This window comes from Alligator mississippiensis, chromosome 11, assembly GCF_030867095.1.
Source record: "Alligator mississippiensis isolate rAllMis1 chromosome 11, rAllMis1, whole genome shotgun sequence".
Taxonomy (NCBI): domain Eukaryota; kingdom Metazoa; phylum Chordata; order Crocodylia; family Alligatoridae; genus Alligator; species Alligator mississippiensis.
In genome coordinates this window covers 52,247,929-52,319,790 of record NC_081834.1, presented here as the reverse complement: position 1 = coordinate 52,319,790, position 71,862 = coordinate 52,247,929, and the positions used below count along the sequence as shown (strand labels likewise).

The 71,862-nt window shown below is 44.8% G+C and overlaps 4 protein-coding genes, 1 non-coding gene and 1 pseudogene across 5 annotated transcripts in view; 2 read left to right on the top strand and 4 right to left on the bottom strand.

The window, feature by feature from the left end:
* The first annotated feature begins 22,587 nt into the window (after window positions 1-22,587).
* On the top strand, window positions 22,588-22,661 carry TRNAT-AGU (transfer RNA threonine (anticodon AGU)). The gene has a single exon. It is a non-coding gene; the product is annotated as a tRNA-Thr (tRNA).
* A 463-nt stretch (window positions 22,662-23,124) lies between these two features.
* LOC106739388 (olfactory receptor 10A7-like) lies at window positions 23,125-33,711 on the top strand. The gene is made up of 3 exons (XM_059714275.1): window positions 23,125-23,358; window positions 29,514-29,682; window positions 31,524-33,711. The coding sequence occupies exons 2-3, from the start codon at window positions 29,671-29,673 to the stop codon at window positions 32,505-32,507; spliced, it is 996 nt and encodes a 331-aa protein (XP_059570258.1). The 5' UTR covers window positions 23,125-23,358; window positions 29,514-29,670; the 3' UTR covers window positions 32,508-33,711.
* A 2,903-nt stretch (window positions 33,712-36,614) lies between these two features.
* On the bottom strand, window positions 36,615-37,562 carry LOC132243675 (olfactory receptor 4D9-like). Its single transcript, XM_059714065.1, has one exon. It carries the CDS (start codon window positions 37,560-37,562, stop codon window positions 36,615-36,617), a length of 948 nt encoding a protein of 315 aa, XP_059570048.1.
* A 10,937-nt stretch (window positions 37,563-48,499) lies between these two features.
* Window positions 48,500-49,427, bottom strand: LOC132243674 (olfactory receptor 6Y1-like; annotated as a pseudogene).
* An 8,972-nt stretch (window positions 49,428-58,399) lies between these two features.
* Window positions 58,400-59,377, bottom strand: LOC132243673 (olfactory receptor 6B1-like). Its single transcript, XM_059714064.1, has one exon. It carries the CDS (start codon window positions 59,375-59,377, stop codon window positions 58,400-58,402), a length of 978 nt encoding a protein of 325 aa, XP_059570047.1.
* An 11,767-nt stretch (window positions 59,378-71,144) lies between these two features.
* The window catches only part of LOC132243672 (olfactory receptor 6B1-like), a 972-nt gene continuing 254 nt past the window's right edge, over window positions 71,145-71,862 (bottom strand). The window contains exon 1 of the mRNA XM_059714063.1: window positions 71,145-71,862. This exon is cut by the window's right edge and continues 254 nt beyond it. Within this exon, the coding sequence (XP_059570046.1) occupies window positions 71,145-71,862 (718 nt within the window).

Sequence of the window (71,862 nt, the reverse complement as noted above, 5' to 3'; positions counted from 1 at the left end):
CGCCACCGAGAAGTCCCCAGAGTGGGTGCAGAGACCCCAGATGGGGGCGGTGTTTTAGAAGCCCGAGTACGGGCAACATTACCGGGAAAGCCCCTGGAGGGGGCACTATTGCAAAAGCCCCAGACAAGGGACGACACTACAGAGAAGGCCCCAGAGAGGGGCAACGTCACAGGGAGGCCCTGAGTGGGCTCAGAGAGCCCAAGAGAGGGCAGTACAGCAGGGGAGGCCTCGGAGAGCAGGCAAGAGTACGTAGAGGAGGCCCCAGAGACGGGCAGTATATATATATAGAGAGAGACATACCAGCGTCTATCCCATCAGCAAGGCTTGGGGCATGGTATTAGGGGTTGGTAGGAGCCACGCGTAGCCCATAAGGCTGGGGTGCCCCAAGGCACCCATGGGTGCAGGATAAGACCTGCGAGGGGTCCAGGAGTTTACATGCCCAAGGAGACGCAAGGCAGCCTCCCAACTATAAGTAAACATCAAAGACGTGGCAGGCGAGAATTTGAGGGTGCCCTTGGGCCGACTTGGCACGGGGAGGGGGTTGTAAGGAGATCACGGCCCTCCTATAGGACCCCGCCGTGACAGGCTCCTACCCTGGAGCTGCAGGAACAGTGGTTTAAACTGAGGAAAAGCAACTGGTGAACATGGATAGTGCTGGAGGCCTGGGGTGAGTTGTGGGACTTCGGGCCTCAAGCAGAGTGGAGTATATGCAATATTAATTTCTTAGGTCTAATTAGACAGCAAGAGATGAGAGGAATTGGTTCTTCTTTGTGTCCTGGTGAAAGCAAGGTTTTTCCTGATGGCTGAAATGAGTAGAAGCTATTAGTTTCCTAGGAATAAGGTCAGCAAAAAGCAGCTGCCACAGGGAAGCTCCAAAATTATGCATGTGATTTGATCTGGCCAGGACTTCGTGGTTGCATTTACTCTTCTGTGACCATGGGGTGAAATCAGATGAAGGCATGGTTGTGTTTCCAGAGTGCTGTACTTGTCTGCCCTGGGGTCTGCCAACAGAAAAGAGGGGTGTGCTATTAAAAAGAAGCTGTGAGTGACATAGTCTCACTTTTTTTGGCTAATAGGACTTCATGTCATAGGCTGTGTCCAAGAGAGACTGAGTCTGTAGCCTGATGGTTTGAGCACTCCCATCAGCCTTAATAGAGGATAAAGATTTGATTTGGCAACTTTGGCAGAACCACATCTGGATTAGTAAACAGCTGTAAACACTGTAACTAACACCATATAAGAGAAAAAAAATTGGATGAAGCAGTCAGAGAACGAGATGGTTCTGTCTCCAGTGAGGAAGCTGGCCAGCATCCTGGGCAGGAGGGTGCAGGTGTGTAAGCAGGACAAGTTTCCCAAGAAGAAGTACATGGGGGTGTGCAGATGCTGAACAGCTATAATGAGTACAGTGATGAAGACATTCCCAGCCACGGTTGCAATGTAGAGTAGGAGAAACATCAGGAAGAGAAGTATTTGTTACTCTGGAAGAATTTCAAAGCCCAGGAGGATAAATTCAGTGATGGAAGTTTGATTTCCTACTTCTGCATCTGCCATGGCAGCAGAGAAATTCCATACAGCTCTGCAAAATAATCCAAAGGAAACAAACACCTTTGAATGCTATGGAATCAGTCCATATCCTGACTTTTCAAGAGACTAATCTTGCTCGAACGTGACGGATCCAGGGAGGTGTTCCAAAGCTCCACTCTGGAGGTGAATACTGCTGCATATTCATTTCTACAACACCTTCATGTAAGCCAGTGCCCCACGTGTACCATTATGAGATAAGAAAGGGCAATATTTGGTAGATATGCAAGAACTGTTTTACAAAGATGTCTAATCACTGCACCATGTAGCCTTCACCCTCACGTCCTAACTTCATAGGGCAGAACAAAGATTCTTCTAATCTGAGAAACTTCAGGTTACAAAATCTGCAATGCAAAAAGAAAATGGACAAATATTGCATGTTCTATATTTGGCTGCTTTGTAACATGAATTATGACTTCCATCTTTTAATTAAGACAGCTGACATCATAAATCCTACTCATACTACTCTTCCTTGTGTTTCAAATATACCTGTGCTCCAAAACCTGGTTCTAGGAATAGCAGTCAAAGCTTTATAGGTTTTACAGTTAATATTTCTCAAATTCCAGATAAATATTCTGTTCTGTCCTTACATTATAAAATGGAAGAATAGGTACATTCATGAAGAATAATGAAAATCTATTTTCAGTCAGAAAATCCCCCACTGCCTTTCCATAGGCAGATGGATGGCATGGTTTTCTTCTGTCCTGATTGTTAAGATGCTCTGTTACTGCATTAGAAAATAGTGCCACTTGCAAGTGTTGGGAAGACATTTGCCAGGCTCCAAAAGCATGAGCTTGGTTTGACTGAGAACGTGTTGCATGTGACAAAAGAAATTACTTCTTTTCCTCTCCACAAACACATGATATTAAAAAATGTAAGTGATTGAGATGCCATATATGTACATGTGTGTCACTACTGAAATTCACCCTAGATGCTTAGGACCAATTCTAAGAATGGAGTGTAGAGCACTGATTGCATTGCTTCTTCACACTCGTGTAAACAGCAGAGATGGCAGTGGCTTCCTGAATGGCTGTGACACACGGGGCACTATCAGTGGCTGTTGCTTCAATGGTAAAGTGGATTGAGAATGGGTTTTCAGTTCTGTTTTCAACCCTTATGAGAGAGAAAGTTGCCCAAAAAGAACAAAAACATATGATACACTGATGGCATTCCCCAGTAGGCTGTTACCAAGTGCCAAGCTAAAGTAATGAAAGGTTACTGGGCTACCTTGAAATAACACTGTTTAGTTGAACCAAAATGTTTATAGTAAAACCATGACAGCCCTTTAGCATGCACAGGTAATTAATTATATGGTTGGGGCAATTGCCAGAGTAATGAGAAAATAATTCTTGTCGTGGGTACCCAATCCACAACTGTACAGCACCCAAAGCTGAAGGAAAGGAAGAAGGGATGGTGAATGAGACTTGTAGCCAAAGGGGACAATGGTCTTAAAATTAATTTTGATTCTTTAAATTTGGGATTAAACATAACCCTAAAAATATGAAGCAGAAATGTTCTCTCATGAGACAGAGCCTCTGGGCCCCTGGAAAATTAACTAGTGGGGACTTATCTTTTATCTCAAGAGGCTCTGAACATATCCTCATAGTTGTAGATAGTTTCTCCTCCTGGGTTGAAGCCTTTCCCACAAAATATCTCAGAAAACAACTCAGTAACTAATAAGTGTACTTGGTAGATGGGAATTCTGAAGGTTACAGGCTTGGACAGAGGTGGGCATTTCACTGGAGATGGGGTGAAGGCAGTCTGTAGACTAGGAATTAACTAGCAATTATTGTAACATAAAGACACCTAACCTAGACATATTACCAACAGGAACATAGTTTATCAGAGAAGCACATTACTGGAGTTAATGCACTAGGAACCACCTGGGATGGGAGTGTTCCCTCAGGTTTCTTGTGTGTGTGTGCAAGGGAGAGCCACTTAACCAGTTTGCCCCATATAAGATACTTTGCCTGATTGCACAGCATCCTTTCAGAGTCAAAGTTCAGTCTCTAAAAATCATTTGTGCTATTATTGCCAATCCTGTAAGTCTGACAGACCTACAACTTAGGCAACTGAAGATGTTCTATGGAGATTTAATTCAATATTTGAATCCACATCATGCCCAAAAAGAGATCATTAGAATCATTTCAACATTAATTCAGAATAAAACAAGCTTTCATGATACTTTTTTCTTAGATATGATATTACCATAATGTGTAAAATTTATTCTTTTATTTCTTTAAACACTTAAAATGCTATTACCCTTTGTTTTTCTAATTTCTACCTATTTATATTTTCACTGACATCCTGTCACACTTTTAGCTTCTCTCATTCCTGTTTGCCTGACCTCCAACTCTTTCTTTTATAACAGACAGCCTCTTTTCTACCTTGTTTCTTATCATTTCATGTCTCCCTTTCACCATTTTTCCCACCTGCCTTTCCCTCCTCCTGCTTTACCTTCTGTCTTTCTAATTTCTACCTACTGTATTTACATTCACGCTGACATCTTGCCACACTTTTAGCTTCTCTCTGTCCTTGGAGTCTTAGACCGGCAGAGACTGAAGAAGGGCGACTGCCTGAAACCTTGCCAAGAAGTTTTTTCCAACTACTCAGTTGTTCTAATCAAAGATATCACATCTACTCAAAGAACCTTGCCTGCCATGACATAATTATATTTCTTTTATTGCCTAGAATTACGTATCTATCTTGACATTTTTGTGTACTTAATAAATGTCACACTTTTATAAGCATTATTTAACCTTATATTTCATATTAACCTGGCTAAAATGTTTGCAGCTAAGAAACAGACTTCAGAAAGTAGAAACTGAAGGATGAGTACGTCTATATAGACAGAAAATGTCTGTGTTTTTTGTATGTACAACTCTATATTAATATTGAAATATTCAGGTTATTTCACTTATTCATCTTCTCTGAGTTTTGGAATAAGGGCCAGATTGAAAAAAAATCTTTATCTGTTCAAATAAATAATGTGTATAAACATGTCTGAATACCTATGTTATATTTCAATATTGATTATATTTTGATATATCAAAACATAATACAATGCAGCTCTAGCACAAAGAGCTACTCAGAATGAGGAGGAACAGGTTGATTATAGTATTTCCATTCACAAGTGGACAAATTAGTTATGTTTTTCTATCTTTCCATCTATTTACCTACTTCCTCACCAATCCGACCTTAATCTGTAGCTAGGTTGCACACTAAAACAATAATTTCATGAGTTAATTCTAAAATAAATGTAAGTAAAGCAAAGTCATAAAACAAAGATGTGCATATTGTTTTTGGAGAGGATCAGCCTGTGGAGCAGCTGCTTGAGGGCAGCTTGGATCTCCCTGTTCCTCATGCTGTAGATGACTGGATTAACCAACGGAGGCACCACACAATACAGAACAGTTGCCAAGAGATCCAGAAGTGATGGGGTTTCATATAGGCAATGACGGCAGTGGAAAGAAACAGGGAGACCACGATAAGGTGAGGAATGCAGGTGGAAAAGGCTTTCTGCCAGCCCTGCTCCGAGGGGATTCTCCACACTGCGGTGAAGATCTGAACATACGACACAACGATGAAAGCAAAACAGCCTAAAGATAAAAATGCACTGAAGGCAAGAGCTGCCAGCTCTCTGTGGTATGTGTCAGAGCTGGAGAGCGTGAGCAGCTGGGGCACTTCACAGAAGAACTGGTTGATGATATTTGAGTGGCAGAAGGGGAGAGTAAAAGTGTTCCCAGTGTGCACTGCAGAGTTGATGGCACCAGCAGCCCAAGCACCAGCAGCCATCTGGATGCAAGCTCTCCTGTTCATTATCATCTCATAATGCAGTGGTTTGCAGATGGCAATGTACCGGTCATATGCCATGATAGTTAGGACTGCAAAATCAGCTGAATGAAAAAGGAAGAAGAAAAAGACCTGGGCCACACATCCAGCATAGGAAATTGTCCTGGTGTTTAAGAGAGAATTGGCCATGGACTTGGGGACAATGACAGAGATGGATCCAAGGTCAAGAATGGACAAATCTGCCAAAAGGTAGTACATGGGGCTGTGGAGGTGGTGGTCCGTAGTTACAACAGTGATGACAAGGAGGTTCCCCACCAGAGCTGCCAGGTACACTGCCAGAAAGATGACAAAGTGTAAGATCTGCAGCTCCCGAGTGTCCAAGAAGCCCAGGAGGAGGAACTCGGTTACAGTGGTCCAGTTGGACATCTTCCCTCCCAGGGCACCCTGCAAGTCCTGGGTATAATAGAAGAAGGACAGTGGTAAGGAGGTGAGTAACAAACTCAGTAGCTTTGATATTCCCATCAATAATGTCCCCAGATTTCATGCTAAGAATGTAGATCTTCCATGTATTGCCCTATGGATAATTTGATTTTAATAAATTACTTCTCCCTGACAAGACCTTACATAAAAGAAAATATTTTGATATTCCATTTAAAAAGAGAATAAAACATTAGCCCAGCATAAACTCAGGATTTTTATTTATTTATTTATTTTTTAGTATAAATCTGAAAGTCTATACATTATCCATCTCACCTAGAAAATGTATGCAGGAAACAAATGCATGTGAATAAATATATTATATAATATTTGATTGTCTTAGAGGTTCTATTCCCACCCCACCCACCACACCACTCCCTATAAACTGTTTAACTTTATCTGAATTAATAGCGAAAACATTGAAAATGTCTTTAGCCACTCTTGTAGCTTTGAATCTATTATACATAAGATGCAGCATGATTTCCGTAGCCAGGTTTTCCAACTTTAATGTTTTTAATTGTCCTCTGCATCTTACTAAGACAGGACACTTCACTGATGCAGAAAACTTACTGGAATTGTTTTTGTGGAAATGTCCTGATCTTCTGTCACATTCAGGCTTCCCCTGCCGAGATCCTTTGCTCATGTCCAGTTGATCTCTCAGCTCTCCTCTGCACCAACCACTAGTCTAGGTCCCCAGAAGCACAGCTAACTCAGAGGTCTTTCTTTGCTCCCTCTGTCACTGAACGACTGGAGTGAATCCGACCAGGTGTCTGAATGTGCAGCTGACTTCAACCCTGCCTTGTAGAAAAGGACTGAAGCAAGATGGCAATTTTGCAGTTGTTTTCTTCCAAAGGTTCATGGGACTCATTCCCTGGAGTCCTGCACAGCTCAGAAGGAAAAGCCCAGATGTAAACAGTCCGAGCTGTACAGATGTTAGCAGAACAGAAGCACCCACACCCCAGAAGTGAGCAGGTACTGTGGTCTGGGATCATGTTGAGCTGGCACACGATCCCACGTACGCTATCTGCCTGCACTGCCAACCCAAAACCAGCTAGAGCAAGGGAACAAAACACACAAGCACCACAGGGATGCTCATGCATCTCTGCAGAAACCACCCCCTTGCCCTTGCTCCTCCTCAGCCTGGCACCAGCAGGACTGTGCCCAAAGGGAAGTCCACCGCTCACTCCAAAGCCCTTGTCCCCTCAAAGCAGAGGCATGCCACCCTGGGACAGTGGAGGAAAGACAGACAGAGGGGGGCACAGTCCAAAGGCAAGCGAGCTCACTGAGAGCATTGGGGAGATGCTTGCTGTCAATGGCCAGCTATTCTCCCTAGTTGAGCGGCCAGGGTTCAGGCAGCTCATGGTGCTTGTGGTCCCATCATACCAAGTGCCCGTGTGTACCACCTTCAGTAGGATGGTGTAGCCATCCCTGTGTGAGGCATGCACAGAGTACTTGAGGGAGGACCTGTGCAAGGCATGTCCATAGGTGACCTCACACTTCACCTCAGACATCTGGAGCATCAGGGCTGGAGATCATGCCTACCTCTCCCTCACGGGGCACTGGTGTGATCAGTCAGGGTGTCGGTGGGTTCTCTTTCAAGCCGAGGTAATGGATGAGTCCCACACAGCAACAGAGACCATGGGGGCCATGAACCACTTCCTGCAGGCATGGCTTGCTGGGAAGGGAGAGCTCATCCACGGCTTCATGGTTACTGACCATGGGGCCAATCTGGTCAAGGGGGTCCATGATGCCAACTTTGTTGGGATCCGCTGTGTGGCACACAAGTTGCACCTTGTTGTCAGGGATGCCTTGGAGGGGGACAGGGCTGCCGGCCATGGCACTGCCACTACCAGCAAGCTCATTTCAAAATGCAGGAAGGTGGCAGGCTACATGCCCTGGGGGATCAAGGGGGGCAAGATGCTGCAGGATAAACGTAAAGAGCTGAACATCCCACAGCACAAAATCATGCAGGATGTGGAAACTCAGTGGAACACCACATACCTGAGGTTTGAGAGGCTGGTGGAGCAACAGACGCCATCCATGAGATGGTTTTCCACTCAGCTCTGTTCAGGGGGCCACTGATCCCAATATCCCTGATCAAGGCCACCTCCCAGATTTTGATGGTCCTAAAGCCCTTCCCCAAGGTCACCAAGAGCCTCAGCACTGCTGCTGCCCTCTTTAGTCAGGTGATCACCGTAGTGAGGGGATTTGAGAGCCAAAAGGAGAGCTTCCAGATCCATGTTCCTGGCTGGGGCAGGCCACTGTCACCAGACATGCAGGCACTGGTGAGGCAGCTGAAGGAAGGCATCAGGAAGTGGCTTGATCCCTTGCGGTCCAGTACAGTCCATGCGCTGGCCGCCATGTATGACCCAAGGGTGAAGGGCACCGTATGCAGCAGCCAAGCATTGAATCAGTGAACAGAGCTGCTGGTAAAGAAAGTCAGGGAGGCAGAATGGCAGAGGCAGGGGGACATGGAACAGGGGGATCCACTAACTCATGCTAGCACCCCATCCATGAACCAGTCTTGTCCTCTACCACAGGTACTGCCAATATGGGCTAAGGGCCTGGCTTCTATGGTGGGGTCCAGAGCCACTAGACCCCAGCATCAGGCAGGTGGTGCTCACTCCTTGGTGGTGGCATATCTTGCCAAGGATGTGAAGCCATTGCTGTGTGACCCCTTGGCCTACTGGGCAAGCTGCAGCCAGGTGGTGCTGGATCTCCCACAGTTGCCTGGGAACACCTGTCCTGTCCACCGACCAGCGTTCCCAGTGAGAGGGTGAACTTGGAGGTATGGGATGGGGCTATGGGGAAAGAGGAGGCCCCATGTCCTGGGCATGACCACTAAAACTGACCCCTACCAGGGTAGGGAGACCTGGTGGGACTCCTGGTGGGATGGCAGCCCCGTAAATGCCATGCCCAATGATCCCCTGGTGAAAGGCAGGTAGGAGATGCCATAACCTCCAGCTAACGCATGCACATACACAGTCCTGCCTGGGAAATGCCCAGACCTGTCACATCTTTGACAGGCCTGATGCTTGCTAGCAGCAGTGCAGTTGTAAGGCTCCCAGTGTGCTTCGTTTAGCTGCCCAGGATGCCAGCTTTCAGGTTGAAAAACCCTTTGTCAGGCTGAGGAAATACCTGCAATTGATGTGTCTCCTGGTCCTGGATGGAGGGAATAGTAAAAAAAGCCAGAGGCCGGCCTGGCATGCAATGCAGGCAAGAAAGCCAGTCAGTGAAAATGGAAATGGAGGTGTCAGGGGGTGAGGGACAGGCTGGGGTGGAGGGTGTGGGGTGTAGGGGAAGTAGCTGCACAGGTACAGTGCAGAGGTACCTGGGCAGTCAGATGTCCGGCAGGTCACAGTGTGCCAGAACCTCACTGACTAATCTACATTGAGTCCATGAGTTTCTGTACCTGGGAGACTGAAGAAGTGCAGTTCATAGGCCCGGCTGTGAAAAGTGGTTTGTAATTTGTTCCCTCTCACAATCAGGCCTGAGAGACTGGAGGCAGAGTGGGTTTTTGGTGAGGCATGCACCCCCGCAGGTAGCTCGTTTGTGTTGTCTTGCATAGATGCTGGTGTGCAGTTTGTGGGGTACTTACTGGAGATAGTTGGCAGGTGTTGTGTTTGGAGCTGTAGGAAGTTGGCTTCGGTGCTGGTGATGAGGTTAGGTGCTTGTTTGAATGTGCAAACCACTTCTCAGAGCTGGGCCTGTGAACTGCACTTCATCAGTCCCCTAGGTACAGAAACGCATGGATTCAATATACACAGTCGAATTTGGGCACATTGCAACCTGCCGAACACCTGACTCCACAGGTACCTCTGCACTGTTTCCTGAGCTGCTACATCCCCTTTTCCCTCCTACCCCCCACCCGAGCCTATCCCTCCCCCACGGACGCCTCCATTTCCATTTTCACTGCCTGGCTTTCTTGTCTGCGTTGTGTGCCAAGCCAGTCTCCACCTCTGTTTTTAATATGTAGGATTCATACAATACTATGAAAAAACCTCATTTTTTTCTTTTATTTCATGCATAAATTATAAGTAAAGCAAAGTCATGAAAGAAAGATAGACATGTTGTTCTTGGAGAGGATCTGCCTTTGCGGCAGTTTCCTCAGGGCAGCTTGGATCTCCTTGTTCCTCATGCTGTAGATGACCGGATTCATCAATGGAGGCACCACTGAATACAGAACAGCTGCCAGGAGATCCAGAGGGGACGGGGAGTCCGAGATGGGCTTAAAGTAGGCAATGATGGCAGTGGAAAGAAACAGGGAGACCACGATAAGGTGAGGAATGCAGGTGGAGAAGGCTTTCTGATGGCCCTGCTCCGAGGGGATGCTCCACACTGCGGTGAAGATCTGAACATACGACACAATGATGAAAGCAAAGCAGCCTAAACCTAAACACACACTGAAGGCAAGAGCTGCCAGCTCCCTGCGGTAAGTGCCAGAGCAGGAGAGCTTGAGCAGCTGGGGTATTTCACAGAAGAACTGGTTGATGGTATTTGAGTGGCAGAAGGGGAGACTAAAGGTGTTCCCAGTGTGCACTGCAGAGTTGATGGCACCAGCAGCCCAAGCACAGGCAGCCATCTGGATGCAAGCTCTTCTTTTCATTATTATCCCATAATGCAGTGGCTTGCAGATGGCAACGTATCGATCGTATGCCATAACCGTGAGAAGGGATAAATTTGCTCCCAAGAAGCAGATGAGACAAAACACTTGGACAACACATCCAGAGTAGGAAATGGACCTGGTGTTCAATAGGGAATTAGACATGGATTTGGGCACGGTCACTGAGACGGAGCCAAGGTCCACGATGGACAAATTAATCAAGAAAAAGAACATGGGAGAATGAAGTTCATAGTTAAGAGTTACAGTTGTGATGATGAGGAGATTCCCCATCAGGGCTGCCAAGTACGCTGCTAGAAAGATAACAAAGTGTAAGATCTGGAGCTCACGAATATCAGAAAAGCCCAGGAGAAGGAACTCGGTCACAACGGTTTGGTTGGACATTTCCCTCTTCAGTGCATTGTGCAAGGCCTGTGAAGGAAGGACAAGAAAGTGGCCAGGATCAGAGTTACAAATATAACAGGAGGGAATCTCATGTCAGAAACAGCTCGTGAACTAACTGCCAGTACTGTCTGTCTTTAAGTGCTGTAAAATTGTCAGTGGAAAGTGTTATTGCTGGGAATACATTTTTTTGAGTAAAAAGAAATTCCACAAAAGTCCTTATCTGTGAGCATGTGTATATATATAAAACCAAACAACCTAAAAGAGACTATTTCAGAACAAAACAATGTTTATTATGATGAATATTGGTAATGCAATATCTCAGAGGGTTTGCCTTTTAATTGCTTCATGCTCTCATTCACCTCATTTCAGATCTCACTATGAACCCATCTCCCTTCATCAAGTTGGCAGACCAGAGTGGGGCATTTTGTATTTGATTTTTAATAGCAACAAGGGGAAAAGCAAGAAGCTGAGCAAACATCAAGATGAGGCACACTGAACACAGCACTTGTGACTACGATAAGATGCTGGTCAATAAACTGCCAGCTCACCCCACTTTCCCCTTCCTTGGTATATACAGCATAAGCACAGACAGCATCTTAAGTGTCACCTGGTCTGAAATGAATCTATACGATGGTTATAAGCTAATTTATATGGTCCCCATCCTCATCTGGACGGTCATCTCTATGCCATGATAGGCCAGTACCTTCCTTCTGTTATCTCCACTTTGGGTCAGTGATCTGTGTCATTTGGGTACAAGAACTAGAAGCTGTTTTGGGCAAGGGATGCTCCTCACTGTGCATTTGCTCATCACACTTTGTTGGGTCCCCTGACCTTAATTTCAGAGGCACGTGGCTATGTAAAATACATTTTCAGGGGGATCACCTGCGGGACTTACTGCTTTCTCCCTCCCCCAAGCATTTTTCTGGAAAACAACAAAATCTGGATGCAATGACTGAGGTGGGATTGTAATCCTGGTGTTGCTGGGCAAGACTGAATCTCTGCCGTGGGGCTTAGAATTTCAGCCTAGAAAAATGCTTCTTATGAATATGGCTTTTGCTAAACACATACTTTTTCATCATGTATGTAGTTTCCTCAAAAACATCAATTTATGACGAAATGTCAATACAGGGATGGAGGGATAATTTGGTTTAAAATATGCAGCCTCCAGGAGCTTTTGATTGAAAAGTCTCAAGTTGCCAAAACGCTGAAATGTGTGGGTTCTTGGTAGCAAGTTCAGATTTCTAAAGGAAGCTGTTTTCTTTTCTTTCTTTTCTTTTTTTTCTTTGACCAGCTAAAGACTTTTGAACACCTTGCTATTAAAATGCTGAGAGCTTTCCAGTTGAATGTTATTTTCAGGTTCTGCAATACCCCACACACCGCCCTTCTTGCCAACCAACAGTATTTAATTGCAATTAAAAACCTAATGCAACATTCTTTGGGAAGTTTTTCTCAGCTTATGATAGATCCTACAGATTCCTTGCTTATTTTCCCTCTACTGATCTATCTAATTTCCACACACATCCCTCTTCTTACCAACCACCCACAGTTAATTTGAGTAATAAACTTACAGCGATATGAAGTTTTTCTCAGCTTGTGATCTGATCCTCCAGTGCCAGGAGTCTTTGCTTATTTTCCTTCTACTGATCTATCTGATTTCCCTTTTCCCTGCAACTACCAACTCTTCACAAGTCAGAATATCTTAGTAGGAGCTTTCTCTCCACTCCAAGACTGACCTGGCAGAAGTAGAGCCAAACCAGTTTCTTTCTGCAGACGATAGGGAACTTCACTGGTTTGGAAGAAGTGATGCTGCAGGAAGGTGATTTATTCCCATCTCTCTTGTTAGGGCTTCTGGGACTTGTTCCCTAGAGCCCAGCTTACCTCTGAAGCACACAACCATGGACAAGCCTTCCTGGATTCATGCCTTTTTAAAGCCAAACTGTTTGGTTTTGATTCTTTAGTTTAATCATTTTTATCTATTGTTTCCCAATTCTGGGCCAGGCTATGTATCATCTGGGGTAGGTGTGTGCAAAGTGGCTAGTATTCACTTTGGATTCAGCCAATAGTGATTCAATTCAGTGATTCAAATCACTGTCCCGAATCGATTCAGTCAAATCTGACTTGGAGATTCAGCTGCTGCCAAACTGGCCGAATCTTCGAATTGAACAGGTGCAATCCCCCCACCCACTCTCCCAGCCCCATCAATGGCTGCCCCACCTGGCTCCAGCATCCCTGCACCTAAAAAAAATAAAATAAAATACAATAAAAAAGAAAAAAATGCCCCACACTTACTGGCTCCTGCCAGTCAGGGGGGCAATCCCCACTGCCACCCAATACTCCACCCTGTGTGGGGGGGGGCTCTGCCATGAGCCCCGAGAGGCTGCGACAGCTGTTGCAGCAGCCGATGAGTGCAGGGCCTTTATTTTTGTTTAAATATCAGTTAAACTCAGGGTTACTGTGCCTTAAGAAATGGCCCAGTGGGTGCATCTACACAAGACACTACTGCCCAGTGGTTACTGCATTTTTATTTAGTATTTGTATAAGTTAAGTATTAAATAAACATGCAGTAACCAGAGTTACTACACAGTATCACCAGCAAACGCCTTTTATGTGACGCTACTCTGAAGTAGCCTAATACTACTGTAACCTGTGCCAGCGCACTAGCCCGGGTGATGTGCCAGATTTCATTTCCTCAAGGTGCCAGTAGCCCTGGGATCTCCCTCAGGCAGTTCTGCTGACTGGGGTGTCCCTGGGAGGGCTGTGGCCCTCACCCTCACTGCCCAAGCATTTTCTCCAAGCCCAATGAACAGATGGGTTTCTTTATTTTATATATATATATATATATATATATATATATATATATATATAGGAAGAGAAAGAGATTAGTAAAAAAGAAGGCATATATACTTATATATATATTATCAATACAGAGTAATAAAGCTAATCATTTGAATCCAATCTAGCAATGTAACTATAAGTGAATAATTCTCACACAGGGGGTTGTTGCTTTACACCAGACTCTGGCACTGATTACATTTGCCTGGTCATATCCTTTTGATTAAAAAAAAAACACACCAGATTCCTTTTAGCATTAAACCTCCCCTCTCATTGTAATACATAGCAACACATGAATTTCTAGGATCCACCACTAGATGGTGTGGACACAGCCTCTGTCATTCTTGAGGCTCTGAACCCCTTCATCAGTGCTGCAGCCACTTCTGGGAGTGCTGTGGCCAGTTCCAGGGCCACCATGGCTTGTTGCCGGTTGATGCGATCAGTCACGGGGGAACGCCACCCCCAGTCGACAAGACTGGCTGCAAAGCAACCCCCCCCCCCCCCCCCAGTCGCTGACCAGTCGCAGGCGGGGCACATGCCCCCCCTGACTAAGGTGGCACCAGTCACCCATGCATGCAGGGTTCTGACCTGGCAGCTCCCAAACAGCCTACCAACTCAGGCTGGCCATTCCCTTTCCCTCTTCTCCTGGGGACACCTGTGTCCAGAAGCTGCGCAGCTCCACACCTGGTGAGGAGATTATTTCCTGATGTGCTATACAGGCTCTTCCTTGTCCTGATGCTGGCTCCTGGAGCAAGTCTCCGTTCCCGTTCCAGTGGCGGAGTGGGGGTCAGCACCTCTGCCCCCATCTCTCTCAAAGCTGGAATTTGATCCTCCTCTCCAGTCCTAGGATCCTCCTCTGCAGCTTTTACACTACTGTTTTGTAGTATCTCCACACAATATGGCAAAATAGTGTTGCATGGTAAAAACTATCAGCCCACTAAACTGCACCTGTTCACGTGTACACACGTGCACCTGCATCAGGAGCAAATCTGGTCCCAGTGGGAGCAGCTGAGTGTGGGGCTGTTCCTGCCCACCTGCCCTGCTTTGCCTGCCTGCAGCAGCCAGGGGAAGCTCCAGGCTTCCCGGGTGCCAGCCCTGGGCTGGCAGGGGGCACAGGGGCCAAGCCTGGGTTACAGAGACAGGGACGAAACTGTCCTGAAGTGGGGGGCAGCTCCCAGAGGACTCTGAGCTGAGGCCAAGGCCTTTTCTTCTGAGCAGATCTGAAAGCAGCTGAAGTACACATGTCCCGGCCACAGGGGGATACCAAAATCAGCGTTACCTTGAATCAGGCTGGGAATGGCTGGGGGCTGCACACCGTGTACTTATAGCCCTTTGAATTGACCAGCACTGCAGTGAGGAGAGGAGGAACCAGGCTCAGACCCACCAGCCAGGTTTGGGACCTCATTCAACAGGACGAGGCAGTGATCCCTCCACGGGTCTGGCCTTTGATTTCTTCAATACGTGTGATCTTTGTTTCCCACCTAGGCATGCTGACGGCATCTTCAACAAAGCCTACAGGATAGTCCTGTTGCTGCTTCCCCTCATGTCTCCCCTCTCCCTGGTCCTAGCAGTGCTTACAGTCCCTCCCCCACACCCCGACACTTGGGCACAAGGCATCACCCCAAGCCAGCACCATCCAGCTGGACTGAGATCCCAGTCTCCACACAGGAGCCATGCACAGGTCCCCCCACCCACCACCATCCTCTGTGGCCCCCACTGCCTAGGATGCCTGGGAGCAAATTGCTAATCTAATACCATCTACTCTAATTCTGCACCCAGGAACAAGAAACTCCAGCAAGAACTATGATGGGGTTCATTCAGCTGTGCTAATTTGATGAACAGATGCACCCGGAGAACAGCGTTGTTGTATTAGGACCAAATATATCATTGGAGGCAGTGATACTCTCCCTTCCAGTCCTAAGATCCTATGAATATTTTGAAACAGGCAAGTGAGTTTGAGACCTTAAATCTCATTTAAAGTAAGCACTGAACTTTCTTTAGGGGGTTTTCTTTAAAAAACAACTTATTTGAGCAGTGGTGAACAGATATCTATGGCCCTGATTTTTTTCCCCCGGTGATGGAGTAACTCTCCCTTCTTATAATCAAAATACAGTATGAAGGCTTGGGGTTAATGAGACAGTTGTTTCCAAACCAGCCAAACATAGTTAGGCACCCAACAATGCCAAAGGACTTTTGAATATCCTACCTCTCTGAACATCGGACCTCAAGGCTTTGGTGGAAAATAATGTGCTCTAACATGCAAATCAATGAGAATCTGTTCTTCAGTGGTATGCCTTCCTCAGCCTTGATTCATTCCTGTCGCCATTTGGAAAAATAACCCCTCTGTCTGCATCAGACATAAAAAATGCCATGATAACCAAATCTACATGAATGTTCTCCTTGTGTATCCTCTTCCTTGTGCTGCAAAAGAGGCTGTTTTCATGGTTTACTGTGGGCCCAACTGACTGAGCTACCTAATGTCTGTAGTTCTCATCCTTGCCCTGAAACCTTGCACTCAGAGCCTGCAGGGAAAAAACCCGATGAAGGAGCACTTGGGCAGATGTGAGCAAGGAAGCATGTTCTCAGATGGAAAGAGGAAGCACTTTGCCATACGGAGGTTTAGATAGGATATTGCTGTATTCAAAACTTATTTATGGTAGTTAAGACATGGGCTATTTTCAGAAAGTTTAATGTGATCAGTAGCAAAGCTGATCAGGAAATCTCCCTTAAAACCCTTTTTTTTTTTTTTTTGGAAAGCGCTGTGTTAGTATAACCGGACAAATTCACAAATACTGAGTCATGTCAACTTGAGTTCCAGCCGTTCACACGTGCATGAACTATTAGGAGGACTAGTACCCATCTGTCTGGCTACCCTCCAAAAGGAAAAAGCAAAAAAAAATGATTGTATAATAAGACATACAGTAATCCTCCTGTCTCAGTATCCATTCACTTGCCGTTGACTGTTTTTATCCGCTCCATTATTCTCATCATTGCAATAGCATCACGAATATAAACTCATAGAGATAGAAGGGGCCTCAAGGATCATACGGTCCACCCCACTGCACAAATGCAAGACTGTTACTCCTAAACCAGCTGTGACCAGTGACTATCCTCTTTTTGAAAACCTGAAATGAAGGAAACTCCACAACATCCCTGGGCAGTGTATTCCACGTCCCCACTGCTCTAGAAACAAGGGTGCTTTTCCCATGAAATCTAATCTAAATCTACTTTGCTGTAATCTAAAGATTGATGTCCTTCCCTATTCAACAAGGGAGAAAAGTTGTTGTTCACTCTCTTCTTTATGGCAGTTTTTCAGCTATTTCAAGACCGCAATGAGCTGCCTCTTAATTACCTTTTCTGCAAGCTAAATATGCCTAGTTCTCTCCATCTTCCCTTAACATGGCTTGCCATCCAACCATTTATCATTTTTGTCACCTCTCTGAATTTTTCTAACTGCTTCATATTCCTTCTTAAAATGTGAAGCCCAGAAAGTCACACAGTAGTTTAGGTGAAGCCTAACTAGCACCATGTCGAGTGGTACTATCACCTCCCTTGTTTACATGTTTCTTAGCAAGCTTTTGGGTTTAAAAACTCTTCATCAGGCTGGGGAAGCATCTGCAGTTGGTGTGTGCTCTTCCTGGTTTTTAAACCCAAACGCTTGCTACGAAAAATTGTTCCAACTATTTAAGTTGGTCTAATAAAAGGTATCAGATCCATGCAAAGTACCTTGTCTGCCTGTGTCCTTAGACCAACACAGCTACAACCTACATGATTGTTTTACATCTAATACTCCTGTTGTTGCAGCCCAAATCTGCATTAATGTTTCTGTAGTTGCATCAAATTGCTGGTTCATATTAAGACTGTGACCCATCTTTACAACCATGATTCCACCCAGGCATTTATAACACAAACTGTATTTGTGCTTTTGATTCTTCTCCCCTATGTGCAGCAAGTTGCACTCATTTCCTTGGCTTTCGTCTTATTGTTTCAAGCCCAGCTCCCCAATCTATCCGCATCCATCTGAACTGTATTCCTATCCCCTAAAGTACTTGCACTTCATTCCAGTTTCACATCATCTGGATATTTGCCTGTACAGTCTGTCATCCAAAAAATTGATTACACCAATTAGTAAATAAAACTCTCTAATTCTTCATTATCTTGCAATTGATGGGATGTATTTTAGATGGTGCAAAGACACTAAAATTGATGCATGAAACATTACTTTCCCACTTCAACAGTGTCAACACAAAATCATAAAAGCCAAGTATTTGACATTACAAAGTTACAGAATTAACCCACCACCTTCATTTTTAATATGGAGGATTCACAATCCTATGAAAAAAAACTAATGTCATGTGTAAATTAGAAAACAAAAATATGAGAGAAGGAAAGTCATGATAGAAAGATGGACATATTGTTCCTGGAGCAGATCAGCCTGTGGAGCAGTTTCCTCAGGGAAGCTTGGATCTCTCTGTTCCTCATCCTGTAGATGACCGGATTCATCAATGGAGGCACCACTGAATACAGAACAGCTGCCAGGAGATCCAGAGGGGACGGGGAGTCCGAGACGGGCTTCATGTAGGCAATGCCACCAGTGGAAAGAAGCAGGGAGACCACGATAAGGTGGGGAATGCAGGTGGAGAAGGCTTTCTGCCGGCCCTGCTCCGAGGGGATGCTCCACACCGCGGTGAAGATCTGAACATACGACACAATGACGAAAGCAAAACAGCCTAAAGCTAGACACACTGAAGGCAAGAGCGGCCAGCTCCCCGTGGTATGTGTCGGAGCTGGAGAGCCTGAGCAGCTGGGGCACTTCACAGAAGAACTGGTTGATGATATTTGAGTGGCAGAAGGGGAGACTAAAGGTGTTCCCGGTGTGCATTGCAGAGTACATGACAAGAGCAGCCCAAGCACCGGCAGCCATCTGGACACAAGCTCTCCTGTTCATTACTACCTCATAATGCAGTGGCTTGCAGATGGCAACGTACCGGTCATATGCCATGATGGTGAGAAATGCAAGATCAGCTGTACAAAACAGCAAGAAAAAAAAGACCTGGGCCACACATCCAGCATAGGAAATTGTCCTGGTGTTTAAGAGAGAATTGGCCATGGATTTGGGGACAATGACAGAGATGGATCCAAGGTCAAGGATGGACAAATTTGCCAAAAACCAGTACATGGGGCTGTGGAGGTGGTGGTCCGTAGTTACAACAGTGATGACAAGGAGGTTCCCCACCAGAGCTGCCAGGTACACTGCCAGAAAGATGACAAAGTGCAAGATCTGTAGCTCCCGAGTATCCGAGAAACCCAGGAGGAGGAACTCGGTTACAGTGGTCCAGTTGGACATCTTCCTTCCCAGGGCACCGTGCAAGTCCTGGGTATAATAGAAGAAGGGCAGTGGTAAGGAGGAGAGTAATAAACTCAGTGGCTTTGATATTCCCATCAATAATGTGTCTAAATTTCATACTAAGAATGAAAATATTCTATTTTTTGCCTCATGGAAAATTTGATTTTAATAAATTATTTTTCCCTGGCAATAAATACCCTACATAAAATAAAATATATTGATATTCCATTTAGAAAGTGAAGAAAATGTTATCCCTGCCACAACTCCGGATTTTAATTTTTTTATTTTTATTTATTTAAATCCAAAAGTCTATAATTTATCCATCTCACCTAGAAAATGTATGCTGGAAACAAATACATACGAAATAAAAGATTTATAAAATTTGACTTCCTTAGAGGTCTTATTCCCACCCCACCTTCCATCCCACTCCCAATAAGCTGTATAACTTTATGTGAATTAACAGCAAAAACATTGAATATGTCTTCATTCACTCTTGTAGCTTTGAATCTATTATACATAAGATGCAGCATGATTTGTGTAGCCAGGTTTTCCAACTTTAATGTTTTTAATTGTCCTCTGCATCTTACTAAGACAGGACACTCCATTGATGCAGAAAACTTACTGGAATTGTTTTTGTGGAAATGTCCTGATCTTCTGTTACATTCAGGCTTCCCCTGCCGAGATCCTTTGCTCTTGTCCAGTTGATCTCTCAGCTCTCCTCTGCACCAACCACTAGTCTAGGCCCCCAGAAGCACAGCTAACTCAGAGGTCTTTCTCTGCTCCTTATGTCACTGAATGACTGGAGTGAATCCAACCAGGTTTCTGAGTGTGCAGCTGACCTCAACCCTGCCTTGTAGAAAAGGAGTGAAGCAAGACGGCAATTTTGCAGTAGTTTTCTTCTGAAGGCTCCTGGGACTCGTTCCCTGGAGTCCTGCACAGCTCAGAAGGAAAAGCCCAGATGTAAACAGTCCGAGCTGTACAGATGTTGGCAGAACAGCACAGCTGTGCTCTGCTTTAATCTCCCTCATAACACAAGTTATGGGATCTCCGAGAAGGCCCTGAGCTTCTTTGTCTGGCTCTGTTTTCCCAGTGAGTCAGACTGGGCACCTTAGGATGCAGGGAGGCAAGAGATTTCAATTGGGTTAGTTGCTATGCAGTTTTGCATGAGAACATAACATTGTTCACCAGAGCGCCCCAAGGGATGACGAGGGCAAGTGGTTATAAACTACTGCAAGACCTTTTCAGGCTGGACATAAGGAAGAATTTCTTTGCTGTCTGAGCCCCCAAGGTCTGGAGTAGCCTGCCATCGGAGGTGGTTCAAGCACCTACATTGAACACCTTCAAGAGAAATGTGGATGCTTATCTTGCTGGGATCCTTTGACCCCAGATGGCTTCCTGCCTCTCGGGCAGGGGGCTCAACTCGAAGATCTTCTAAGGCCCCTTCCTGCCCAAATGTCTATGAATCTATGAAATATGACAGCCCCTCAGACCACTTTCCCCTGACTCGTATACACACAGGGTCCCAGCTCCCCTTAAACCCAGGGATCTCACACACAGATGGACCCCTCTGCCAGATCAAGCCCACGGGGTGGCCTAGTGGAGACACTGCATGCAGCTTGCGCTCTGGGTCGGCTACATGTGCAGCTTGCAGCATTTGTACAGCTCTATCCCTGCACGCCGCATGCAACACAAACCAGCCCCAGCATCACGCACAGCATAAGAGGCTTGGGGCCAGCCTGGAAGCCATGCAATTTTTCAGTAGTTTTCTTCTGAAGGCTCCTAGGATGCAGGGAGGCAACAGATTGCAATTGGGTTAGTTCCTATGCAGTTTTGCATGAGAACAGAACATGAGAATAAAAGTCAGGTTGTAAGGTGCAAAAAACAAATAATTCCCCATTGCAATGCCCCATTGCAAGGCATCATGTTGACAAAATATTAGCTCAGTAATCATTAATAGGGTCCTGGTTCTGAATCTACTGTCATGAGAGCCCAGAGAAGAGCCACGCGTACGATCGGAGGGCAGAAAAACAGACCTTATGACGACAGGCTGAGAGCCATGGGGCTCTTTAGCCTGGAAAAGCGCAGGCTCAGGGGTGATCTGATGGCCATCTATAGGTTTATCAGGGGTGACCACCAGGATTTGGGGGAACGATTGTTCACCAGAGCGCCTCTTGGGATGACAAGGGCAACCGGTTATAAACTACTGCAAGACCGTTTCAGACTGGACATAAGAAAGAATTTCTTTACTGTTGGAGCCCCCAAGGCCTGGAATAGCCTGCCACCGGAGAATGTCTTGGGTTTAGTCACTGAAACTCTCCTGCCTGGAGCACTAACCCACACATACACACACCTTCTACGTTAGGTAAGGATCCTAGGACTCCTGATGCACAATCCCCTGCTCTAACTATCTTCTCCTAGAGCTGGGACTAGACGTCGAGAGGCCTGGCTACCAGCCCCAACCTGTTCTCACTCACTCAACCTTATTCTTCCAGGGGCTGGAGCTCAGTTGGAGGGGCCATGTGCAAGCTCCACCACGCGGTGAAGCCGATAGAAATGCTTGGCTGCTACCATTTTCACTTGCTCGCTGGCCTGCTTGATGGTCTTTAGCCAAGAGGGATGCTCTTTCTTTCCTAGAAGCGGTGTCACTGAGCTGGTAGAGCATTGACTGCCCAGTTTGAAGTTCCCTGATTGAAGTCCTTCCTCTGGCAAGGTGTGTGGCCTTGTTACCTGGTGTGGTGTGTGAAGAGGAGAAGAGGGAAGGAGAAGAGGAGAAGCTTGTGAGTTGGGCAAGGAGGCAGGAGGTCACAGCTTCTGCAGCCCGGCTCCCCGCTGCTGCCTGCCTGCTGTGGGCTTGGGCACGGAAGGCTGGTTCTCCGTTGCTGCATGCACGCCCAGGGGGCAGGGGGAACCCGTGCCCGCCAGATCTGAGCGCAGGGCAGGTAGTGTCCTTGGGCGGAAGGGGTGGCAGCTCTCTGGCTCTGCACGCACTCCCGGGGAGGCAGGGGGGACCTGCACCCCCCAGATCTATCCACATTGTGGGCACAGCCTGCGGGCTCAGGCTCCCACCCTGCTCCCCTACCCTGGGACCGCCACAGCCCAGTGGGCACGACCCAGCATGGCAGGGAACAGTGGGGCAGCCCCAGCCCCCGCCTTCCCCAACTACCCCTATCTCCCCTTCCCTCCCTATGGGGGCTCAGTACCGCCCCTTCCTACACCCCCCATCAGGACCTGCTTTCTGGGCTGCCTGGGGCCATGTGCTTGTACCGCCCTCCTCCAGCTCCCTGCCAGCTCCTGGCAAATATGAACTGTGCCAGCCTGCAGGGAGCTCATGGCAAAACTGCAAAATTCACGGGCTTCCCCGGTAAAATGAGAAATCCACATTTGCCTCCGGTAAAAGGTAAATTCACAATTTACTCCATTTTTTTTTTCCGAGGGAAATGGAAAACCCTGATCATCAGGCTCCTGTAGGGACACAAATGAGCTAAACTGATGTCTTGACATAAACCCTGAATGACACAGCTGAAATTCCCATGATTTTGAGCCAAAGAGAGGAGGCCCTGTGGCTTAGCTGGTTAAAGCACTTGTCTAGTAAACAGGAGATCCTGGGTTCAAATCCCAGCAGGGCCTATATCTTGTGCTTGGCATGGCTCTGTAGCTTAGGGTGTAGAGGCCTGGGCTTGGGAGTTCAAATCTCACTATTTCCTTGCTTTAAGGCAGTTCGTGGGATAATTTTTGGAACTCTGGACTCTAAAACCAATCATTATTCAAACCTCATCAGATCATTGTACTCAGTCACAAGTCGTCCCTCATAAGTCACAGGGTCTGCCTACACATGCAATTAATGCTATTTGGGTTTACTGCTCAGTAATTTCCTGTGCAATGAGCCAGCCCTGGGATGTTGTCTACACATGCATCCATTTGGAAGAGATTTCCTCCTTCTGGGAGCAGCCTGCCCCAGGCCTCCTCTGGCCCTGCTCTGCCTCCTTGCCATAGCTAGCAGGAGGTGGAGGCTCCAGCCACAGCTGCGTGCGTGCTAGGATCACTCTTTAAAAGGTAGTCCCACATGATGCTCCCTGGCCGCCTGCTTTCTTGTCCCACAGCAGTCTGCAGCATGCTGGTGCAGTCCTCTATGACTGTCTGCAGATCCTGTGCCCACCGTGGGAGGGCTGCTCCACCTCCAGACCCCAGCAGTGAGGGTGGCTGCTGCTCCCCCTGCACTGTCTGCTCCCCCTTCTGCAGCATGAGGCCAAGGCCAGCAGGGCCTGCCTGTGGTGCAGCTGCTGCTCAGGTGCTCAGGGGTCACATGGACTCTTGCAGGGTAAAGGTGAGCAATGCTAGGCATGTGACTTGTTGGTCTAGGGGCATGATTCCTACTTAGGATGTGAGAGATCCTGGGTTTAACTCCCAGATGAGCCCTGGTTGGTGTTGTGCCTGGGCAGCCTGGCCCTGGAGTTTGGTGTGCTGAGCATCCCCTTTTATCCAGCTCCAGAGGCAGCTGGTGCCATTTCCCTGGTGCAGCTGGTGCATGTTCCAGAGCAGGGAGGTTTAGGCACCTCCTTGCCCGTCTCCTTGGTCCCCCAAGCCAAGGGTCCTTTTCACCCTTGCTCTGTTCTCTTCTAACCGTGGCCTGCCACAGCTATCGCCTTGTCTCCTCTGCCTCTTCTCCTGATCTCTGCCACCGCTATTGCCTGATTGCCACTGCCTTTTCTCCTGACCTCTGCTACTGCTATCGCCCGATTGCCACTGCCTTTTCTCCTGAACTCTGCCACTACTATAGCCTGATCTCCATTGCCTTTTCTCATGACCTCTGCTACTGCTATCACCTTGTCTCCCCTGCCTTTTCTCCTGATCTCTGCCACCGCTATTGCCTAATTGCCACTGCCTTTTCTCCTGACCTCTGCTACTGCTATTGCCTTGTGTCTACTGCCTTTTCTCCTGATCTCTACCACTGCTATCACCTTGTCTCCACTGCCTTTTCTCCTGATAAGGTGATAGCTGTGACAGAGATCAGGAGAAAAGGCAGCTTCCAGAAGGACATGCGGTGGGCAAATCACGAGAGGCCAAAAGCCAGCAAAGTGGGATGCAAAGGAAAGGGACTCTGGACGTAACGGCCTCCCTGCCTTTAGGTCTCCATCATGTATTGGCCAAATTTTGGGCGCGTGAGCTTTTGGGCAAACTCCTTATAACCCGGAAATGGGTCTCTGCCCTCGATGGTGTTGCACTCGTGCAGCAGTCAGGTGGCAGGTGGGGAATCCTGTAAGCAAGGCATGTGTCGCCACCACCTCGTTCGTAAAGCCGTGGGTCTGGTTGGCGGTCTTGCGCAGCGTAGCCACCCTGTAAGCGGGGTCCAGGCCAGCTGCCAGATGCGGCTGCGGACGGTGCAGGCTCCCGTAAGCAGGGTGCGTGCTGCCTGCTATCACAGGAGAAGGACAGGGGGTTTGGACGTGCATAGCGCTGGACGTCCCGTAACTGGGAGGCCAGGTTCGCTGCCATAGCCAGCCAGTCGGAGAGGTGCCTCTGTAAGCAGGGTGGGCGTAGCCTCCTTGCGCTGGCATGAGAGAGCTGGAGCAGTCTGCAGCGCGGTGCCACAGGGCGGCCTTGCAGACAGGAGCCGAGTCTCGTGGGGTGACGGCAAACTCCTTAGACCCCAGAGCTGGACGACCTTCCCGTGGCTGGGTTGAAATCTGCGGCCTCCTCTCCGATCCCTGTGTCCAGGCACCGGTCCTTCTCTCTGCATCTGTGCCTGGCACTCCACATCCAGACGGCTGGGCCGCCCTGTAAGGAGGGTGCGAGTCCCGTGCCCTGGTGGAGGGCTGGGATCTGCAGAGCTGTGGACCACCCTGTAAGCAGGGTGCAGGTCTCACTGTGCCTCTGCGGACACCTCTGTCCTTTGGCTGGCTATCGACTGTCCCTGTAAGCAGGCTCTGGACATTTCCCTTTTGCCCCCCATGGGTGGTGTGACTAGTCAGGCGGGCCGGGCCCTGTAAGGAGGGTGCTGGTCTCTGCCTTCTTGCCCCCTGGGAGCGGAGAAGGATTTTCCCGCGGAAGGCTGGAAGGCAAGCGTTTTGCGGTGTGGAGCTCCTTTCCAGCCTGGGAGCCTGTGGATCACAGGTTGTTGGGATTCCCCCTGAAAGCTGGGACTTTTGAAAGCCCTTAAATTAGTGAGACATGTCATGTCCAATAGGATTTGCTAGCCACACTCTTAGAGGTGGGTTAAAATCAAGCTACAAATATATTCATGAAGGCTACAAATAGCAAGCAAATAACACCATGCCTACTAATGACCTCTTCCCAACGTATAATTGATAGTTCGTAATTTTCATCATTACCACTTTTCTTATGAGGATCTCAGTGTGACAGCAGATAATTCTGCTCCCTACATTCCCCTATTTGTTCAGCAGTATAATCCCATGCTCAGGCCCGTAAGACAAGACTTAACCAGAATAAAAACTAGGTAAGAGCAGTATGTTATTCATGGACTATCAGTTACAAGTCCCTGATTGTCATTGTTTATCCCTGAAGCCTTGGTTCTGGCCATTCACCAGAGCACAGTATAAAATGACATAGGTTCAGTTGTGAATTAAGTGAAATACGTGTTTAAAACAAACTATTTGAGAGTGAGTTAGAGATGGTTTAAGATCCTTGTAGACTTTGTTCAAGTCCCTTCTGGACACTCTTGTGGACAAATTAACTGTTTGAAGGTAAGGATACAAGTTTGTGAACAATGTGTAAAGAGGTTTGGTTTTTACCACATCAGCCACTCTTTAATATCCACCAGTGCACAGGCCCATGATGCAGAACCTAAAGGGAGACTTATATCTGGGCCCAAGTATTGGAAGCCTTAGTTTGAAGAAAATGTGTGTATACTGACTTGAAGCACAGAAAATTCATATGACACAATCAAGTTAATACTCTTATCTGGAACAATTTTAAAAATGAATAATACAGTGTCAGGACAATCCATTCATTACAACAGGGTGTAAAATGTATTGAATCTCTCTGAAGCTTTTCTTTTTCTAGATCGCCACAAAACACACGGGCCAGGAGCAATTCATTTTCTACAGCTCTGATTCCTGTTATTTCCATTATGCTTGAACCTGCTAATAGAGTTTAACAACGTTTGCATTCCTCTCCAATTCATAAACACAGAGACAACTTTCTTTACAGTAGTCTTTACTTCCCTGTTTCTCAGGCTGTAAATGAGAGGGTTGGCCAATGGAGTCAGCACAGTGTAGGAAAGAGAGGCAAATTGGAGGTTGGAGGTGGGAACCCAGAGGCAACTGGGTGGTAAAACAGCTATTTTGGGAGGGCTGTAGTAGGTTATCCAAGGGGGTGGGGGGACTTCTTGCCTGGTCTATACTGTACCTAGAGAGCTGGAAAGCAGGGCAGGCACAAAGCAGACTTGCAGGGCCCTGGCCACAGCCTTGTTTGCCAGCCTACCAGTGGCTGATCTGAGCAGTGCACATTAGAGAGGGTTTTAAATAAGTGACTGATCACTAGTGCTTGTTAACCTTGACTAACGTTCCTGCTAACTCTAACAAGTCATCTCAGCCTTGGGCAGCTTGTAACTTATACTGCGAATAGTATTTATGGAAGAGGAGACACTGCAGGAAACCTTGATGTCAGGTCAGGGGAGGCGGGGGATGAGTAAAGTCCCTAATGACTCTCAAGTGAGCACTTCTGTTAGTGCTTTCCTTGCCCTTCCTTTCTGTTTTTATATTCTGTGTTTACAGCCTTGGTTTCTGCCTCATGCTACTTGGAAGTGTTTCAGGCAGGGGAGAGGGGTTGACCTGGAAGAGCAGGGTGACTGCGATCTGCCTTATGTCATGGATGTGAGTTGTTGCTCGTATATCCATCAGTCATTGAGGGAAGGTGGGGGGTGAGGGAGGTGAGGAACGATGGCTTTGGGGGTTGTGATGGGTTTGCTGAACTTCCATAGTTCAAGACAGTCATACCATATTCATCTGCATGTTCACAAGTGTGGGGTGCCCTTTCAGCAGAGGTATATACAGCCTGAAGAAGAGGCAAATGCTGGATGTGGGACCATGGCACAGACTCAAGGCAGGTTTTGATGTGCTTGACTCTATTTAAGTCGTCAAGGCCCAACGAACTTCATCCCTGGATGCTGAAGGACTGTGCAGAAGGGATCTGGGAGCCCTTGGCAATATTTCCATAGTGGAGACAGACAAGTTTACACAGGACTGGAAAAGGGCTGGCATAGTACCTCTCTCTGAAAAAGGCAACAAGCATGGCAGTGACTTGCAAGGGCTACCTCCACACATACGCTGGAGCCACAAGAGGTAGCTGCAGAGTTATGTCATGATGCAGGGCAGACAGCATAGGAATGGCCTGAACAAATGGCTGGCCTGTGCATGTCATTTCCAGCATCTCTGAGAGAGGGCTCCAGAGGTCTGCAGATCCCTACCTGCTATCCCTTGCACTGGCCCTACATTTTATACAATGTCATCCTCCATGGCCTTGTGTCTCGGCACATCACTGCCAGACATGTGGGGTGATGCAGGTGTGTAGTGGGATGATGCCTAGAAAGGGACAAGCTGCTATCCCTGTCCTAGAGCACAAGGATGAGGACTGAAGCACCTGGGGTCATGAGTATCATTGAGGCTTGAATGCCAAACACCATCAGCCCATTTGGAAAGCTAACCTCCCATACCTAATTCTCCGGTATAACACTCCTATTTTATTTAAATGTCATGGCATTGCCTGGAGTAACACAGCATTGAATTAGGCCCATGTTTACTGCATGGTAGATAGGCATGTTAATGAGGTGGTTACCAATTCAGGTGAATTTTGTATTGCATCAGGAACTCAGACATTCCCACTTATACTAACTGAGGTGGAAGTAAGATAAGAGATTGAAAGATGTAGCTAGGTACATCTGCGGGAGAGAGATGCATAAGGCAAATATGTATATAGTAGATGCGTAGGCTGTTCAAACAAATACGTTTTGTCAACGATAAACTCATAGACATAATTTAAAATGGGACAAAAAAGAGCAGGGAAAGGGCATCTAGTTTATGTCTCTGAACTATTATGTCTTATTTTTTAAATGGTGCTTATATCATTCACAGGGGAAAGGTTTGAATCAGGTGTTGTTTTGTTTGGTCCCCCCCCCCCCACCCCAATTAGGCTGTCTGGATAAACAATACATCACTGTCTGGAGATAACACCTTATTGGCAGTGAAAGAAAATTAAACCAGTGCAACCCACTCAATACATCCATTCTTTGCAGTCAGAGAAGAGACACTTCATATTGTAGAGTTAAGCAGAGAGAGATTCTCTGGCCACATCGAACCTGTCCTCTCTCCGTATGTATGCATTTCTGATGTGATTCCTTCTCTGTGCTATTTTGATGCTCATTCTGGTTCCTCCTGAAGAAAGTAGAAATATTCCCATCTACTTCAGTACCAGAAGGTAGTAATAGTCCCTTATCTGCTGCACAAAGTATGAGATTCATTATCATACAGATATAAGTTCTGTGTCCCACATTGTGCGTGTGTATTGTCTAAGTTAGGTACAGGAGCAACAGTTGGGAAGGCATTTATCTTTCTAGATCTCTACCCAGTCATCCATCCATGGTGGTGAAAATATAAAGAAGGAAATAGACTCCCCCCTCCCCCCCCAATCATGTATATCTAGGCAGAAATGTAAATCGTAATGGTCAGATACACATCCGTTTGGGTAGCAATAGTCTTTCCATCTTTGGTTGGAAAGCTAATTTGTTCTGAATGTATACCTAAATTATTATGCTGGATCAGGATTTTTTTATCATTAGTTATCTGTCTGTTTTGGGATATAACAGTTTGCAGCTTTCCATCATCTCATCCAATTTGCCTTTTTGCAAGAAATGTTTGTTCTTAGTTCCAGCTTTGTCAACCAGAATTAACTAAACTAGTCTACAGCCTTATGTAGTTCCAGCTTTGTAAACCTGAACTAACTAAACTGGTCTACAGCCATCAGAAAGAATATCTGAATCTGGTATTATTTTAGCATTCTTTACTCAGGGGCATAGTCTACACATGAAGTTGCACTGATGTAAGTAAAGATGTGCTTTTGGAAGGTTTTGGCTAAAATGCCTTTGGGCAGGGGGCTGGACGCAATGATCTTCTGAGGTCCCTTCCAGCTCTAATGTCTATGAAGTCTATGAAAATGGTGTAAGCCTCTTTTGGGACATTCATACCAGTTTAAGTTTGATCCGTCATCAGTTTTTCTTTTAATGGTAAACGTGCAGGTACACAGTGATCCAATATAACCAGCTTAAACTGTTGTGAGTGTTGAAGCAAGGACTTACAGTTACTTAAATCAGTTTAAAAACAGGTCTCTAGTTAAATAGCATTTAAAACTGATTGCTGTTTAGTCCACAACACTTCTTGGGGCAGACACAGCCATGCAGAATTTCCTTTGCTTGCATTCTTCCTTCTTTCATCAAGGTATTACAATATCATTCTATTCTTGGTACAGGAACAACTTTCCTGATCACAAAGCAACCATCAGAGAAACAACACCAAATAATATACAACGTTCCAACCTCATACTCGGTGAAACGGAGAGAACAAGTCAACCCTGAAATATCATCTACACACATACTTCCCAAACACGGCTACAACCAGCGCCCCCAATGGCATTCTATGTAAGCTCATGCCAGTGTTGTCCTAGCTCTTTAATTTATATTAAAAATAAGTGTGTGTGTGTGTGTGTGTGTGTGTGTGTGTGTTTCCCCCGTCTTCTAACTTTTCCTGTTCCTCACTTTATAACTATCTTAAATGCTTTATTAAAACAAAAATGGCTTGTTGCTGTGATCTAGCCCAGAGAATCCTAGAAAATAATTGCTTTTTCTTCAGTCTGCCTAGCTCCATAAAGGGAGCTCCTCTATTAGACACAGTAGCTGCAAATGAATGAAACCTTGCTAATTCTCCTCTGAGCTCTTGAAAACTCGGCACAGAATATCCTCAGCAGTTCCCTTCACTCTTTTACTTCTGTCCTCTGCCATCCAACCTTTCAGTTATCAGTGTTTTCTTTCATAGAATCACCCTTCTGTTTTTATCACTTTCTGGTAGCATTTCCTAGGAAAGACTGCACCAACTTCCCCCAAAATTTCCCTTCTTAAAGCAGTCAGCTCATCACATTCTCTTGCCTGGATCACCAAATGGTTCCTAGAGCTGGGGATTTCTTGGGTAAAGCCTTCACCTCCTTGGACCCTTATGTACAGATCTAGCAGAATTAACAGAAAGCTTGCGTTCAATGTGACGTCATGCAATTTTGTATGTTTGTATATTTTCATACTTAAATGAGAATCCTCCATTTCAAATATAGTTTCAAAGGAGTAACACTCTTTAGTATCAAATGGCATCCAGCACAAGGGTCTCCAGTGGACTACAACAACTGGGACCGGTCTCCTTTGATTTTTATAGAATCAGATTAACTTTTTCTCAGGCTCCACTGATGAATTGCACCAGCTGGGTATCTGGCCTATTGATAATAGATCATGTAGATCAGGGGTTCCTAAACTGTGACACATGTACCCCTGCAGGTATGCAATACATCTCTGGGGTGTGTGCAGGAGAAGTTGTGTAATGGTGAATTTAAGTTTCACTCTAATAATAACTGTCATTAGGGGGTTATAAACATATGCTGGTACGGGTAAACTGGCAGCTAGTAAATCTGGAAGGGGGTACACAATAAGAAAACGTTTGGGAACCTCTGATCTAGATGATGCATTAGCTGGCTTTGTTACCCTGTTATTTATCTTGGGTTATCTTATGTTCTGAGCATTGGGGGAAGATGATCAATCAAGATACAATTTATATTCAATCAACCAATGCTGCATAGTCTTCGTGCATGACAAATCTCAGCTTTTAAGTTAAAACTCAGCTCCTCCTCATCTACAGGACAACAAGGTGGTGTTTCTACAACCAACCCATCTTTGCCAGCCTTGGGAAGCTTTACCGTTTTACACTCCTCAGGATCAGTTCCTATGTGTCCTTTCAATACAGCTCTGTTATAGATACAGTGTAAGATAAAGGCACAACGATTTCAGCCCTTTTCTCCCCAGCATCACCTGGGGTGACGAGGAACAATGGTCATAAGCTGATGGAGAATAGGTTTAGGTTAGAGATCAGAAGATAATATTGTACAGTTAGGGTGGCCAAAATCTGGAACCAACTTCCCAGGGAAGTGGTCCTTGCCCCTACCTTGGGCAAATTCAAGAGGAGGTTGGATGATCATCTGTCTGGGGTCTTGTGAACCCAGCATTCATTCCTGCCTGTGGCAGGGGGTCAGGCTAGATGATCTGTTCAGGCCCCTCCTGATCCTAGCTACTATGAAACTCTGAACTATAAGCTACCACCAGGGTCCCAACCAAAAATGGGGTCCTTCGTAAATCCTAGCTTTAATGCAAAGCCTAAACCTAGACCTACATCAAGCTCGTTTACCTCATCGAGCCATTGATGGTGTTTTTTATTCTCTCTTCAGATGGAAAACATTGAAGAATTGAAGGTGGAGAACCAGACCACAGTGACCAGCTTCATCCTGCTGGGATTTTCCCACCTTGCCAAACTTCAGCTTTTACTCTTTGTGGTGACTCTCCTCATGTTCTTGGTCACTATGATGGGGAACTTTCTCATCGTTGCAATCACAATAATTTACCCTGTCCTGCACACCCCTATGTACTATTTCCTCAAAAACCTGGCTTTGATTGAAATCTGTTACAGCCTGTGCATTGTCCCCAGGATGCTGGTGAATTTGCTGGTGGGAAGAAAAGCCATTTCTTTCTCTGCCTGTGCCCTGCAGCTGAATGGTGTCATACTTTTTGTCACCTCTGAATGCTTCCTCTTAGGTGCCATGGCCTACGACCGGCATGTAGCCATTTGCCACCCATTGCACTATGCCACCATCATGAGTAAGAGGTTGTGTATTCAAATTGTGGCAGGATGTTGGCTTTCTGGTGTCTCAGTGGCAGTGGGATTCACTTCTTGGTTGTTCAGTTTTCCTTTCTGTGGGTCAAAAGAAATTAACCATTTCTTCTGTGATGTTTCCCCAGTGCTGAAGCTGGTATGCGCAGATACCTCCTTATTTGAGCTGGTGATTTTCATAGACATTGTAATAATTGTGATGGTTCCTTTTTTCTTCATCTCTGTTTCTTATATCCATATCATCTATGCTATTCTCCAGATACCATCACCTGAGGGCCGACATAAAGCCTTTTCCACCTGTGCAGCCCACTTGGTGGTGGTGACTCTGTTCTATAGCACTGCTGGCATCATTCACCTTCGCCCCAAATCCAACCTCTCATCCAACAGTAAGAAGTTGGTGTCTCTCTCTTACACGGTGGTCACGCCCATGCTGAACCCCATTATCTACAGCCTGAGGAACAAGGAGGTCAAGGAAAGCCTGAGAAGATTGTTTGGCTTAGGGATGTTTATGGAAAGGCCGTCAATTTTGCCTTTAGCCAGGTGATGGTTTCCTTGAGTTTGGGATGTAATGTCTTACATTTCAGTGAAAGAGCAAGTTCACTGATTGACACAGCTGATTCGAAGACTCAAAAATCCTAATTTAAGAAAGGCATTAATGCCATGTCAGTTATTCAGTCAAGTAAACCAAAATCCAATGTTTTGAAAGTGAAGCTGGATACATACAGACTGCAAATGAGGCACAGATTCATAACAGTGAAGCCAATAATAAAGCAAAAGAACATTTTGCCTATGGCCCCTTGCTAACCCACTACTCGGTATCTCTGCATTGAGCTGGGAAGACTTTCTGAAGTTTAGCCACAAGTTGTTGCCTTAGATGCAGATTTCAGTGGATGAAATTTGGGGGGCTATGCTGTGCAGAAGGTCAAACTAGATGGTCATAATTATGCTTCTGACCTATTATAAGAATTTATTAATTTACCTAACTCAAATGCAGACCCCCCCACCCCCCCAGCAATATAAACATGAAGGCTGAATTTTAAAAGGAATCCAAAGAAGCTTAATGTCCAAATCCTATTGCAGTTGATGTAGATACTATGGGTGGAACCAGGATTTCAGAAAGGACGATGCAGAAGCAGCAACCTGTGTTCCTGGGTGGCTGACCCCAACTCCAAGCCTCCCCCACACATCAGGGTGGGCAGACCAAACCACTGGAGTAGCATCTGTGGACTGTTTTTAAGTCCCTCAAGTAGATAAGAGTCTTCTCTCCCCCCTCCCTTCCCTCCATGCTCATCTCCCCACTTCCATTCTACCCCTTCCCCACCTGTGGCTGCCACTATCCACAGATGAGCCAGGGATGAGGGGCTACACAGCTGTTCCTGCCCCACTGCAGCCGGGCTGCACATGGAGCTAGGCTAAGCTACAAGCAGCAGTGGCAGCAGGTGGGTTTCCTACTTCCCACCTGCCCTTGGGCTGCCAGGGAACGCCAGGGGGACAGAGTGAGGAGAAAGGGAAGGGAGGAATGGATTCTTACTTGCTTTGGGGACTTTGAAAAAAAACTTTATTGCTACTACCATATAGCAATAAACTCCAGCACAGCTAATGCCAGAGTTTATTGCTTCCAGGTGCAGCGTCCTCATGCATGCCTGAGACCACAGTACGTTGAGCCAGGGAGGCACAGGCCAGCTGGCAGGCAGCTCAGGGGCTCAGCCTGAAAGCCCAGGGCTGCTTCCCCTTGGTCAACATGTTGCAGAGGGGATGGCTGGGGCATGGAGATGCTCCAGTGTGAAGTTAGCCAGCAGGCAAACCCCACGGTGTACCACTCTCATGCCCCAGCAAGCCCTATCACTGTCTATATGTGCATTATGGTGGTGTACATTTCTCCACCACAGGATAGCACTTGGGTCTGGCAGTACTATCCTGCAGAGGAGTAAATTAATTTACTCTGGCCTAATAGTGCCTCATGTGTAGATGATGACACTCTACTGTGGAGCTAATTGGTCTACTCTGCAGTAAGTGTCTCTTGTAGATGGACCCATAAAAAAAGTTAATTCCGATAACTATCCTAATAACAGTTGATGCAGTACTAGTAGCTCCAACTGGGCCTCAGAGCCCAGGCCAAAGTTGCCACCACTGCTACTTCTACTGTCCTGGGCTGGGCTAGGACCAGAACAAGCATGTGCTCCATGTGCTGGGTTGGAGCAGGGTAGATTCTGTGGGACGGGAGAAGGCAAGGGGGAGGTGAGGCACAGGCAGAGCTGGCAAGGTGCAGACCCTGGGGCAGGGGCAAGCAATTATTTCAGGTGAAGAGCTGCTTACTGAATTTTGGCAAGCTGTTGAGGGTTGCATGGGTAACCCCACCCCTTGACAGGTGCTCCGCCCCCTGGTCATCATCTTGGGACTGGAAGTCCTAGCCCTAACCTCTGACCTTTGCCACTGGAAGTTCCTCCCCTTGCCCCTGGTAAAAAGGGTTTGCCATCTTAGGGGGAAAAAAACCAACAAATTATATACTAAAAATCAAACACCTATAATAATATATTTTAATTTAATTAAAAAAATATTTTTGTCCTGATTTGTGTGAGTTTGCGGTATGTATGCAAAAGTGATTATATATGGGGATGTGTGGATGTGCGTGTGTGGGTGTGGATGTGGCTTTGGAAGCAGGGTGGCCAGTGGGCAGGCAGGAAAGAGGGGAAAGTGGTCCCCACTCCCTGTGGCCAGCACTTCCTGCTGCAGCCACTTAAAGCCCCCTGTGCTGAGCACCAGCTCAATCCCTGCCACCACTACTTGCCTGGTCCCTGCGCCAGCTCCGGGCTCAGTCGTCATGGCTGAGCTATGCCAGCAGCAACTGGGCAGAAGCTGCTGCTCAGCATGGAGGAAAGCAGCCTCCTCCCCACCCTCCCGGCTCACCACCACCAGGCAGTGTTTGCTGCTGCTGCCTGCCCAGAGCCCAAGCCATGCTAGGCTGAGATGTGGCTGCTTCACAAGCTGCCTTTGCTGTCCAGGAGCCAAGGGCAGATAAATATTAATTTTCTAAATTTTTTAGGGACCGCATGGACTGGATAGAATAGCCTGGCAGGCCAGATCTGGCCCACGGGCCGTATTTTGCCCACCCCTGCCCTGGGGAGATTGCAGGTGGTAAAGGCTCCCTGATGTCAGGCTTACAGTGCCCCTGCCCGAAGCACCTTTTAAGGGGGCACATGCAGCTGGAATGGGAAAAGCTCTCTCATAACCAGCTGCATTCACCTGTTTAAAGAGGTGCCAAGCACATACAGCTGGGTATAAAGGAGCTCCTCCATCCCTTACTGCTTCTGCCAGGTGCTTCTTTAAACTGATGCAGGCAGTCAGTTGTGCACCCATTTTTAAAGAGGCCTAGGATCCTGGACCCAAGACCTGGTGCTGCCTCCAGGGACATAGCAGGGGGAGCTGGGTGGGTTTGGGATCTGGACTTGTCTCCAACCCAATCCCATTGACTGGGCAGGGGGCAGTCCCAGAATTTAGGGCTGCCCAGTCCTGGATCCCAATGCAAAGCACTGAGGATTGGGATTCAGCACTGGGCAGCCCTGGTCCTGGTTCAGACTCAGGTGTCTCCCCTGTTCAGTCCTGAAGATGGGCAGGGGAGGGCTGTATCTCAGACCCCAGAGTGGTCCCATGCCCTGAGACTCACCTGGAACCACCTCCTTAAAGAACAGGGGTTGCAGACAGTGTTGTAAGCTATGGAGGGGCACTAGGGCAACCACCCTGGGTGCCAACTTCAGGGGCAGGAAGGAGCAGAAAAGAAGCAGCTGCTGCAGGCTGTTGTGTGTTCATGTTTGCAAATGTGGTGTCTACTAGAAGTCACTGCTTCCACTTTGCCCTGAGTGCCTGGCCATATCCCCACACTGAGGGTTATAGGGAATGGCTCTTTAAGATGCTGGGTCCTGGCAAGCCTGCATCCCAATGCTGAGGGTCTGATGGCCAATATGAGGACCAGGGTAGCCCCCAGCCAGGCTCCAGACCAGGCAAAGCCACACATTCAATTTTTGGAGCCATATAAATCAGCCACAAAGATGTTACATACTCTTCATGGAATGTTTGTTGCTGGTTTGCCATTTTATGGGGCCATAAATACAATGAATATGTGACACGTTGTTATTTCTGGCATGATTAACACATTATTTGCACCAGAGAACTAGCCAAGGGTCAAAGTTGCCCAAAATAGCTATTTGTTCTTGAATAGATAAAAACTACAATATAAAAAGCGAGCCAATCATTCAGTTTTGAATTTCCTCAATTCAGATACTCCTTCGGTGGCCTGCGATAGTAACTTACATTTTCTGTTCCCAAACTCTCTTGCTGTATAATGGGAATAGCATCTATTCCTATAATTTAGGACTGTGAGATGCTCAGATACTTTGATGTGGAGATCATATAAGGATCCACACTGAAATGACTGAAGATCTTGGTTAACAATTCTAATTTCTTGAGTACTTTTGAGACAGTTCTTGCTTGAAAGCAAAATTAATGTTACTTGATTCTGAAATCACAACAGTGCCTGGCACATTAGGATGTCTGATTCCTATGAAATCTAGTTTGTTTGGAAGATTCAACTATCTTAATCTGGAACTTTTGGTTTGTGATAAATATGCAGATGGAATACAGCAGCAAAAGTCAATTAATGTTTTGATTTATTTACAGAAAACAGAACCTTTCCCAGTAACCGCCGGATGGCGTTTTTCATGTCAGCATTCCTCAATGTATAGATCATTGGGTTCAGCATAGGGGTGACCACTGTGTAGAGCACAGAAATTGCCTTGTCCGCTGCAAAATTCTCATAAGGCCTGTCATAAATGAAGATACAGGGTCCAAAATGCAATGTCACCACTGTCATCTGGGCAGCACAAGTAGAAAGGGCTTTGTGCTTTCCTTCCATGACATGTATCCTTATCTTGAATAAGATGATCGTGTAGGATGTAAGCAATATGAAGAAGGCCCCTGTACTAACCAGCCCATTGTTGGAGACCATCAGCATGTCTATTATATAAGTTTCTGCGCAGGCCAATTTGACAACCTGTGGGACTTCACAGTAGAAATTGTCCAAAATGTTGGGTCCACAGAAGGGCAACTGGATGATCAGTGCAATCTGGACAACAGAATGCACAAAGCCACCCAGCCATGCCCCAGCCACCATCCCCATGCACACACCTTGGCTCATGATGGTCAAATACTGTAATGGTTTATGTATAGCCACATAACGATCAATCGCCATCACTATGAGGAGGAAGACCACAGTGCCTCCTATAAAGTGGAAGAAAAACATCTGGGTCAGGCACCCACTGAATGAGATGGTTTTGTGTGGGGTTAAGAAATCCCTCAGCATCTTGGGGGCAGTCACTGAGGACTCACTGAGGTCCAGGAAAGCCAAGTTAGCCAGCAGGAAATACATAGGTATGTGGAGGTGAGGGTCAGAGATCACTGTGAGAATGATGGTGACATTGCCAAGCCAGGTTGTCACATAGACTATGAGGAAGACTAGGAAAAGTGGATGTTGCAGCTCAGGACTCTGAGAGACGCCTACAAAGACAAATTCTTTCATTGTGCTGGTGAGGTTCTCCTGCTCCATTTAGTGGTCTGAAAGAGTATCTGCAGGGAGGACACCAGTGAGAAGATAAACATTTCTGTCATTGTTTTACTCTTAAATTATTGATTAACACTCCCAACCTTAATTTAACCTTAGATTTACTTTAACAACACTATGTGGATTGGGAATTTCCTTCCTTTCCTTTCCTTTCCATTCCTTCAGAGTCAACTACTCCCATAGCCCTCTAGAAGAAAACGTTATCCTGGTGACCTAATACATTGGCAATGCTACCTTTGAAGAATTTTGTATAGGTTATAGACAGGCCATTTTATTAGGTGGAATGCTGTCAGTCTTTACAAGTGCTGAAGTGCTTTGATATGGGCTTAGGAGGTATATATGGGTATACCTGCATAGTAGCAATGTCTAGAGACACATAACTGTTTGCATATAGAAAGGTAAGGAGACTGCCATTCATGACCTCAGTTCATGATCACCAAACATGAATTTCTCATAAGTTAGGATCAGCAAACCACTATAAAATGAAGAATAAACCACATGGCTCCTTGTAAGTGCAACTGCAGGGGAATGAACTTGATGACCCAGGTTTTCCCTTCTAGTCCAATGTCTGAACAAATTATTCTAGTATCAGATTCAATGTCACATTCTACGTTCATTCTGTTTTGATTAAAACTTTCACTAAAAAGCATAGTTAAAATATTTCCATGTTTTAACTTTCAATTTAGCTCTGAATTTACGCCTAAGTTCTGTTTATTCTTCGTCCACCACGATTTGAGCCATTATGATTACATCTTCTTGGCTTGGAAATTACTGGGGTGGGGGGTTCCAAAACTTTTATGTGACTTAAAGCAGCGGTTTTCAACCTTTTTGTAGCAGGACTCATTTTTAAACATGAATGGCCAGTCCTGACCCAGTGCCTCTCACTCCTGACCTGCTGCCCCCCACCCACAGGCTGCAGCCCCCCAGTATATGTGGTAGAGGAGGGCGGTATGGAGGCCCCAAGCAGCCCATGTTGCAACTCAGACATGTTTTCCCATGTTTTTCTCTTTTAAAGGAGAATCCGTTTGTGACCCTTTCACATACTCTCGTGACCCACTTTTGGGTCATGCCCCGCAGGTTGAGAGACACTGACTTAAAGCAAGTAAATAGGATTAAGTAGATTCATGGTATCAGATGAAAAAGGCTGTTGTCTATGAAACCTTATGTATTCCTAAACTAGTTAGTCTCTATGGTATCACCCTGCCTTGACTTCTTCCTGATTTCACACTAACACACCTAACTAGGTCATTCAACTCCTAAGACAAATTATACAGATCACATGTAACTGCAAGCTGCTGCAGGCAGATTTACCAATACATGAGCCGGGCTATTTAAAATGAGTTTGAGTAAATCTACACAAGATACACCACAGTGACTGTACTATAGAGATATCTTAAGGTTTTCAAATCTCTGTGAAAGAGCGAAATGGGTGCACATCAAGCTGACACTGATTTGGTTCAAGAATTAAGTACCTTTAAATGCCGTCCTTTACCTCTCTGTGCTTCAGTTCCCCTTTCATAATATGGACATAAAACTGCTCTCTTAGTTTATTAGTGTATGTGATTATAAATATGCTAAATATTGTGAAGCATCATACATTATAGAAATGGTATTTTAGGAAATACTTAGGAGGGTTATAAATACTAAGTTGGATGCTATCAAAGAGAGCTGGATGCTGAATCCCCAGTAAAATGAATATGAAGTTGGTAGTCATCTGTCTAATTGGCTTTGAAAATAGTAGAAAAAAGTTATAATTTGTGAGTCTGCCCTGGTATGAGAACGCTTTCTGTTCTACTTGCACAATTTGTATCAATTCATAGTCAAAATAAGACAAAATAATTTCTAGTTACTGAAATGGAGGCTGAAATTATTCTGATGATATTTGGATGAATATTTTATAAACGCATATGTATGAAGTTGCTCAAAATTGTCTCAAAAGGGAAAAAAAAAACCCCAAATGTTAAAAAATTGTATAAAACAACTGTTTGGTTCTTTAACAAGCTCTAATGCTAAAAATAATCTCCAGGAACCAGTTAGCAATGTTTTAAATATTTATTCAGTTTACATGTTGCCCTCTCCAAAAGAGGCCCAGGGCAGCTTGCAATCAAAGAAAGATAAAAATATTCAACTAAATTAATAGGTAATATAGTAAACTCTCCAGACTGTGCTCCAAAACTTAGTGCTCCAAAACCCCACCTGCTGAAGCCCTGCACAAATAGAAAGGTCTTAAAACTCTTTCAGCTGTCTATAAGGGAATCCAGTGGTTGGAAACTGAACAAATGCAACTAGAAATAAGGTCGAATAAGAAGTAAAGATAAGATATTTTGAGAACTTTAAGTCAAGGGTAGTTACTTTTTGGAAAATATGCTGTAGTTCCAACAGGAATGAGGGACTCGATTCAAGAATTAGCGTGTGACATTTTATTACCCGTGCTAGACGGGATGTCAGAAAGAGGATGCTCAGAGCCATATTGCCCAGTACTGCACCTGGGCAGTGGCAGCTCACTGTGCAAGGGAAGCAGCCAGAAGCTCACTGCTGTGGGAGGTGGTATCACCTTCTTTTTGGCCACTAACTCACATGTTGAACAGCCAAAAAAACCCTCAATGATTTTTAGCAGCAAAAAAAGGAAGTGACATCTCCTTTCCCACAGCAGCACACCTGTATCTGCTTCTCCTGTACTGGATGCAGCCACTGATGCTCCATTCGTCTTGCCACCAGAGTTGGAGTCAGAGCTGCTGCAGGGAAGGTGTGCAGTGTTGGGAGATGGGGTGACTTGGGGGCCTGGAGAGGGAGGGACTCTCACAACCCCATTATGGAGCCCCTTCACCCTTGGACATCTCCCCGGGCTCATGCCCCACTTGCCCACCCCTCCTTATGCTATTGATGAGAACGGTGTCTTTTAAACATGTAAGCTGTAAGAACATCCTTCCTGAAATGAACTGAAGCTACAGCAAGTGCTTTGGAAATTATGCTCAGAGTTGTTCTGTAATCTAAAAAATAATTTCTCATTTCTTGCTCAGTTCCATTAATCCCAGATACTGTGAAATGCTGCTCTAGGCTTTTCAATTGCTAGTCTTGGACAATTTAAACTTTAATATCAACTTAAAAAGTTCTTGATTGTCTATTCATTTTGCTTTTGTCATTCTTTACTTGCAGATGGAAAACAAATTATGCATCTATTTTCCATATCAGTGAATGGCTGCTAATAATGCATTTCTTATTTTCCACTAACTTAGTGTATAGGTCTTATTTTGCACCTTTTCTAGCAATAAATAAATTAAAAAAAAATACCGAAGATACTTATAGCATTATCCTGATTTTATGGATAGGGAAACGGAGGCAAAGAAAATGAAGTGGCTTACCATAGGTCATAAAACAGGGCCACGGCACACTTGAAAATAGACTTGAAATCTGCAGAGCCTCAGGCTCCAGCTGTATCTACCATGTTAAAAACAGCAACTACAGTAGCAATGATAAATAATCATGTACTTCACAGTACCGGGTGTGTTTATAACATCAGTGCTGACTGCCTCTTAAAGATGAACGATGTCTTGCAGATCTGCAGAGTCAGCTACAGAAATCATTCATTTTATCCCATTTCTGACTGATGCTGTGAAGACACAGTTTCTGAAATCTACCCGAGGTTTGTTTGGTTTTTTCCCCTGGAGGTGCCACGAAAGTTGCTGGCTTTGGGGATAACAGCTGCCAGCCTGGTTCCAAGGGAATCATTAAAACATTCACTTACGTTTATTTTCCTTTGATGTTTATTAATGTTTGAACTGAGCAATCCTTGTGGCAAGCTTTCTGGTGCGTAAAGTTGACTGGAAGACAGGACAGAAACCAGCTGTGACACAGAGATGAAGTTGGAAAAGATCTCAGGCTACCTGGTTCCCCTTTCTGTACCTGGGAGATGAAAATGAAGAAATGAGGAAAGAGAAGGACTCCTGGTTCTTTTCTTAGTACTTATTGAATTCCAATGAGAAGTAAAGGCACGAACTTGAAAGATGTTTCAAATTGTCAAGATGAAAGGAGTCACTTAGGACCAGATTCTATCTCACTTCTTAGACTGAAGTAGATTTAGGCACTTAATGTTATCTCATTCAACCCTGCTTGACCAAGTCCCTGAAAAATCATGAATGTGAAAATGGGACGGTTGATTGCAGTTTGCAATCATGAGATAAATTAGATGAACAGCACTTGAAAAGTTTCTGCCCTGTTACAATCAAAACATCTGGTTAGAATTGAGGGCTCTCTTCCTTCCAAGGAAGGAAAAACTGTCTCACTAAACCATGCACCCTGGGGTTTAGATTCTTCCTCCAGGCCCCACATTAATACTGGGCATTTGTACACATACTTTTTTATCCTGCAATGCGCCAGAGATCTGCCGCTTTGGAGCAGACATGATTAATCAAGTCAGCTCCGCACGTGAGCTGATGTGAGCTGCACTGCACTGTGTGCAGTCGTATAAGTGGCGAAATGCTCATCAACATGCAGAAAATAGCGGCGGTGCACTTTTGAACTAAAACATCTTCTATGGGCATTCATACTCATACCTTTTTGCCCCGGGATGCACTTTTTGCCCCGCGATGCAATTAATTGAGTCTGCTCCGCGCAAGAGCTGATGAGAACTGCATTGTGCTATGTGCAGTTGTATAAGTGGCAAAATTCATGTCAGTGCACAGAAAATGGCATTAGTGTGCTTTTGAACTAAAACACCTTAGATTCATAGATTCATAGATTCACACCTTCTATGTGTTTTTGTTCAAAAGCGTGTCACCACCATTTTCTCAGTGCTGACATGCATTTCACCACTTATACAGCTGGAAGTGATGCAGCACTGAGTGCTTTTCAAAGTGCCCAGATCTGCAGTACTTGTATGTGTAAAAATGCCCAATCTCCATCTCTTTCCTTTTCATTGGCCAGTTTTAAAAGGAAGGCTATAAGGGAGTTGGGATAATGCCTGACTCATGGAGTGGCAGTTAGAGGATTTTGGTGGGAAGCCATAGAGAGATGCCCAAACCCTTTCCCAGTGAGCAGGGCTAACACCCAGGTCTCCCACTCCCTGGACGTGTGCGCTAACTCTTAAGCTATTGGGCTAGAAGATATGTGTGCCCTATCTATCTGTTTTACTTCTGGCACATGTGAAAGCATAGCAATTATTTTCACTGAAGAGAGAACCAGAATCCCAAACTTTGTATAACTGTCAAAGACTGAAGTTATATGGGCCATGTATGCATGACTTGGACACATAAAGTGAAAATGGATTTAGTCCTTAAACTTAACACCAAAATAATGGTGCATTACAAAAATATTCATGCATTAATAGTTTTAAAGAGATTTGAGAATGGTGTAATAGAAATATTAGAAGATGTATGTGACTAATAGGGCTGTGTGAAGCTTCTGGTGGTGATTCGATTCAGAGGAGATTTGGCCTGACTCGGTGGCTGAATCTCCGAATCCAAATCGAATCAGGACCACTTAAAAGGTCTGAATTGATTCAAAGTTCTTTGAGTCTTATCTGGAAATAGCTCCATAAAATTGCACTCAGTCTCTGGACTAGTGATGACAGATGCAATGTCCTACCAAACTATCTGGCAAGTGAATAATTTGATAAAGAATATGGGGCTTATTGTTATACTTGTACAAAAATTCTGCAATATTATTGATGTTTCACTTAATTAATTTCACAACTTAATTTCTTAATACCAAATGCCTTTATTCCTCCTTTGTTGTGCTACTGGTAAGCTATTTAGTATGAAGCTGACATTATCCACTGAGGAATGGACTGAGACATAAAATACTAATAGACTATTGTATACTAAGATATAAGATTCCTTCATGTATTATGGGGCATACCAAAATTAGGAGTGGGAAGGAACAATCTAACTTGCATAAGGTCTTGAAGGTTTAGGAGTGTGCAGGTTATACAAAGTAATGTAAGATTTGTTGCTAGAACAGGCAACATACTGTGTTCAGGGAGAGAAGATAAGTATCAGAGATGTACAGGGAGAATAATGATACCACTGGAGCAAGTGATACATTCTCTTATCTCCACATAAATATATATATATTTTAGTGTAAGCAAGAACTTCTTGTCACAGTGATAATACGGAAAAAGGGATATTCACTACTAGAGAGAGTCTTTGGAGTATCATCACCATAAGAAATAGGCCTCAAGCTCCAATAAGTTGGGGGATATTTCTTCCAGCACCCCATCCTCATAGTATGTTAACCCAATTCCAGTTCCATTTGAATGAAGGAAGTTCTGCTTTACACTTCTGTATATTTACATTTGATCTACCAGCATCAATGGACTTACTCTGAATTTACACCAGTATAACTGACAGCAGAATATGTCCCATTAGGCATGTTTACACCTGCATTTAAGTGCGCCTCAATTTAATGCGCATTATCTTAATGCACATTAAACAGGTTTAGGCAGGCATCTACATGTGCAGATGCTAAAGCACATTAACACTGTGTGTGGACTGCCTTGGGACTAAAGTAAGTCCAGAGTAAGTCCAAAGTTAGTCCACACATACAGAGTTAATGTGCTATAACACATCCACATGTACTTTAACACGCTTCAACTACTTGCAGTTAAATTTAATACCTGTATTTGCAGGTATCAAATTTAGGTGTTTATACCCTAAATTTACCATTTTAATGCACATTAAAGGCATGCGCATGTAGACATGCACACTTAATGCACATAACTTAGGCTAATGCACATTAAAGCATCACATGTAGATGCGCCCTCTGGCTCTTAATTTAGGGAGCTTCCTGTATGTTATATTGCATTCGTACGCGTAGCGGCAAATCGGTCCGATTCCACTTTTCCACAGAAGACAGAGAACAGGCAGGTGGCAAAATATGTGGTCTAACAGGGCATTTATACATATACATTTCTCTGCTCTGACGCGTCAAAGATACAGCATGTTGGATCTGAATTGAATCTACTCTGCATGTGACCAGATGCCCCTGGTGCTGTGTTGCATACATTTGTATAAACAGTACAGGTGTGTGAAACGAGCTGTATTCAGCCTGAATTGGGGACAGTGATTCGATTTGTTGTTTCAGATCACTGTCCTCGATTCAATTCGGCCGAATCTGAATCTGAAGATTCGATGCTGATTTGGACATAGACACAGCTTTAAAGGTTTTTTTCTACATACCTTGAGGTGTGGCTCGTGAATGCTGCGATGCTGGGGCAGATGGAGCAAATGGTGGTGGTGAGGTTTTGAATTAAAATGCCTTTAATGTGTTTTAGTTCAAGAGAATGCCACTGCCATTTTCTCAGCGCTAATGCACATTTTGCCATTTATACAAATGTATGTGCTGCACCGCTGGGCACTTTTAAAAGCACCTGGTAATCTGGCTCAAGCATGTGTACATATGCTCACAGGGATAGTAGAAAAATGGTTGTATTTTTGCCACTCACCATCTGGCTACAAAGTCTAATTGCTGACTTATCTTGGGATGAGTAAGAGAAAAATCAGATGCATTGGCTCCAGGGAAGTTACTTCTGATTTACACTGTAGCTAATGAGAGGGAATTAAAAACCCTAGACTCCAGTGTGATTTTTTCCCCCTGGTTTTCATGAGCTGAATGTGAGGAGAATCAGATCCATTGACTTTAACACTGTTACTCCTGATTTTTATCATGATGAGTGACAGATGATTGAAGTACTGGCAAATGTTACAGTACCTGCATTACAAAGTATAACTGTTCCCATAATGCAAATGCACTAACACTCTTACAGTTGAGTGTCATTTGGTGCAAGCGAAGAATATTGATTTTATAACTGTTTGGACCATTTTTCACTTACTATGCATGAATGGAAATGGCAAGAGCTTTCAGTAAAAAGGTAAATTTAAGTTGCACAGAATAAAGGTATGTTGATGGCTAGAAGTGAAGGCTTGTTTTGAGGACTACTATATATGTTGCCTCCACTTATGCAAACATTTCTTACATGGCTAGGACAACTTCATCACTACAGGCCAGTTAGTCGTGAAGATGGTTGGGAATTTTCCATATTTCCAAGTAGCAACAATAGTTTTTTTTTTTAACATTGAAAATCATGGTAAGAACATTTTCAAGTTGGTGTTTGGTTTCACTTTAAGAAAATTAAAACAAAATGCCTCACTTAGTATTGGACCAAACTGTAGTTTCAGTGGCATCTATGGTAACCTGAGTTACATGAGGCAAAGAGACCACCTTGTTTCAGCAATGTGTCCCAGACAAGATGGGCTGCAGTACACTTTGCCCATGCCCCGTGTGCCCATATCCACAGACACACTCAGTGGCGAGGTCACGCATAAGCATACCTTTCAGGCCACCTGCCAGTCCTTTCTGGTTAGTGGATTTGGGAGCAGCTTCATCAGCATACTCCCAGATTTACAATGTGCCATGTGGGTGGGACGTGTTTGAGCCATTTTGTCCTGGACGTGCCACCACTATGGTATAAATAAACCCTCTGCATTTGAATCCCCACTCAGCAAAAGAGGAATATGGAAGTGTTACAGACTTGCATCCAGTCCCATGTACTTGCAGACGATAATTGGTCCAAAAGTGTCCAGAAGAATATTTAATCTGACCCCTAGTTCTTAGTAGTCTAAAACCACAGCTGTTAAGAGGTCCTGTGGAAGCAGAACTTTAACAAATTAAGGAAAAAACTATTATTAGTCAAGTCCAAGAGGACTAAGTGAAGCCATACGTTGGTAATAGTTTTCCAGAAAGGAATAGCTGCAGTACCCTGATGATTTGTTTTGCTTTTAGATTAAGGGCAAAAATCCAAATTGTTTAGTGCTTTACAATCCCATTGAAATAATAGTTTTTTCTTTCTTAATTTAGCATGGTAAGATACATGTATGCTGGATCGAGAAGAAATGAGGAGTTCAGAGTTGTTTTGGGATTCATTGGGACCAATGGACTAAATGACAAACTTGCTTGTACCCACTGTAGACCTATCAGTCAGTGGTAAATTCAATTATTTAACTTCCTGTCATCTGTAGCCTACTAATTTAATGTTTATATGCTTAAATCTTTGATTGAATTTTTCTATGAAGTTGTTAAATGTAACTGGCCATTTTCAGCAATCCTTCTCTTCTCGATTCCTTGACCATCAGGAGAAACAGAGGAGGTTGTAACATATCACACATCACTCTAAATTAAATTAAAATTAAAATTAAAGAGAAAAATACCCACTCTCAAGACAGTCACAATATATAAAGTAGGGGAGACAAGGGTCCCATCAACTCCTTGGTCACTGCAGTATTTGCTAATTTGCTAGGGTAAAATATGTTCAGCTGTTCCGAGGACTGGGACAATACCTGGCACCACTGAGGAGGACAAATACCTCAGTGCTCCTTGTGAATGTGATCTTAAGAAATTATTCTGGACCAACTGTGGAGAGACTGGTTTGACCCAGGGAAAGATCCACCAGCCAGATGCCAAGGAGGTTTCTAAGTATCAGGGGGAGCACCAACATCCCTAACCAAACTCTCCCCTGTATCCATTATCAATGTGATTCAGGAGGAAGGCAGCAGGAGGAGGGATGGGAGGGGCTGGGGAGAAGAGAAAAGAAAAGAAATTAAAATAATTTAAATGAAACAAAATAAAATGCAACCTTTTTGGCACTTACATACCCAGGGGAATTCTGTTCCTGGATACATAGCCTTATGCACATGGATGACTATGTGCAACTACATAGTCCCATTAAATTAATTACATGCGCTTAGCAGCCATCACATATACACATACTATCCGTATGCAAGTTCACAGAGCCACACAACCCAGGCCTCTTTTCTACCTTCTGGCCCCACACATCTCCCATTTATCTTGCTCTGACATCTGTCAGCTTCAAAAGGAGTACCAGAGAACGAATGTGATCATGACTACCCACTCATGGTTTGTGTAGTGTCCTAGGAAGCAAGAGGTGCCGTTTCAACTCTACTCAGGTTAGGTAGTTCAAATACTACATCCTTCAACTTTCTAGGTGATTGTCCCAATCACTTGGCGACTCAGAGTAGAAGATTAGTGGCCCTGAACAGTTTGCCATGGTGTGTGGATAGCAGTAGTCCTTCACACATGCACTGGATCACGATTCCCTGTGGTGCCTAAATTCCAGAAATGACAGTTTAGATGACCACTATTTTTTCAACCAACTGCATGGTTAAAAGAAAGTTAAACAAGCTTTTGAATACAAGAATTCTTGATCTGGTCAGAGGAGCAAAAAATACAGAATGTCGCTCTTCGTGACATATTGTGATTGACGCAAAATGCTGATTCGTTCAAAATAAAACTTTGCATTGTAACATACCGTTTTAAGTGAAACATTTAATCAGGAAAAGGTTCTTAGGTCCAGGATGGACTTTCTAGATAGGGAAACACAGGATATTCAGTCTCAGAAATGTCAGTAACCGAAGGGCTTGGTTCATTCCCCTGTAATGTAAGTAATATATTAACTAAATTGGAATTTTAGATATTCATTAATAACAAAAATTCTTCATTAACCAAACACATATTTTATGTATAAGTATTTCAACTATAAAACAAAATATTATAATGAAAGAGAATGGACTGTCCCAGTGAAAACCCAGACAGCTATTATAGTGATGAGTATATAGACCCGAACAGACAGGGAAAGAGAGTTTCTGTAAGACAGTAAGTTATTTATTTATGGAGATGAAGTATACATTCCTATATTACTACAAATCCTATAAAAACAGGAGTATTAGCTAGATATATTATTAGGATCATCTTTTCTCACTTCTTGAACATGAGAGAGAGAGAGATGCAAAATGAACTGAGTTGAAAGGAAAAATATACTTAATGAAAAAATGGCTTTAGTATCAGCCACTCACCCACTCCTCACTGTACTGCATTTCTCTTCAATTTAAAGGCAAGACCCTGCTAAAAAATTATCCCAGTAGTGCATGCCTGCCTTTCACTGCTCTTCTGAGGGCCTCTTTGACCTCCTTGTTCCTTAGGCAGTATATAATGGGGTTTAGCATTGGGGTCACCACAGTGTAGAATACGGACAACACCTTGCTGGAGTCTGCAGAGTCAAGGGAGGCTGGGCATGCATACATGTATATCAGGGTACCAAAGAAGATGGACACCACAACCAGGTGGGAGCCACAAGTAGAGAAGGCTTTCTGGCGCCCTGTGGCCGAGGGCATCTTCAGAATGGTGACAATGATAAGGGCATAGGAAACCACGACTGGGACAATGGAGCTCACAAGGACACTAGTGGCCACAACAAAGTCAACTGTTTCAGTCTCATGAGAGTTTCAATAAAGGTGACACATCACAGAAGAAGTGGTTAATCTCATTGGGCCCACAGAAAGACAGTTTACACAGTGAGATTAGAGGTGGAATAATGACCAGAAAGGAACCTACCCAAGAGCACAGAGCCAGTCGAAAGCAAACCCTATTGTCCATAAGTGTTGGATACTGCAGTGGGTGGCAGATGGCTAAATAGCGGTCACATGCCGTGATAGCCAAGATAAAGCACTCAGCAGTCGCCAAGGACATGAAGAAGTACAGCTGTGTAATGCATCCTGTGTAGGTGATAGACTTGTCATTTCCCAGGAAGACTTTCAGCATCTTGGGGATGATATTGGAGGTGTACCAATTTTCCAGGAAGGAGAAATTGCTGAGGTAGAAGTACATGGGGGTGTGGAGGCGTGAGTCTACACGAACTAGTAAGATGATGAGAGTATGTCCCACCAGGGTCAGGAGATAGATGGTCAGGACAACAAAGAATAACAAAAGATGCAGTTTCTGAAGACTGGGAAAGCCCAGGACGATGAAATAAGTAGCCATTGTCCTGTTCCCTGTTTCCATTGCTATATAATGTCCACTCTGTGTTATGGACATAGGGAAGGCAACAAAAAAAATTAGGATTAAAATAACCACAGGATACATGAAAATCTCAAGCATTTAGAAACAGGAGGGAGAGAGAGTGAAAGATTGAAAGACTCCCCACATTAAAACTGACAACACATGGACACTGAGAGGTAAAATTATTTGTTAGAAGACATATAGTATATTAGTGGCACAGAAAATAAATACCATTGCTATTCCTAATTTTCTATATAGACATCATCAGAAATTTTCCCTTAAGTTGAAAGGGATCTGTCTTTCATTAGTATTTGTCTGGATTCATCTTACAAGTAAAAGCTCCTCACCACCCACCAAAAGCACTTTAACTAAATGGTATAAAGTCAGCACTTACCCTTTCTCCCATTTTTTAAAGAGTAGAGACTTTGCTGAAGTATTTTCTGTCTTCTGCAGATACACTTTAAATAATGAGATCAGCAGAAAGAATGTCGACACCAAGAAACACAGTGTGATAATTAATAAATCTGAGAGGTTAAAGAAAAATCATGCGTCCTCTTTAAGATGAATTTCAGAAGTGCCAGAGGAAAAGGTTTAAGAGTTGAGCAATGACATTTAAAATTTCAGTATGAGTAGAGTATGATAGATTGAATTTCTCTTAACATCCTCATGAGCATCTGGTACCTATAGAAGTATTGACTTCTCATCAGTTGATCTCCCTAAAGAATCAATGATCACTAAAAGCAATAGCATTTACAGTGGGAGTTCACAGCTTCAAGGTGGTGTCTGAGAGCAATGCTTAACCATTGGTCTAGTAGTTTGAACATCTAAATGTGGGAGGAACAGGTTCAAAAGCCCTCTGGGTAATGGTGTCCTTGGAACTGGGTTTCCTAGTTCTTTGCAAGTGTCCAAAGCACTGGGTTATTGGGCTACAGGGTGCAATGTTCCTCTGCCAGCGTATTTCTAACCGATACAACTGCAGGGTGATTCTCTTTGACCACAAGGAAAAGTAGAGTCCCAAACTGTTCCCAAGTGTCAAGAACTGCAGTTAAGCACCCAAATGCTTGTCATATAGGCACATGAAAAGGAATTAGATTCATCCCTGTAGTTTTGTAGGTCTTTAGCAGACCAAAATGCACAGGTGGCCTAAGTGGACAGTACCCATGTCCCTGAACCACATTGCTGGGACTGGCAAAAGAATTTGCCAGTAACCATTTGTGTGAGCGAAAATTGATATATAGCAGGCCTCCCCCAATCTTTTGATCATCTCATCTGTCAAGGGCCTGGGATATGCACGAACATTGGATGGTGTACTTAATTTCTAGAAATCCAGACACAACCTAACAGTGTAGTCATGTTTTGGGAATAGTACAATGGGGCTACACCAGGGGGAAACTTTTTGGAGCAGGAAACCACGGCCAAGACATTCCTGCCTGGTCCACATTACCTGCAGTCACCACCACCTTGAATCAGAGAATGAGAGAGAGAAGCAGGGCTGCATGAGACCTCTAGAGGTCACCTAGTCCAAACCCCTGCCTAAGGCAGGATCATCCCTTGTCCACACCACCCTATAATCTAAACGCTTCACAAAATTACCATTAACCTTGACACACCTTAAAACATAACACCTTAACCTGCTACAGGTGAAGCAGGGGAAGCAAAGCAGCCAATATCCTGCTTGGATAAGAGATTGCTAATATATGCTCAAAGATCCTAGCTGGAAGGCCTTGTCCTCTGCTCCAGAGGAAGGTAAAACCACATAATTTTTTCAGGCTCCACATTGACTTCATGAAGAGAGGGAAGGTTCATGTTCTACATCACCTCTTCCTCAACTGGCTGCAGGACATCTAGGCTATCAATAATGGTTCAGCCATGTGACCACCAAATTGTTTGGCAAGGTCCATTAGACAAAGATACTCTGGTTTTCTAGCCTGGTGCCTATAATGATCTGGAGGTCCTTTGCCTAGAGCACTCCTGGTATCATGCTAGAGAGGGTAATCATCCTCCCCCCCGCCCTGCCCCGCCTTACTTCTTTTGGGGCCCAGCTTCTCCTCTGCTTGCATGGCTCAGAAATGCCTACACTTGTAGTCCACTGAAGATGTTCTTCAACTACCAGCTGTGGAGCTTTTGGATAACCATGGAGCTCTATTGTGCATTTCCCAAGACAAAGTAGAGGGCAGTGGGGTGTACCCAGGTGCTACTATATGGTACTCCTTTTAATTTTGGCCTGTGTGCTGCAAAACATTACAAATACCAACTATAATATCTTTCCAAAGATAGATAGGGCAGAGGTGGCATTGAGGCTTAAAGCTGGTACCATGCACCAGAGACTGGGTCCCAGGAGCACAAAAAGTGTTAGTATGCTTTTTTGAGAGATGCCCAGGAAAACTGCTTCCAGTGTCTTGGGCTACTGGGCTGGAAGAGAGCGCCATTAATTAAACAACAATCCCTACATGAAACAAGCCCTTTACTTGTTGGTTAACCAAAGGTAAAAAGCAGATTTTGCATTTGTCATTGATGATTGATTGTACCACGATGTGTCCTGCAAAGGGACAGGAAAGAGGCATTGGAAGCAGGGGGTGAAAGGCTACCATCAGCAGCTCTGCCTGACAGTCCACACAGCTGGTCCCTACAGCCCCTGGATGGACTGTAGCAGAGGCGGTCCTGGGAACTCCCCCATCCAAGGTTAGCTGTGGACAGCAGTGGCAGTGGTCAGGACCCCTCTTCCTTACCTGTCCTTCTTTGGTTGCTAGTGGCCCCAAGCGGGCATTGGTGGGGAAATTTTGGGATCGGAGGAGGCAGCAACCCTGCAACTCCCCACCACCCACTCCTCTTCCCCTCCCACCCCTTCCCTTTTATGCCTTCCCTATTCCTCCCTCCCCCTGGATATCCTACTCCTTTCAACTGTTTTCCCGCCCTCCCAGCTTTTCCCAATCTCACCAACCTATCATACAACTATTCCCAGCTCTCAGTCCAGGGCCACTAAATCCTGGATGATAACTACTCCACATGGGAACAGTGCCTCCATGGGATACTGAAGGACCGCTTATTGGTGATTTGATCTCAAAAGTTACTCAGAAGTTCATGAAAACCCCATGAAAAACTTGCTAAAAGATAATCCTCATCAGAAATGGATTTAATACAAGACATCTGAAGGACACTTAGCATTTGTTAATGAGCCTTAGTGTGTGATCATTGAAGGTTTAAGTGCTCTTTATAGGATTTATTTTGAATGTGTTATTTTACCTGTGTTGTCATCTGAGATAAATACAGCTAGATAAGGATTTTTTTTTTTTAATTATCAAATCAGGCTGATTATTGTGAATGTTTCTAATGATGTTATATGAGCTTAAATTGATCTGTTTCTGTATTGAGGGGGAAAAATGACCAGCTGTATAACTGACCTTCCAAAACACCTTCTGCAGGGTTTCACAGATCATCCCCTATATGAGAACTGCTCCAGGAAACTGTACTAAGTACATGGATTAGTGATGGCAGACACTATGTCCTAGCACACTGCCTGGAAGGTGCTTGGTTTGATAAGGAACATGGGGTTCATTTTTCTACTTGTACATAAATTAGGAAATTACTGGGACAGGTTACCCAGAGAGGTTATGGAATCTCCATTCTTAGAGATTTTAAAGATCTGACTAGACAAAGCTTTAGTTAGATCGATCTAGTTGGGGATGGCCCTGCTGTGAGCAGGGTTTCATAGATTTCATAGACATTAGGGCTGGAAGGGACCTCGGAAGATCATCCAGTCCCGCCCCGCGCCCAAAAGCAGGAAGTCAGCTGAGGTCATAGGATCCCAACAAAATAAGCATCCAATTTTTAATTGAAGGTGTTCAATGAAGGCGCTTGAAGCACCTCTGATGGCAGGCTGTTCCAGACCTTGGGGGCTCGGACAGTAAAGAAATTCTTCCTTATGTCTAGCCTGAAACAGTCTTGCAGTAGTTTATAACCGTTCAACCTCGTCATCCCTTGGGGCGCTCTGGTGAACAAACGTTCCCCCAGATACTGGTGGTCACCCCTGATAAACTTATAGGTGGCCATCAGATCACCCCTGAGCCTGCGCTTTTCCAGGCTAAGGAGTCCCATAGCTCTCAGCCTGTCATCGTAGGGTCTGCTTCCCTGACCTCTGATCATGCGCATGGCTCTTCTCTGCACTCTCTCAAGCTTTTCCACACCCTTTTTGAATTGTGGAGTCCAAAACTGGATGCAGTACTCCAGCTGCGGCCTCACCAAGGCTGAATACAAGGGAAGAATGACGTCCCGGGATTTGCTTGAGAAGCATCTATGGATGCAAGCCAGCGTTTTGGTCGCTTTACTAGCCGCAGCATCACATTGAAGGCTTATGTTCATCTTGTGGTCAGTCCTGTCCCCCAAGTCCCTTTCATCCATAGTGCTAGCCAGGGTAGCATTGCCAAGCCTATAAGGATGCTACAGGTTTTTCCTCCCAAGGTGGAGAACCTTGCATTTATCAGTGTTAAACACCATCAGGTTCTCGTCCGCCCACTTGCTGAGCCTGTCCAGGTCAGCCTGGATCACCCGCCTGTCTTCTGGTGTGGATGCTATGCCCCAAAGTTTCATGTCATTGGTGAACTTGGCTAGTCTGCTTCTGGGTGTTGGATTAGATTAGCTTCTGAGGTCTCTCCTAAGCCTCATTATCTTTCTTTGTATGATTCTAAATTCTGGAATAGTATAGTTGTTTCACTGAGTTAATTTAACCATGTAACGTCCAAAAAGAAAACACCTGTGTTCCTCCTTTATTGTGCTATTGGTAAGCTATATAATATGAGGTTGACATCTTCCACTGAGAAATTGATTGAGACATAAAGTACAAATAGTAGGCCTGTGCGAAGTGGCGAGTATTTGCTTCGGATTCAGATTCAGCCTATTTGTGCGGGCAGTGATTTGATTCAGTGATTAGAATCACTGTCCCAAATCGATTCAGCCAAATCAGATTTGGAGATTCGCCACCGCCAAATTGGCCCCATACCCTGCCCCCTCTCCAAACCCCATCAATGGCTGCCCCCCACCCTCCGCCCCAGCTCCTAGCCCTTTGAAAAAAAAAGCCCTGCAATCACCAGCTGCTACCACGTTGGGGGGTGATCCCTGCTGCCCCGGCTGGCCCATGCTGCATGCAGGGCTCTGCCACAAGCCCCCAGAAGCCCCAGTGACTGCTGCAGCAGCCAGTGATTGCGGGACTTTTTTTTTTAAAGAGCCAAGAGGTGAGACAGCCATGGGGGGCAGGCTTGGAGAGTGGGCAGGGGCTGGGGGGCTCATGAATGAGCCCCCCACACAACATGGTGAAGTGCGGGGAAGTGAGGATTGCTACCCACCTGGCAGAAACCAGTAGGTAGGGGCTGTTTTTTAAAGGGTTGGGGCCAGGTGCAGCAGCCATGGGCGGGGAAGGGGTGGAGGGGCTGGGAAAGTGTGCCAGGGTTGGGGTCGGAAGCACTCCTTGGGGGCTGGCAGGGGATGCGGCCTGGCGGGGGTCCTCCCATGGTCCTGTCCCCACTCCACCAGCCCCCCTCTTCCACCCCCTACTTACCAGCATGGATTCTGGGTCCAGCTCTTTGTGGCAGCGAGCTGGGACTCCCCAAATCTCCAAAGCTCTCTGAATCTTTTCCAAATTAATTCAGAGAGCTTTGAATTGATTCAGACCTTTTCACTGCTTTCCTGATTCGAGTTGGATTCGGAGATTCGTTCTCTGAATCTGGCTGAATCTCCTCCGAATTGAATCAGCACCTGAAGCTTCTCACTGCACAGCCCTAATGAACAGACTTTGTATACTAACCTATGTGATTACTTCACATGTTTTGGGGGATGCCAAAATTAGTAATGGGAAGGAACAATCCAACCTGAATAAGGTCTTGAAGGTTTAGTAGAGTCCACGTTATACAAAGTGATGTAAGATTTGTTGCTAATGCTGGCAACACAAGACACGGTGTTAATACTGGCCATGTTTACACAGGACGCTGACTGTGTAGTAGCCCATGACTACTGTGCAGGAGTGTCACATGGCAGGAAGTGACAAAATGCTACTGTGCAGTAGTCATGAGCTACTGAGCAGTCAGCATCATTAAAGAGCCATTCCTTGGCATGACCGTGCAATAAGTCTGGTAACTGCAGTCATTTACCACTTGTTTATAAGAGTACTAAATGACTGCACAGTAACAACTGCACAGTCAGCATCTTGTGTAGACATAGCCTCTGGCTCTTAAATAAGAGAGCGTCACGTACCATATATTACATTCATATGCAGAGCAGCAAATTGGATCAATTCCAGTCTTCTACAGAAGACAGAGAAGATGCAGGTGGTAAAATGTGTGGTCTAACAGAGATATGAGAAGAACAGTTATATTTTTGCCACTTACTATCTGGCTGCAAAGTGTAATCCTGACTTCTCACTCATCCTAGGATAACACAATCAGATGCATTAGCTCCAGTCAAGTTACTTCTCATTTATACTATGGTTAATGAATGAGGATTCAAGACCCAAGACTCCAATGTGATTTTTTTTTCCTGGTGTATAGTAGCTGAATGTGAAGAGAATCATATCTATTGACTCTACGAATTTTTACCTGATTTTCACCTTGATGAATGAGAGATATTTCAAGTACTATAAAATGTTACAGTACTCACATTCCAAGGTATGGTTGTTCCTTAAAATGCAAATGCATTGACACCATTAAAGCTGAGTGTGATTTGGCACAAGTGAATAACATTTATTTCATAGCTTTTTGGACCATTTTATATTCACTATGCATGAATATAAATAGCGAGAGGGTGCAAAACAATGGTGAATTGAAGCCACACAGCATAAAGGTGGGTTGATGGAGTAAACATATCAGTCAATGGGAAATTAGATTACTGAACTTCCTGTCATCTCTAGCCTACTAATTGAATGTTTGTCTGCTTAAATCTATAATTGTATTTTTTCTATGAAGTGGTTAAATTTAACTGGCTGTTTTGAGCTCTCCCTCTCTCCTTGCTTTTCAAGGAGAAAGGGAGGAGGTTGTAATAGATCACAAATCATTGTTACAAAGCACTTTATAATTAACCCCCCAAAACAAACAAACAAACAAACAAACAAACAAACAAACAAAACCAAACACTCCCACAATTGTTACCATATTACCATATATAAAGTAGGTGAGACCAAGGGTCCTTGGTCACTGCAATATTTGCGAATTTGCTAGGGCAAAATATGCTCAGATGTTCCTAGGACTGGGACAATACCTGGCACCACAGAGGAGGACAAAAACCTCAGTGCTCCCTGTCATTGTGATCTTAAAATATTATTCCGGACTAACTGGATAAATTGGTTTGAGTAAAGGGAAGACCCACCAGCTGGATGCCAAGAAGGTTTCTAAGTATCAGGGGGAGCACCAGCATCCCTAACAAAACTTCCCTTTGTCTCTGTTGCCAGTGTTCAGTGATTCAGATGGAGGGAGATAGCAGGAAGAGCGGTGGGGGGAAGAGAAAAGAAAATAAACCTTTTTTGACACTTACATACCCAGGGGAATTCTGTTCCTGAATATATAGCCTAGTGCACATGGATGACTATTTGCAGTTATATAGTCCCATTGAATTAATCATGTACACTAGCAGCCAAAACACATACACACACTTTCTGTATGCTAACCCACTGAGCCACGCAACCCAGCCCTCCTCTCTGCCTTCTGTCCTCACACATCTCCCATCTATCTTGCTCTCATGTGCCTCAGCATTGCACTAGGAAGTAAGAGGTGCAGGGTTCAACTCCCCACAGGTAAATGTAGCCTAAAAACAGCATCCTTCCACTTCCTAGGTGATTGTCTCAGCCACTTAGCTACTTGGGGTAAAAGATTGGAGGCACTCCACACTTTGCCATGGTGTGTGGGATGGCAGTAGGCATTCATACATAACCAGAACCAGAATTCCCTGTGGGACCTAAATTCCAGAAATGGCTGCTTAGATGACCAGGATTTTTTCAATCTACTGCATGGTTTAAAGAAACTTTAAAAAAAGCTTTTGAATGCAATAATTCTTTATCTGGCCAGAGGAGCAGAAAAAAACAGAACGTCCCCCTTTATCACATTTTGTGATAGATGCAAAATGCTTATTCTTTTCATGATTTCATTGTTCATGAAAACTTTTCTTTGTAACATACCACTGCTAGTGAAACATTTAAGCAGGGAACGGTTCTTATGTCCAGGATGGAATCTGTAAATAGGGAAACAGGATATTCAGTCTCAGAAATGTTACTCATCTAATGGTTTGGTTCATTCTCACGTAATGTAGGTTATACAGGTTTACATTTGTGTTTTGAAAGAAGGTGAGCAAGATCATTAATCTATATTTCCCACATGACAGATGAATATCATATCTCTGATTTGTTGGTTATTTTATAGTGATGCTCTTTTCTCACTGTTTTCTGGGTAAAAAATCAGATTAATCCCTGTGTTGTATAGGAAATTGTTTTGAAGTCCCCCAAAATATTTAAAAGTTCTGTTCATCAATCTTTTAGAAATGAAAGAGGTATATTAACCAAATTGCAGTTATAGTTATTTATTTATTATAGAAATGCTATAGATCAAACCACATCCTTTTATGTATAAGTATTCAAACAATAAACCAAAGTATTATAATAAAAGAGAATGGACTGTTCCAGTGAAAACCCACACAGCTATTATAGTGATGAGTATATGGACCAGACCAGACAGGAAAGGAAGTTACTATAAGACAGTAAGTTACTTATTTATAGAGATGAATTATAAATTCCTATATGGAGCAGCAGACATGTGAATTATTATAAAGACTGTAACCATGAATATTAGCTAAATATATTATTAGGATTATATTTCCTGGCTTCCTGCATATGAGAGAGAGATGCAAAATGAACTGAGTTGAAAGGAAAAAAATATATTTACTTACTGAAACATGGCTTTAGCATCAGTCACTCACCCCCTCCTTGCTTACTGCATTTCTCTTCAACTTAATGGCAAGACCCTGCTAAAAAATGATCCCAGTAGTGCACGACTGCATTTCACTGCTCTTCTAAGGGCCTCTTTGTCCTCCTTGTTCCTTAGGCAGTATATGATGGGGTTTAGCATTGGGGTCACCACAGTGTAGAATACAGACACCAGCTTGCTGAAGTCTGCAGAGTCAAGGGAGGCTGGGCGTGCATACATGTATATCAGGGTACCAAAGAAGACGGACACCACAACCAGGTGGGAGCCACAAGTAGAGAAGGCTTTCTGGCGCCCTGTGGCCAAAGCCATCTTCAGAATGGTGACAATGATAAGGGCATAGGAAACCACGACTGGGACAATGGAGCTCACAAGGACACTAGTGGCTACAACAAAGTCAACTGTTTCAGCCTCATGTGGGTCCACACAGGAGAGTTTCAATAAAGGTGACATATCACAGAAGAAGTGGTTAATCTCATTGGGCCCACAGAAAGACAGTTTACACAGTGAGATTAGAGGTGGAATAATGACCAGAAAGGAACCTACCCAAGAGCACAGAGCCAGTCGAAAGCAAACCCTATCATTCATGAGTGTTGGATACTGCAGTGGGTGGCAGATGGCTAAATAGTGATCACATGCCATGATAGCCAAGATAAAGCACTCGGCAGTTGCTAAGGAGATGAAGAAGTACAGCTGGGTGATGCAACTGGTATATGTGATAGACTTGTCATTTCCCAGGAAGACTTTCAGCATCTTGGGGATGATATTGGAGGTGTACCAGATTTCCAGGAAGGAGAAATTGCTGAGATAGAAGTACATGGGGGTGTGGAGACGTGAGTCTACGTGTACTAATATGATGATGAGAATATGTCCAGTCAGGGTCAGGAGATAGATGGTCAGGACAACAAAGAAAAACAAAAGTTGCAGTTTTTGAAGACTGGGAAAGCCCAGGATGATGAAATAAGTAGCCACTGTCGCGTTCTCTGTTTCCATTGCCATATAATGTTTGCTCTGTTGTTATGGACATAGGGAAGACAACAAAAAAATATTAGGATTAAAATAACCATGTGATACATTAAAATGTCAAGAATTTTAGAAATGCGAGAGGGAGAGGGAGAGATTGAAAGAATCCCCACTTTAAAACTGAACACACAGGGACACTGAGAGGTCAAATTATTCGTTCCAAGACATATAGTATATTAGTGACACAGAAAAGAATAAATAACATTCCTACTCCTAATTTCCTATATAGAAATGATCAGAAATCTTCCCTGAAGTTGAAAGGGATCTCTCTTTTATTAGTGTTTGTCTGGATCATCTTACAAATAAGAGCCCCTCACCACCCACCAAAAGCACTTTAACGGATTGGTATACAGTGAGCACTTACCCTTTCTCCCATTTTTAAAGTGTAGAGATGTTGCTGAAGTATTTTCTGTCTTCCACAGATACACTTTAAATAATGAAATGAACAAAAAGAATGTTGAGATCTAGAAGCGCAGTGTGATAATTAATAAATCTGAGAGGTTAAAGACAAGTCATGTGTCTCTTTAAGCTGAATTTCAGAATGCCAGAGGAAAAGGTTTAAGAGTTGAGCAATGACGTTTAAAATCTCAGCATGGGTAGAGTATGGTGCATTGAATTTCTCTTAATATCCTCATGAGCATCTGATATCTATAGAAGCATTGTCTTCTCATCAGTTGATCTCCCTAAAGAATCAATGATCACTAAAACCAATAGCATTTACACTGGGAGTTCACAGCTTCAAGGTGGTGTCTGAGAGCAATGCTTAACCATTGGTCTAGTAGTTTGAACATTTAAATGTGGGAGAAACAGGTTCAAAAGCCCTTTGGGTAATGGTGTCCTTGGAACTGGGTTTCCTCCTTCTATGCAAGTGTCCTAAGCACTGGGTTATTGGGCTACAAGATGCAACGTTCCTCTGCAAGTGTATTTCCAATCGATACAACTGCTGGGTGATTTTCTTTGACCACAAGGAAAATAGTATGCCAAACTGTTCCCAAGTGTCAAGAACTGGAGTTAAGTATCCAAATACTTGTGATATAGGCACATGACAAAAGATGAGATTCATCCCCATGTTTTTAAATGTCTTTAGCAGTCCTAACATGCAGAGGTGGCTTACGTGGACGTTACATATCTTAATGAACCACATTGCTGGGACCCGCAGAAGAATTTGCCAGTAACAGTTTGTGGGAGAGAATAGCAGGCCTCCCCCAAGCTTTTGATTATCCTGGCCCACACTACCACTACACAGCTGCAGTCACCACTACCTAGAATCATAGAATCAGAGAGAGAAGCAGTCCTGGAGGGGGACCTCTAGAGGTCACCTAGTCCAAACCCCTGCCTGAGGCAGGATCATCCCTATACAAACCATCCTAAACACATCCAAAATCTTAACTCTTCATAAAGCTACTGTCAACCCTGCAAAACACAAGACATAAAACCTTAACCTGCCACACACACAGCAGGGGAACCACTGCAGCCTATATCCTACTTCTATAAAAGGTTGTTAATCTATGCTCTAGAGGACCACATCCCCTGTTTCATAGGAAGGCAACCCCACCCTGCATTGTCCATACCAATCTGACCATGGGGTAAAACTCCTTCCTGACCCCAAATATGGTGATTGGTTTCATCCTGAGTGACAATGTTTTAAGGCTAGTATGATCTTGTTTTATAAGAGTAGGCCCATTATTTTTTTAGGCTCCCCATAGCGTTTGGCAGACAGCTACCCACCCCACTGTGCCAGGCCCAAAACCACACTTCTGGCATCTCCCCTGGGGAGCCCACGTCCGGCTGTCCCCATTCCTGAAGAACACCCACAGGCTTGTAGTAACGCTGCCACCACCTGGGCACTGGTCTCTGTTAGGGCTCTGTGCAGCCCGGGGTACACAGATCCTGCAAGTATTCTGGGTGCTTTCCCCACAGTAATATTTTGGGGTGCTTCTTTCCACCTGAACCATCCAAAGATAGCCTCCTGTAATGGAGGAAAGTAAAGAGCCAAGCACGCCTTAGCCAGCTGAGCAAAAGGACAAAAACCCCTGTCTCTCCCCTAAGAAATTCACAGCCAGGCATGCTGTAACCCAATACATTTTCTGATCGGTGAGAGTGAGAGTTGGGGTGTGGGTGGGGGGTAGAAAAAGGAATGAAGAACACTTTGAGCAAAGCAAAATAATTTGAATCTTACAATTATGGGCAAACGGACCCTTTTAATTTGTGACTGAATTACTTAGTCCTATTCTACTAGCTGGTTTCCATGTGCTTAGTTAAAGATTCACCCAGAGATCTTCTGGAGGCTCGTGGCTTCTGTGTTCCAAAATGCTGGTGGAAGCAGAGAGAGGACTCCCCCTCCCCTCAGGAATTTTTATAGCCCAGTCACCTAGGTGACCAAGTTGAACCAAATAGTAGCAGAGTGAAAATCAGAGGAGTAGCTGGAATGTCCCAATCCAGGGACAAACAGAGGAGGATTACTTCACATAGTGTACATGAGGACAGGGCAAGTTAAAGTTACTTTTCTTCAACTTGCTGCAGGGCATCCAGGGATGGTTCACCCATGTGAGCACCAAGTGGTTGGGCACGGTGCATGAGATCAAGATATTCTAGAATTCTGACCTGGTGCCCTTGATGATGTGGGTGTGATTTGCCTACAGAACTCCTGGCATCGTGCTAGAGAGTGTGACCATTGCTGCTAAATAACCACAGAGGGGACCCGCTTATCCACAGCTGCAATGGCTCAGAATGACTGGCACTTGAAACTATTGAAGGCCTTCTTCAACTACTTGCTCAGAAGCTGCTGGATGACTGTGCAGTGCTTTTTTGCATATCTCAAAACACAGTGGAAAACACTGGGGTGTACCTGGAGGCTAGAGCTGTGCGAAGCTTCAGGTGCTGATTTGATTCGGAGGAGATTCAGCCTGATTCGGCAGTCAAATCTCCGAATTCAAATTGAATCAGGAGACCAATAAAAAGGACCAAATCTATTTGAAGCTCTCCAAATTGATTCAGAAAAATTCAGAGAGCTTCAGAGATTTGGGCAGTCCCCACTCACCTCCACAGGGAGCTCGACCCAGACTCTGTGCTGGTGATTAGGGGACTGGAGGAGCGGGGAGGGGACCATGGGGGGACCTCTGCCAGGTCCTATCCCCTGCCTGCTCTCCCAGCCCCCTCCCCCCCATAGCTGCCTCACCTGGCCCCAGCTCCTGACTCTTAAAAAAAAAAGAAGCCCCAACTCACCAGCTGCTGCAGCAGCTGTTGGGGCTTCTGGGGGCTTGTGGCAGAGCCCCTCACACAGCATGGGAGGCAACAGGGATTTCCCCCCGCCTGGCAGGAGCTCTTGAGGTCAGGGCTTTTTTTGTTTTGTTTTTAAAGAGCTGGGAGCTGAGGCTGGGGCCAGCTATGCAGGGCTGGGTAGGAGGCTCGTGGCAATGGGGAGAAGCGGGGGGGGCAGGGATTGCCCCCCCCCCACCCCTCACCTGGCAGCAGCCAGTAAGTGGGGGATTTTTTTTTTTTTAAGAGCTGGGAACTGGGAGAACAGGAGGGGGATGGGGGCTCACGGCAGAGCCTCTCATGCAGCGTGGGGCGGGGGGGGAAGTGGGGGACAGTGGAGATTGCACCCCTTCTGGCACGAGCTGGTGAGACGAGGGGGTTGTTTTAGTTTTGGGGTTTTTTTAAAGAACGGGTAGCTGGGGCTAGGTGGGGCAGCCAATGATGGGACTGGGAGAGCAGGTGGGGGATATAGGGCCTGTCCAATTTGGAGATTCAGCCGATTCGGCAGTGGCTGAATTGCTGAATCGATTCAGGACAGTAACTCAAAATACTGACTCAAATCACTGTCCCCTGTGTCGCCTGAATCAGAATCCGAAGTGAATACTAGCTGCTTCGCACAGGCCTACTGGATGCTACTATGTGTAACCTTCTATTAATGTTGGCCTCTGTGCTGCGAAGCATCTGAAATGCCAACTATGACATCTTTCCAAAGGTCTGGGCAGAGGTGGCTTTGAAGCTTTATGGGCTAGTGTCATGCACCAGGGGCTGAGTCCCTGGAAAAGAAAAAAATATGGGGAGAGATACTCTGGAAAACTTCTTCCAGTGTGCTGAGCTACAGGGCTGGAAGAGTGCACCACTGATTAAACATCAATCACTACATGGAACAATCTGTGCACTTGTTGGTGAACCAAGGCTAAAAGGCAGTAGTTTCATTTGTCATGGGATTGATTGTGCCGCAACGTGTCCTGCAGTCATGGGCAGATCTAGGAATTATAATATGGGGTCTAGGAGGTGCCAGCAGTGCCACAGGAGAGATTACAGAGCAAGTCAAAGCAGCTGCTAGGGGAGGCAGGTAAGAGTTCCCTCACTGTTCTTCACACCCCTTTCCCTCAACCCCTCTTCCCTTCACCAGCAGGAGTTACCACTGTTTCTGGCTGATCCAATGGTGCCAGAGCCCGAGGGCTGCTCCTGACCCACTTCAGCTGAGGCCCTTGGTAAGCAGCAGTGTGGGATGCTGCCCCCCTTCCGGCACCTGCTCCTGGACCCTAGGGGAGAGGCAGGGAGCAGAGGCACCAGGTATCCAACTGCTGCTGCTGTTCCAAGGTGATTCCAGGTCAGGGGAAGCCCCAGGACTAGCTCTATCCAGGGGGTATGGGGAGTAGCTGCATGGGGTAATGGGTCCCTTCTCCCTCCCCATACACTGCATTTTCCTCCACTTGCCCAGGGTATTCATCTGCAGGAACCTCCCCAAGGTTTTCCCTGGTGTCTGGAAGTAGTCATGGAAAATAGGGGGGCAGCTGCCATCCCTAACATTGCCTGGCAGTTCACACAGCGTCTCCCCACAGCCTCCGTAAGTCCCTGTTCCTGGACTTCCACTCTGTATTTCCCTGTAGATCTGTTTCCTGGAACCCAATGCCAGTTCATCTCTGCTTTTGGACTTTGCCCTGTGGATGGTCCTTCAAATTTGGTCATCTGGCATGTGATCCCCAGATCCTGACCCTGGACTCTGCCCCTCTGGACACCCGTCTTTTTCTGCCCCCCCTTCATGAGTTCATCTTGGAGAGCCAAGCCTCTGGTTCTGGTCTGTACTTCAGTCTGAGTGGCAGGAGTGTCGGTAAAGATGGGTGCCTGCAGGGGCAGATCCAGGATTTCCCAAGGGGAGTGCATGAGCAGCTACCCCTGCTGCCAGCTTGGATTCAGCCCTGATACCAACCTCCTCACTTACTGCTTTGACTTGAGGCCCTCTTGGCTCCATGTCCTATTTTTTTTTTAATTTGGGGGATTGCTGTGACCCCTCTCGGGCCATATCAAATGAGGAGTCCAAGAGAGAAAACTACCAAGCTGCTGTGCTTGGTGGCTCTTTGGTTGGATACTGGAGAAGCAAGATAGAAAAGCATGAGTTCACTGCTACCCATGGTCCCCTTTCACTGGGCAGAGGTCTTCATTTTGTTTTCTTGTTAGTTTTTTGGGGCTGCCATGATGCCTCCGGCCATATCATGCAAGGAGTTGGAGGAGATGGTTTTATAGAGGAGGTGCTTGGTAGTTCTGTATGTAGGTGGCAGACGCTTATGACTTCAACCTTCACACTCAGGGATGATATGAGGAACTTTATTTCTTCAACCCAAGCATATTTCAGCTGGGCTCCTGAGCCCAGCTAACCAGTGGCATGGCTTGGGGATCAAACATTTCAGGGCTTATCTTTGCATCCAGAACCCCTTTTGGCTTGCTTGCTTTGTCTTGGCCCAACATCTCTCTTCCAGGCAGCTCAGTGGCAGCGTCAAAGACAGGGTACCTAGCTCATGAGTTGGTGACTAAAGCACTTTGCTGGAAAGCAGGAGATGTAGTTTCTATCTCCCTCTTGAGGGGAGACTAGAACCCAGATCTTTAGCATTAGTCAGCTAGTATGGTCACCTTCACACAAATACAAGGGGGATGATAAGTGCAGGAGTCCAGAATTCATCATTAATAAGAAACTGATTTAAACTTGGTCCTTGATTATTTCAGGAGAACCAGCCTGTTAACCTGCCAGGATGTTCTATGTTGTAATAGAAATGAGGCCAGGGAAGGGAATCAATCAGTAGCAAGGTGCAGGGTAGGCTTATGTCCTCATTTCAGATGTTCATATTCCTGGTCCTCCTTGCCCACCTATGATGAACGTGCATGTGCCTTGGGCTAAGATTTACTGTGCCTTGGGGTGAGATGCCATATTAGTCAACACTTGCTAACATAGACTGTGCAGATGGAAAATTATGTTGTCTAAGAAAGACAAGTAGAAAAATGGTTGTATTTTTGCCACTTACCATCTGGCTACAAAGTGTAATTGTTAACTTATCAGGGATGAGAGAGAGAAAAATCAGATGTGTTGGCTGCAGTCAAGTTACAGCTGATTAATACTGTGGTTAATGTGAGGGAATTCAAGACCCTAGACTCCAGTGTGATTTTATTCCCTGGTTTATACTATATAAATGTGAGGAGAATCTGATCCATTGATGCTAGCAGTCTTACTCCTGTTTTTCACTGCAATGAATGAAAGATGGTTCAAGTAATGGCAAATGTTACAGTACTCACATTACAAGGCATGATTGTTCCCTAAAGTGAAAATTCATTGACACTCTTCCAGCTGAGTGTGATTTGGTACAAATGAACAAAAATTATTTTACAGCTGTTTGGACCAATTTGCCCTCACTATGCATGAATGTAAACACCGAGAGGTTGCAAGATAGTGGTAAATTGAAGTTGTGCAGCATAAAGGTATATTGATGGCTGGAACAGAGACTTCATCTGGGGACTAGGTGTGTTGCCTCCACTTATGCAAACATTTCTCACATGGCTAGGACAATTTCATCACTGTAAACCAGTTAGTATTAAAGATGGTTGGGAGTTTTCCATATTTTTAAGTAGCAAAATTAGGCGGGGTGGGGATTGTAACATTGATAATCATGGTAAGAAAATTTTAATATTGGTATTGTGTTTCACACTGAGGAAATTTAAAACAAAATGTCTCAGTATTTGGTCAAAGTGTAATTTCCGTAGCATGTTTGATAACTTGAGTTGCCAAAACAGATAGCAAGATATCTCTCCACCCAATCCAGGACCTGGACTAGAAAAGCCTGCACTGTGTGCTAGAAGTCCACAAGAGTGCAATTACCTGTGCAAGCCATCTGTTGTAGAGAAACCCAATGCAAGGTCACTTGAGGTATTTGACCTTTGAGTTTCTTGATGTCAAAGTGTGAATCCCCTCTACTTGAGAAGAAGGACTAAGACCTCTCACCAAAGGGACAATGCTGGTCTCATAACCTTTTTTTTGAATGGTCAGTGCATGAGGCAAGAGAGACCGTGTTGTAGTTTGTCCTACACATGTACCTGTCTGTCCAAAAACAAAGCAAGGACTCAACCACTTTAAGGTGCATGTGTATTTGGAGGGCACACTCCAATGTAGTGATTCATTCATGAGGGAATGTTTGAATAATGGGTGGGGAGATTTATTACCATCCATTAACACAGACTGCTTAAATAATAATACTACTACTAATAATAATGTCCCAGTTTGTTATCTATTATTACCTGAGATTGGGCACCCAATACCTAAGGCACCTGAAGCCTACTAATCTCTACAGATAAGTTTTGCCTTTGGTTGAGGTTGCTAAAGTTGCTTAATAGATTTGCATGCTACCTGATCAATTTTGAAAGTCATATACTTAACCTCTCTGGTTTTCTATGCACCAGGGCAGCAGTGTGTTGCAGCTGGGATGGCCTGAGCACACTTTATCCATGCCCTGTGTACCTGCACCTACAGATACGCTCATAGGTGAGGTTACTCATGATGAGCATAACTCTGAGGCCGCTTGCCAGCCCTTCCTGGCTAGCAGATTTGGGAACAGTATCTCAGGAAGGCCCTGGGCAGCTTCATCAGCATACTTCCAGCCTGAGGCTGTGCTCCAAGTAAGTGGGACTTGGTTGAACCATCTTGTCTTGGACACGCCAACACTGTGGTATAAATAAGCCCATTTTGTTTGAATTCCCACTCAGGAAGAGGAATACAAGAGTGTTAAGGATGTGCATGCAGTCCCATATACTTGCAGACAATAATTTGTCCAAAAGTGTCCATAAAAATATCTAATCTGGCCCTTAGTTCTTAATCATCTAAAACCACAGCTGGTTAGAGGTACTGTATAAACAGAACTTCTACAGATTAAGTATATAAATATTAGTTAAGTCTACTAAGAGCAAATGAAGACAAATACTGATAGTTTTCCAGAAAGGATACTATAGCTGTTCCTGATGATTTGTTTTGCTTTTAGATTGGGGCAGGGGAACCCTAATTGTTTAGTGATCTATAGTCCTATTGAAGGAATAGCTTGTCTTTCCTAACTAACTATGGCAAGATGAAAGTAAATTGCACTTGGAAGAAAAGAGGAGTTTAGAGTGGTTCTGGGATGCATTGTCACCAATGGACTAAAGGACAAACTCCCTTGTACCCTCTGCGAACCTGTTAGCCAGTAGTAAACTAGATTACTTGATTGTCTGTAATCTGTAACCTATTTAAAATTTAACTGCTTAAAGCTATAATGGTATTATTCCATTAAGTTATTAAGTTTAGCTTGTCCTTTTGAGCTCTCTCTCCTTGACCATCAAGAGAAAGGGAGGATGTTGTAACATATGACACCACAGGTACAGAGCATTTTGTAATTAAAAAAACAAACGAACAAACAACCCCCCCCTCACAATGGTCAACATGTACAGAACAGGGGAGACGAGGGGCCCATCAAGTCCTTGGTTACTTCAATATCAGAAATTTGCTACAGTAAGGCATGCTCAGATGGTCCTAGGAGAGGGGTAGTGCCTAGTACTGCAGAGGAGGGCAAAAGCTCAGTGCTCCTTGTCAATCACCAACAAACTTCTGGAGCCAAGTGTGGTGAGAGTGGTTTAACCTAGAGGAAGAATGACTAGCCAGATGCTAAGGAGGTTTCCAAGTATCAAACATTCCCAACCAAACTCTGTCTTGTATCTGAAACCTATGCTTAGTGATTCAGGGGGGAAGGAAAAGAAACCTTTTTGGCAGTTTCATACTCAAGGGAATTCTTTTCCAAGACACATAACCCTGTGCACATGGATGACTATCTGCAACTACATAGTCCCTGTTAATTAATCATATGCACTAGCAAGTATAACACATACACTTTCAATATACCAGCTTACAGAAGTCAAATCTCTCTGCCTCAGCAGCACACATCCCCAATATACCTCACTGTAATAGGCTGCAGCCTAGGGCAATTAGCCAATTAGTGACAAACCACCTACCTAAGGGGCTGCAGCTGGCTCAGTTAATCAGTAAAAGATGGGAAGCTGATTGGGTAAGATGGAGATAAAGGGGAACAGAAGAGGAAGTGAGGGGGTGAATTTAGAGGGGGAATGTTTGTATAGAGAGGATGGCCTTGCCAGAAGAAGGCTAGAGGGTGAGCTTTAACCTACGATGGGAGTGTTTGTTTTGGGTTGTTTTATACTTGTAACTGAGCACTGTGGTGCAGATTAACCTGTGGCTTTGAACCTTGTGCTGCTGGGACCAAGTTAAAAGTGTGTTCATTTGGGCTGTTTTGCTTTTGCCTGAGCCTTGCACAGCAGACAAACACAGGGCACTACAGCTTATGTTTCTGAGCCCTGGGTGAACCCAGGCATTATAGCCTGCTTCTGAGCCTGGGGAAAGACTGTTGCTGGGACCAGATTAAGGAATTCAAGGGATGATTTGAGCTGGGGTAGCTGGTAGCTTGCTATAGTCCCCCTCATGTATATCAGCTTCAAAAGGAATACCAAAGAGAGAATGAATGTGATAAGGACTAACCAGTCATCCTTTGTGTGGTGTGCTAGGCAATAAAAAATAGAGGTGCAATTCCCTGCAGATAAAGGTAGCCTAGAACCTATCTCCTTTGGCTTCCTAGGTGACTGCCCTAGGTACTAAGCTACTTGAGGTAAAAGACTGGAGGCCCTGCACACTTTGCCATGGGATGTGGATGGTGCTACGCATTCATACATACCCGGGAGTAGAATTCCTGGTGGTCTGTAGGCTTTAGAAATGGCAGTTTAGATGATCATGATTTTTTTTAACCAGCTGCATGGTTGAAAGAATGTTAAACAAGCTTTTGAATGCAAGAATTCTTTGTCTGGTCAGCAGGAAAGAGCAGAATATCACCCTTCGATATTTCATTATTGTTGCAAAATGCTGATTCGTTGCAAATGAAATTTTTCATGGTTATGTACCACTGTTAGTGAAAAGTTTCATCAGGAAAAAGTTTTTAAGTCCAGGATGAAATTCCTAGATATGAATATCCTGTTTTCCATCTCAGAAATGTCAGAAACCTAATGGTTTAGTTCATCCCCTGTAACATATGGTATGCAGGTTCACATATTTGTTCTGAAAGCATCTGAGAAAGTGCTTTAGCCTGTTTTTTCCAACATCACATACAACTCCCATAATCTCTCATTTATTGCTTATTTTGCAGTGATACTATTTTTCTCACTGTTCCTCCCCCTTCTCTTCTTTGAATAAAAATAAATAAATAAATGAATGAATAAACAATTGACAGATTGATCCCTATGTTATATGGGAAACTTTTGAAGTCCCCAAAATATGTGGAAGTTCTGCTCGTACATGTTTTAGAAGTGAAGAGAAATAACTAAACTGGTGTTAGTTATTCATTTATAATAAATGCTTCATATAAAACACTTCCTTCTATGTTTAAGTACTTGAAGTATAGAAACAAAAGAAAATAGACTGGTCCAGTGATGACATGGACAGCTGTTACAGTGATGGGTGTATGGAGAACCCCAGAGAGGGTGAGAAAGTTGCAGTAAGACATCAAGTTATTTACATGGAAGAATTATAAACTGCTACATTGAGCAGCAGACACTTGAATAATTACACATACTACAGAAAAATGTTATACAGATGGATATATTATTATGATTCATAAACTGAAAGATGGGATAGAGTGCATCCTCAGCAAGCTTGCAAAGAAGACTAATGGCATACTGGGCTGCATTAGCAGGATTATTGCCAGCAGATGAAGGTAAGTTTATTATTTCCCTCTTTTTGGTGCTGGTGAGACCACGTCTGGAGTGGTGTGTTCAGTTTTGGCCCTCTCACCCACCATAGAAAGGATGTGGAGAAATTTGAGAGAGTCCAGTGGAGGGCAATTAAAATGGTTCCGGGCTGTGGACCGTGGTTTCTGAGGACAGGCTGAGGCTGAGGGAACTGTGCTTATTTAGTCTGGAGACGAAAAGATTGAGGGGGAATTTAATAGAAGCCTTCAAGTACCTGAAGAGTGGTTCTGAAGTGGATGGAGCTGGACTCTTCTTAGTGGTGGAGATGACAGAACAAAGAGCAATAGGCTCAAGTTGCAGCAAGGAAATTTAGGTTACATATTAGGAAGAGTTTTCTTACTAGGAGGGCAGTAAAGCACTGGGCCATGTTCCCCATAGAGGTTATGAAATCTCCATCCTTGGAGGTTGTTAAAACCTGGCTAGACATGTCCTTGGCTGGGACGATCTAGCTGGAGAAGATCCTGCATTGAGCAGGGGGTTGGAAAAGATGACTCTTGAGGTCCCTTCCAAGCCACATTTTCTATGACATTATGTTTTCAGGGTTCCTGCACATGAGAGAGAGAGAGATGCAAAATGAATTGAGTTGAAAGGAAAAAATACATGTGCTTAATGAAATATGGCTTTAGCATCAGTAACTCACCCACTCCTCACTGTACTGCATTTCTCTTCAACTTAATGGCAAGACCCTGCTAAAAAATGATCCCAGTAGTGCATGCCTGCATTTCACTGCTCTTCTGAGGGCCTCTTTGACCTCCTTGTTCCTTAGGCAGTATATGATGGGGTTTAGCATTGGGGTCACCACAGTGTAGAAGATAGACAACACCTTGTTAAAGTCAACAGAGTCAAGGGAGGCTGGGCGTGCATACATGTATATCAGGGTACCAAAGAAGACGGACACCACAACCAGGTGGAAGCCACAAGTAGAGAAGGCTTTCTGGTGCCCTGTGGCCGAGGGCATCTTCAGAATGGTGACAATGATAAGGGCATAGGAAACCACGACTGGGACAATGGAGCTCACAAGGACACTAGTGGCCACAACAAAGTCAACTGTTTCAGCCTCATGTGGGTCCACACAGGAGAGTTTCAATAAAGGTGACACATCACAAAAGAAGTGGTTAATCTCATTGGGCTCACAGAAAGGCATCATGCACAATGAGATCAGAGGTGGAATATTGACCAGAAAGGCACCTACCCAAGAGCACAGAGACAATTGAAGGCAAACCCTATTGTTCATGAGTGTTGAGTACTGCAGAGGGTGGCAGATGGCTAAATAGTGATCACATGCCATGATAGCCAAGGTAAAGCACTCGGCAGTTGCTAAGGAGATGAAGAAGTACAGCTGGGTGATGCATCTGGTATATGTGGTAGACTTGTCATTTCCCAGG

What these genes read in the sequence shown, in the direction of transcription:
- LOC132243675 (XM_059714065.1), bottom strand. Translation starts at nt 37,562, where the DNA reads ATGGAGCAGGAGAACCTCACCAGCACAATGAAAGAATTTGTCTTTGTA.
- LOC132243673 (XM_059714064.1), bottom strand. Translation starts at nt 59,377, where the DNA reads ATGGCAATGGAAACAGAGAACGCGACAGTGGCTACTTATTTCATCATC.